The following is a 72,089-nucleotide window of genomic DNA, read 5'->3' as shown; positions in this document are numbered from 1 at the left end:
CATTTTGTCTCTTAAGCATCACCAATTCTGACTTATTCTTGTCCAAATTCTTGAAAACCTCTTTCATGCCTGTCGTGATCAAAACTTTGGCAGTATCTATCGTGGGCTTCCCTAAAAAGACCTTGATTTGGTAATCATTAGGAGTTAGATCTTCAATGTTAGAATGTGGAGGAGGGATGGCAATATGTGCAAGCAAGTCTTAGTCTTGGTTCTTCATTATGAAGGCCACTGGTCATGAATCACCCATAGGTGGCTCAGGCTTCTTGAAAGCTTTGACTAACTCTTCCATTCCCTAATTTGCAGTTACATTTAGCCACCTCTTTTTTCAAACTATAACCTCCCTCTTCAGCCAAGCTAGTGTAGTGCCCATTGCAGACATGTATTTGGCTGAAGAGGGGGTTTGTACTACAAAATGCTTCCCCTTATCACTCTTTTCTAGGGTCTTCTCCTTTTGAGAAAGATCAATACTTTGAGTCTCTGTATATACTGTACCCAAAGTCCTAGCCTGTGTATCATGAGGATTTTTTTGGGGTTCTTCTGGTATTTGACCCTCCTTTGATACTTCATCACCTGACATTTTTTTGGGCTCTTCCTCCTCCTCTAGTGATTTTTCTTATGCTTCAATGGTCGGAGGGAGTGGGGTGACTGAGCCTTTGTCCAAAAATGACAAATCCTAAGGTGGTGGTGAGGGTAGATCGAAAGGTCCTTCAAGCAAAATTCGTATTTGATTCTAGTCCTTGCCTAGCGTTTGACTCCTTGGAGCATCCCTTATTTTCTCCCCCGCCATCTTAGTTCCAATAGGCATAAAATAAAAATTGGATAGGTTAAAAACATCAGTCCCTTGATCCTTCATGTTTGTGATCCACTATTGCTACTCATCCTCAAAAGTTATAAACTGAACAAGTTATGTTGGACCGGATGGCGACATTAGAGTAGAACACCTTCTTTCCTCTTCCAAGGCCCTGGTTGATTGAGTCCTTTCACTCATAACATTATCAAGTTGGTCCTCCTCTTCTTCATCTTCTTCAACCTTAGGAATGGTTTCAAGTACCTATAGGGGAGGAGTATTCTTTTCCTTCAATTTTCTTCTTCTTCATGGCTCCCTCATAGTGAACTAAACCCTAGCCTTCTTGAGAGCTAAGGGGGAGGCTTCTTCCTCTTTTTGCGCTTCTAGTGGCACCCTCTATTCTTTTCCTAGCTCTTGTCCCTCTCCTGGAGGAGGCACTTGCTCAGTCTCCTGGATGTGGGTTGCCTGTTCATCTTGAGACTCTTCTTGTTTAGGACCTTGTTGCAGTTGTTAAGATGACTAGGCCTGATCTATTTGTTTGCTACCCTTTGCCACTGTTTTCCTCTTATTCTTCCCTTTATCTACTCTAAAGTACTCAACCTCACTCTCATGTTGATGCATTGTTTTTGACCTTTCTAGGGATTGAGTAGGGAAGGTTGGTACTATGACTTTTGCACCTTTACCCTTAGTTGTGCGTTTTTTGGCTTGTAGAGGAACAACCTATGGAACTGGATTAGGTTTGAACAGTTTCTTGATCTATTCCCTTGCCAACTAGATGATATGTCAAGCTCTATTGTTGATATCTACATTCTCATCTTTGTCAATTTATGCATTCATTATAGGTCTGTCATATATCTTATCCATGTTGTACAGTGGATCTAAGACATCTTATGTGTCTTTCTTGACATTCTTGAGGGGAATTTTCATCTTAAGTGCCTTTTATGCTAAATATAGACTCATCCTACAATAGTCTCTAATTCAAACATCATAGTCATCTATGACATTCATCTAGTGATCCTCTAGTGCATCCTCGTGTACAAACTGCTTTCCTACCAAATATTGTCAATATGGGCGAGGGGAGTTGTACTCTTCCAAGGGATATTGATCGCATTCTAATTCAAAAGTCATTATATCTTGTTTCTGCTTAACCTCAAATGCACCTATGGTTATTGGCCACTTCCATGTCTTTTTATGTTTTTTTCTCACTTTGTCATATGCAGATGTGAGTTGTTTAGCAATCTCCAAAAAAATGAGTCTATCCAATGGATATCTCAGGAGTTTCTTTGGGTTCACCTGTGTGCCTGCTACCCATAGGTATGTGAATGTTTTGAATTGAATGTAGTAGGCACCAATTTTTGTGATCCTTGTTGTTGCCTCTACTAACATTCTTTTAGCATAATCACCCTCGATAAATTAGATGATTGCAAATATGAAACCATCATTCAATATCACGTATTCCTTCCTCTAATCCAAGAGCTTCTTCTTCACTAGCTAAGGATACATCACACATGGCCAAGTATTTGCATCTTGCATGCTTCCCCTTTTGTAAAGTCATGGGTAGTCAATTGTCCTTGCTGCCAATAAGTACACCAAATATGATGTCATATAGAACTTGCGGTTGGTCTTGACTCCCACCAACTGCTCATGTAAATTCTCATAAAGGATAGTAACCCAATCCATTGGCATTTTTGTCATCTTGATGGTCTCTATGAAGTGCACCATCCAAATGTTAAGGTGTCCCACTACAAGGAGTCCCATGACTCTACTCAAAAGTACAACTGCATAGCCAATATCATCCCTCATGTACCCTCATGTCATATCTACCTTCCCCATTCTACAACCTATTAGTGTTCTATCTATAAAGGAAGATTGAATTGTTTCTTTGGCTTACTTTTCTTTTTGCCCAGTCATAGGTTATCTTCACATATTGATTAGTCCTTGGGAGATGAAACACCTTCTTAATATTCCTTGGTCTGAGGTCGAGAACTATCTCTCCTGTGACAGACTTGACAACTTTTTCTTCAGGCACATACTGTTTTGCCAAGGTCATTATCAACTTAAAGGATTTTATAGAAGTTGGATGTGATGTTGCATTCACTAGCCCAGACCTGATCATAGTTGATACCATTATGGATCTTTCTTTAGGCTTGTTGCATATGGTGAGGAATGCATTCTAGTCAATATGTCCAAGTTTAGTGTCTTTGATTTTTGCATGCCCATCTTGGAAGGGAGATTTCTTTGCGCACCTTGGTATTTGAGCACTACTAGTTTTGGAGCCATCTTTTTTGTGAGGATGATGAGGATGTCATTTCATCTACACAAAATAGAAAGACATTAGTCCATAGAGTTGCAATTCAACCTAAACACAAACCCTAATTACCAAAAAACCTAGCCCAAGGCACAAAAATAGAGATAGTTCAATCCCCCCTCATATCCTTGGAATGCAAAATAGCATACCTTGATAGGTGTGCTAGGTGTGCTTAAAGACCCTAAATGGTCATTTTATGTGTAGTTGTGCACGTGCGCACCTTGATAGGGTGTACACATGTGCATGTGCACTACTGCCCATCTGCATGTGGCAAATGGGGGACTTTAAGAATTCTTCAAATCTTTTGTAAAAGGGTGCACATGTGTGAACCCTTATTTTATCCTTAGCTTATTGTATTCAAAATGGTGCGCAAATGTGCACCTTGATCTTAACAAGGTGTGCATCTGCACACCATTATCTTTTTGATGTTTTGTTGTAGTATTAAAAAGTTGCACATGTGCGCACCTTGGGGAGATGCATACATGCACACCTTTCCTTGGTGTTTTAATTAAGTGCTAAGTTTTGCATTTATATGTGAACAAATGTGTGCACATACACAACTTGGATAGGTGCACATGTGCGCACCTTTGGTGTCGTCTAACACTTTGTTGTTTTGTTTTGCAGGGTCAATGTGCACCTTAGGATGTACAGAGGTGCGATCTTCGAAGATGTGTAGAGAATAAATGAGAAAAGGGGAGGGGGTCTCGGGCTTATATAGGCCTCGGCCTAGTGTGCACCCTTTGGAGGTGCACATTTGTGCATCTCCAAGGGAGAAAAGTGTGCACTTAGCGCATTTAGTGCACTTGAGCACTTTGAATGGGTGTGCATGTGCGCTAGGTGTGCTAGTGTGCCTTTTAGCACAAATGACCCTTAATCATGGAATTTTTTCTAGCTCTGGCACCAAATTATCCTCAATTAGAGACAAAGGATGGATCTAGACTCCGGGAGGAGTCCCAAAATTACCCAAGCCACAGACTAGGGGTCTGAGAAACAAAAAATTTACTACGGGGTCCCCCTTTCTAGGAGAAATGGGGCATGCATTGTGAAACCACAACAGTATGATTAAATTGTAATGTTGAATATTGAATTTCAATTTCAATTTATGTGTGTTTATGCTTCTATGGTTGTTTAGTTGCATCAAATATGTAATGAAAGGTGATGATCTTGCAAACGATAGACCTGTTATTATGATAGTTTTGTTCCAAATATGTTGGAAGTCATTGATAACGAATGCATTATGATTACTCTAGATATTGTTTTGGACAATTACAGATCATAATATATGTTATAATAGTGTTCATAACATGGTGATTAAAATTATTTGACAAGTCACTATTTCAGAGTGTTAAAATTAGATAATGTGTTATGTATAGATATTCTATATTTTGGTATCTTATAAAGAGTTTATTACTTCTCCCTTGCTAAGAGGGAGTGTTGATGTATAGCATTAGTTGAAGTAATATTAAGTACCTAAATTCATGATTTATATGAACTCTGTTTTATTGATGAAAATACACAAACACACACACACACACACACACACATAATTGTTCATAAAATGACTTCTTCAATATCGGTCTCTTGTCCTTGAAGAGACTATTGTTATCAGGGCCTTGTATTTATCTGTTGTGTCATTGATTGCAAAGTAGACAAATTATATTTGTTACACTTGAAACTAATTATTAGTTATGCCCATGTAGGGGCATGACCCTATGTGGCCTTGGCCATGTAGAGTCATGTCTCTATGGGGACATGGCTCTCTATTCTTATATAAATGATGTCGAGCAATCATTGGGGAAATATATCAATAACAAGGCATATACAGTCCCAATAATTGTTCTCCCTATAGGTAAAATAAAGACAAGTTCATCAATCCTCCATTAACATTCAAGGTTGAAGATTATCTTACACGGATTGCTATTCAAAGTTGAAGATCTGCACAATTCAAACAACACCGTCAATTTGAGATACAAGTAAGTTAATCTGATTTGTACAGTCTTCTATAATAGTATATCTCTATCAGAGATCCTTACATTTAACAAATCATGAAAAGTAATCAAGATGTCATGATCTTTGAGAAAACAACTTAATATAGTCCATCATGACAAGTAACATGATCTCCAACACATTCTGGGACAACTTAATGTAATCTATCATGATGCATTTGTTATCACGATCTTCGACACATTCTAAGACAAGAACTTAATGTAGTCCATCATGATAACAGGTCAAGCCATTGTTAAAATTGTCACTTTACAATAGCGACCTCACAAACACATTAACGAAAGATCGTCATCTTTCATGACGTTTTCCAACATAATCATGTAGAAACTCACATGATATCTACCATGAACCATGTTAGGGTGTGGAACAAGGGTTTTCACCTCAAACTCCTTTCTCATAGAGAAGTATGCATTATAAGGAATTTCACCTCAAAGTTCTCCCTCTAAATCTATAAACAAGTTGTTTCTCATGAAATGTAAGTCTCCCTCTGAATTTGATATCAACCTTCTAATGTCCTTGTACAAGGTTGCCTCTGATGAAGTATCAAACTCCCTCTAAATTTGATATCATCTTTATAATTTTTTGGCAACAACTTGTGTAATGCTTCCCTAGTTCAACAAGTATTCTATTCACTAGAGAATCCATCTCATCATGGTCTACTCCCTTTGGATTAATATGATCAAAATCATCAAAAGTTCCACTAAAGCATATCTTCTATCTACACCTCTCTTTGTCCAAGGTTGCCTCTTATGAGCTATCATGCTCCCACTTGATATAAAAGGATACTCATAATCTCAATCATCAAGGATATTTACTTCAAGAGTCTCACTCTATTTAGCATGATCATTAGATGAATAATAAATTCTAGATCAAAACTTCTTTGGAGCTACTATCATAAGATTGAGTTTTGCACAATATTTGACAGTAAAGTACCAACCTTCTTTTCCTACAAGAACAACCTCAGAGACAATGGAAAAGAAAATGACTCTTTATAGTATGTATAGAAATATTATTAAGAGAAAGAATATAACGAATAGATAAATGTAATACTCAAGGATAAGAAATACTTAATCTGCACATAAACATCCTTGATACAAGTTGTTTCAATGAAGGTCCATCAAATCTTGAAAAATGTCTCAATATAACCATTTGTCAAATAATAGGAATGGACATTGGTTATTATTCTCCCCCACAATGTAAAATTCCGACTCTTGAATTGTTTGAAATCTTAGAATGTTACTGTTTGAACTCAGGGAGAATGTAATAGAGACGAATAGGCCAAGCTTTCATCTCTTGAGTTGTTTCTTGTTCTCAACCACTTCGCATCAACAACTAAATTTCACTTTCCTCGGAACATATCATAGGTGTGTTCCAAGTATATGCATCTCTGTAAATCATGTGTTGTCGTATCAACTGCTCAGTGTTTTGAGCATCATTGTTATCCTATGGTTGAAAATACATTTTTATAAATCATCTCTTTGATAACCCAAGTCTGATGATTCATGACTGTCTAGTTTGTGTGTAGATTCTTGTTGTCACGACAATTTATGAATAAACATTTGCTAAATGATTATTGAATATCCTACGAATGAACCCTTGTTCTTGTGGCTTATCGATACATGCCATTGCTTATTCCCTTCCATCTTGTATAGATTATATTTAATATTCTTATACAATTCCATTTGGATTAATTTCTTTATCCCTTGATTGAATGATGGGAAGGCTTGTAGAGATGAGTGTCGTGTCTATTCAAAGTTATATCAGCTACTGGAAATAGAATTGACACTTGACTACATAGTGTGAATATACCATGTTGGAAGAGTTTGCAGATATAGATTTACAGGTATGTCTCCCAAATTGATCATCCATCCACTAATGAGAATAATCTTGCTAATTCCAATATCCTAACCTTGTAGGGTGTGATCACTCTCTAACCTTAGTGTATTATACTCGCCCATATTTAGACCTTGAATGTTGTTTTCTATAGATTGAAACATTAGCTATGGGGTTCCCAACTTGAGGATATGTATAGCTATTATATATTACTTCCCTTACATACGTTACTTGCCAACCAATGTAAGTGTCCAATCAAGTCAATATCGTGTATAGGAATGTTTTATTATTTTTAATAACTTTGGCTCCCAATAAGATACTGCTTTTGGTTCAGAATACCTATGGCTTCTCATCCATGTATTTTTCACTTCCATTATTGTTTGAAAATTCAACTTTTGTATTATGAGTCCAAACAAAACCAAATTTGTTTGCGTACAGGTGTTAATTTAATTTGTCACCACATCTTGTACAATTGAATACAATAGTAGTCTTATGTCCACCAAATAACACAAAAACAACATTCTTTTATTGTTATTCTGATTTTGATTTGGATTCTAGCGATTATATATATATGATTTTATATATATATATATATATATATATATATATATAGTTAGTTAGTTAGTTAGTTAGTTAGTTAGTTAGTTAGTTAGTTAGTTAGTTTAGCTTGAAGATATTGATTTTATTTATTTTATACTCTAATATTATAAGTTGACAATCTGGACACATTTCATGGTTCACCATAAACTGTGCATCAACAACTTCTAATGGTGTAGCAAAAGAAATTTAATAACTCACTGTGTCTATCATTGAGCTTTCACAACTACCAGTAGTGATGATAGTTTTATTTAGGTTGTCATCAGCCAAACGAATTGGCATGGGTTCACGAATATTCTTCACATGTTCTATGCTTGCCATATTGTGTAACAATGTACTAATCATATCTTTGTTCCCTCCTACGGGTAGTTTACTGCTTATTTTTGTTGTCAGGTTTTCACACCATTGCCCCAAAAATTTTGGGAACCCTCTTTTTCAAGCAAGCCTTGGCAATTTTCGGAGTTGTTGGGAACAATTTCCAAGAGGGGATTTGATTTGTTTTCACGTAGTGCTAAACTTGATTTTTCTGGAACACATAATTTTATCCTTAGGTCAAACAAATAAAACAACATTTTTTCGATGGTTAAAACGATATTTGGCAAGATAAAATTTGCGGATTTTGGACTTAGATGGATTTTGAAAATTTGATATAATTGTATAAGCTTGAGCATTTTCAAAATGAATTGTAGATTTAGTAGTTTTGGAAAATCTTGAAATTTTTCAGTGAAAAGAATTTTTGATAGTGAAATTGGATTTAGAGTTTGATTTTCAATTGCGAGGAAAATGATTTATTTTGTTAAAAATTTGAAATTGAATTGCAAAATTGAAATTGGATTAAATTGCAAAATCTCATTAATATGGTTGAAATTTTGACTAAAGGATTTTAGAAATGTTAAAGGAAATTGGTAATTTGGAATCAAAAATTGATTTTGGCTTGCTAGATTCAATCTTAATGATATTTTAATTGTCAAAATGTTGTTAAATGAAAATTTTGACATCTCCTAGGCTTACCTTATTTCTATTTTGCAATTCTGAATCAAATTGGCAATTAGAAGGGCCAACTTCGCTATTGGGCTTAGTTATTTTCATGTTTCATTTAAAACTCAACCATCTTTGGAGGTCTAACTTAAATTTTGTTTCCCTCCAAACAGGTCGGCCCACTCTGGACATCAACTGGAGGATATAAGAAAGGGCTTCTCCCCTCTTATTTCCTCATTCATTCTTTCCACCTCCTCTTGCAAGATTGGGAAAATTTCTACCCTAAGGTGAGTCTTGCAAGATTGGGAAAATTTCTGCCCTAAGGTGATTTTTGGGGTCTAATTTTCCATTTCTTGGCAGTGATTTCTTCCTTCAAGTTGGGTGATTTCTGCCCTAAGGCAATTTTCGAGAGGGAAAGTCTGATTTTTTCCCCTCGGCAGTGATTTCTTCTTCTAGCTATGGTGATTTTATTTGGTGAAGAGGCAAAGCAATTTAAGGTTTGTTTTTTGCATTTAAAGGCGAGTTTGGGAAGTCGACATTTTGATTTAGGGCAGATTTTGCAAGCAATTTGTTTGCTAAGGCATCATATTTTGGAGGAGGACTGAAATTTCTAAGATCAAATCTGAATTTGAAGAGGCTCAATTGTTGGTAGAAGACAAATTTAAGGTAAGTTTTTCGTTTATCTTTAAAGTGAAGATTGGTTTTTAACGCGAATTTTATACCTTGTTCTTGCTTGGTTTGTTTCCCTTATATTCTTCTTACACTTTTCATCCACTACTTCATCATTTCCATTGATAGGCTGAAATTGAGAGATATAAGTGTAGATTTCATAATAGGACACTTGGAGAGGCAGAAATAAGCTAGACCACCCTAAGATTGAAGTTGGGAGATATAAGTGTAGTCCACCCTAAGGTAATGAAGAGGTAGAAATAAGTAGTAGTCCCACCCCTACGATTAAAGTTTGGAGATTGATAAGCGTAGCGATAGGATTTGGAGAGGCAGAAATAAGCTAGATTCCATCGATAGAAAGAAGGTTGGAGATTGATAAGTGTAGTCCATATCATTTTGAATGAAGGGGCAGAAATAAGTGTTTGGGATGGTAGATGTTAGTACAAACAAGAATATGATGCCTAAGACCACTTTTTTTTTTAAAGTGAGGCGAATAGCTAATACCAATATTGGCATAGTGAACATGGTACAGTTGAAGGACAGATTGAAGGAAGGACAATCCCCCATGGCAAAGAAGATCCACAAGACCAGAATTGTACACGCAGCGGCTTTCCCTCTTACCTTGCCTTGTCCGGAATTGGTAATGGAGTGTGCATCCTGGTTTGATATTATGACCAAGTCCATCATTTTTTATGAAGGGAAGAGGGTGTTGGCTAACATCAACAGAGAAGTGGTCGAAGAAGTATTTAATATTTCCTAGCATAAAGGCATGACATTGGTAATGATGGATCAAGCGGCCAAGTTCTTTCAAGATAATCAAGATGCCTACTTCATTCATCTAAAGCAGAATTGGTTACACGAGGGCAAGAAGGGAGTTACCAAGTCGTCAAAGCCCACCTAGTTAGATTGCAAGTCAGAGTATGGCGACCTTATTGTGCTTCTCATTTGGATCATGGGTGTAACTCAAGGTATGCAATTCGAGAACTGGATGTACCATTTTATTGAAGAAATTGAAAATGGAAAGAGAAAATTTAGAGTTGCAACTAAGGACAATGCAAATTCAAAAACAATTCTACATGGGGTCCTATCTTTTCTATCTAGTTGCGAGACCATATGAAAATCTTGGACTTAAGGCCTTAGGAGTGATTGACAATGGGCGGGGACAATGTTTGGTGCATGAGTGTTATCCACAGATTCATTTGCACAACACCAAAGATTATAAAATGTTTTATGATGCCTTTGTCGTGAAGATGGTAAGGATATTGCAAGGGACACCTGTTAAGAGGCTATCATTGGAAGCGAAAGAAAAAGTTAAAAAGTATGGAAGTTGGTTCATCAAACTTCAGCAATTCACATATATTAGAGTAGTAGGAAGTATAATTTGTCCCAAGAGACTTCCAAGATACCCACCCGACAAGAAAGTTTTGATGGAGTTGGCTAGGCAACTTGAACATTATGACAAGATGATGAAGCTTAAAGGTGAGATAGGGATTACCTTCTCATTTGGAATAGGCAATGATACTTGCCCCAATCCTATCGTCTTTGCAACTGCGAAGGAGTTAGAACGGTATCATCTAGGATGTTATAGAGCAAGACAGGGATTTGATCCTAATGGTCTTATCAAGGCATCTCACGAAAACACATTCAAACATATTCCTACTATAGAAGATTTTTGGGCCAATGCACAGGATGACTTTCATGTGAGATTGTCAGTGGGCATGATGAGGGCAATTAGATGGAGCGGCCTTGATATTCCCAATCAATAGGAAAATGATGAAAATGTGCTAAGATAAGATTATGATACAATGGATGGAACAGAGTTGGGTCCAGTGGATTGGGATGATCATCAGGATCCTTCCTTAGAGGCAGTTACAAGGACAGTTGATCTACACGCTAAATCATGGTACAGTAAGAAGTTAATGCAATTAGAAAGTTGGAAGATATGCCTTACTTATGAGAAGATGAAACTGGAGAAAGGAGGTCCAACGGAGTCAATCGAACAGAAAGGTGGGGGCAGTAGCTAGCAACAAAGAGTAGTTAAGAGCAAGAAGAGAAATTTGGAGGTTGAGAAAAGTAAAGAACATCAGGAACCCCCAGCAAAGAGACAAAATGTTGCACCATCAAGGGAGAGCATAATTAAGGCTAGGAGCCAAGAGGTCAATACAAGTGGACAAAGGGTCTTGGTAGAGGTGAGCTCTGATTCAGAATCAAGTGGTTACAACGACAGTACTGAATACTCTCCTCTCTTGGAAAACCAACATGGAGATGGTATGGCAGTGACTAGTGAAGAAGAGGATAGGCCAATTGATATTGAGGAAATAAGCCAAGTACTTGGGGCTGTTGGTGATGCTTTGCTAGTTGAACCAAATTCAAATTCGAGGAGATGCATTGCATTGCTATGATTAAAGCAAATGCTTGTGCCAAGAGGCAAGGTGGTGACTGTCAGAACAGTTGAAGATATTTGAGGGTTAGCGGAAAAAGAAGATAGTGAGAAAAAGAAACAAATTGCAAAAACAGTGGCACAGGTAATCAAGAGTGATGATGAGGGTCACTGAAAAGTTCAAATTGCTATACTAAAGGTTAGCAAGGTAGTGGATGAGATTGTAGCCCAAGAGTATGAGATAGTAGCGCATAACTTGGGAAGAATCCCTGATGACATGGAACGTGAGGAGATCCAAGAAGGCATGGTTTCAATTAGAGAAAGGTTGAGGAAGGCAAACAAAATGATTGTAAAGTTGGAGGCCAAAAACAAGTATTAGAGAGACTGCTAGCCTATCCAACAGTTGCATCGGGCGGCCCTTCCACAAGACAGTAGGAGCAACATAGAAGAGATAGCGGCTCAACTGGACAAAATCAAGGATTGGATCAGTGACATAATTCCAGACGGGAGAAATTTATTGCCTTCCTTTATCTCAACATTCAGGTCATTGGTGGCTATTAGAGACAAATTCAAAACATTTGAAGGGGAGTGGAAGGATTTCCTTCCATTCAAGGACCTAGCCATTCCCAGGCTACAAGTATTTATTGGGCTACCGGAAAGATATTTAGAGAGAACCAAGTTGGTGGATGAAGGATGAATGAGTACATTGGAGTCTTGGTATGTTGCCTTGACCATCAGATTGAGGATACTTGGAGAGATACGGAATGAGATTGCATAGCACAGCCCGGGCGTTAACACTTCCATTTCAACCATGATGGTCGATGTTGGGGTTGCACTTGATTTTGAAGATATCAAAGAGGAGAACGTCAATGAGACAGACTTTGGATCGAGATTGGATGAGTTGGGGATGGTTGCCATCAGGAAGAAACTTTTGGGCACCCTTGCCTCCCTCATTGCTTTTATCGAATATGCAAGAGAATATGAGAAGGATCATGAGAAGACACTGTAAGCACCGAGCAACATGATGAATTCAACTGAGCTCAAGATGAAGCACATGCCTTGCCCTCCCATGAAGTCAACAACAAACTAGCCAAGTTCATTGCCTTGGCTAAAAAGATGAAAGAAAAGGGTAGAATGATATTAGAGGATCATTTGATGTAAGCCCAAGTGGAAAATTCTCCTTCTTCTTGGGTAGGATAGGTGTTTGATTCTGATTTACTACCATTTTGGTGTCTTCTTATTGGTTGTCACTTTTCCTCTTTTTTTCATTAGTCCATTGATGAGGTGGCATCTTCTCATTGGCTAATTGGGTGGCAACCCTAATTAAGATTTTTGGGATTTGATTTGGATAGTTGATTTTGCCTCTTAATTTCTACCGTTGGTTGTAATTTTGGCCCCTATATAAGGCCATTTGCTCTCATTTGTAAAGGGTTGAAAAAAATTGTTGCTTAAGGTAATACCAAAATTGCTTCTCTTATCATTGGTGTGACTTGCATGGTGATTAGGGACACTTGGTGTTATTGCATGGTTTCTACTTCCAATAGTTAGAGTTAAATTCCATTGAAGTTGTTAAAGTAGATTTTATTTCAAGAAAGTTGTTAAGCAAGAGTAGGAATAAATGGATAATTGTATGGTGATATTAGTGAATGTTTGATAGGGATCCATAAGCTAGGCCACTAGCATCCTAGCAGCTTGTTAGGAAGCCTTGCATGGTAATCTAGTCTTTTTTCTCTTGAATCATTGCATCTATGGAGGTAGAGTCGCTTGTAAGCTTTCATTGGATTTGATCTTTGTCCATTTGCTAATCTTTCCATTCATAGGAGTAGAGGTAAAGCAACAAGTAGTTCAATAGTTGGAGTTCATCCAAAAAGAAAGTTAGGGAATCAAAACATTATTGGTGGACATACCTTCCATCATCACCATCAACATCATTTGGCACTAATATACATTGCAAAGTTATATTTCATCACCATCACAATAAAAGTTCAACATCCTTAAAAGAATAGCGTAAGGTCGCCTACGTGATTAACCAGCAAATCACATTAATATAACTGAGTTAATATCCACAGGTGTAAGGAACCTTGGAGTTTTTTCTCGTGTTCTTCTTGAGTATTTACTTTTCAAGATAGGGTTGAGTGTTTCATATTCCATATCAAGTATTCAATTCCTATATGTTATGTAGTGGTACAAAACTGACATCAAAAATTTTCTTATTTTCTTCAATTCCAGTATTAACACCATTATGTTCCTCCACCGAAACGTAATATTTATTTCTGCTAATTGCCTTAACAATTATCTTCTCTTTCATTACCTCTCAAAACACTTGCCTTGTCGTCAATGTAGGAATTGATGGCTGAATTTTCTGTAGACATAGTTGTCATTGGTCTTCATGATTTACGTTAGGTGCCAGGTCTCTTCTTTTCAATAGTATACTTGCCAATACTTCCATAGGCATAATCTATCACTTTTCATTCAAAAGAGGTATGTATATATAAAATTTCATACAAGTACCATTGAGTTACAAATACAATGAACCGACACCATTTGGCAACACAAGCTAACAAGCCCATCAAGCACTTTCAACTGCGTTGTACGATTTAGTCAGTGCTAACTGACTGCGTTGTCTTTGGAAATAGTTTTGACTATGCGAAGACAAATTTCTTCTTTGTCGGTAATGAAGTTTTGAGACAACAACTTTCGTCGTGTGCGATATCCTTCCAAGACTTGTTCATGCTCGAAAACAATTTTGTCGCCATATAATACACAACAATATTACAAAAAATGACAGCCTTAAAATAAGAAATTATTTTCAAACATTTTAGACTACTAAATCATCACTGTGGTGTGGCAAGCTCTCTCTCTATCTCTTTCTTTGGCAGTTGGGCACATGAAAGATAACTATCTATTTTATGGAAAATTTGTGCTCTGATACCATGTTAATTTTGTAGGATCATTTTTTTCCAAATGTAATAACATTGTCATAATTTTTTGTTGGTTCCAAATATAGAATAATATGTATAAATATTAATAGAAGAGACATGTCTCTACGTTTCTATGGTTTATAAGTTAATAATCATTTAAACAATATTAACAATATATATATATATATATATATATATATATATATATATATATATATATAGTCTAATTGATGGTTAACTAATAACCATAGAATGATTATCTCTAGGTTGGTTCAATCCAACCGAAGCTACAACATTAACAAATTTTATCTTTAATTGGTATCTTCCTAGAATGTATCACTAAGAAAGTAACTCTAAGAAACAGGCATCATAATTTTTATAAGGAATAAGGAGACATTTATTTATTTATTTATTTTTCATGTAAAAGGACAAATGCGTTTGTAGCAAGAGGTCCGGGTAACACAATTTAACATGCATTAATTTTATTTTGACTTCATGTTTTCCTAGATGTCTCAGCAGACAACTAACACCAAGAAATGGACATGAACATGCACACATGTTCAGCTATATCTATTTAGTTATCAAGCAAAAACACGATGAGAGGGAGCATGTGTATCAAGAGAAAACAAGAAGCAAAAACGATAAGAGGGAGCATGTATATCAAGAGAAAGCAAGAAGCAAATAGTTCGACAAAAACACAGTTGCAAGCAGATATCAAATCTTAAGTTGTCACAAAGAGAATATTTACACTTTATCAACAAACACTATTTTATACGAATCTATGATCTTGTTCAAGAACATAACAGTTCTCCCACTACAAATACCCTTGCACCTTTAAATATGATTCCAAAATGAATACTGAATGAGTTTTCATCAAAATAGTCTTCAATATGTTAACCAACAGGTACATTCTGAACACAAAAGTGCACAAAGGAAGGTAGATTCTCTAATATTTTGGTTCAATAATGATACAAAACCACTCTCAACGTATGTCTCGAGTGAATTCTCCTGGAAGTGAAGTTCTGGGCCTTAGTCACAAGGAAAAGAAGAATATATACTTCCAAATTTTCAATGCCTTTCACCTGAAACATTGTTCCTTTCACTGCTATGCTATTATTATTTTTGTTGCTGACTATTTCTATAATAATAGCGTCTAAAGAATATTGCTATACATACAGATCCAGTTGACTATGTTGGTAATGAATCACCCATCAAGAAATAACTAAGTTGACTATGTTGGTAATGAATCACCCATCAAGAAATAACTAAGTGTTTGAAAAATGAGAAAAAATCTCTGCATATTCCTGAACAATTACGACATGCTGAAAACAATTGACTTTGGATCAAAAAAGTTGACCACTTTTATTAGTACCGCCTTCGCCTCAAGTGTACATTTCGACGCCTACAACAGTTACTCTGGGAGTAGAGCAGTAGAGAAGCAACGAGAACCAGCTCCAACAGTGGTAACACCTTTAATTCTGTCATTAACAATTTCAGTTTAATGGTTACTTTTGCATGGACACTATTGATAATGATTCCTTTCAGTAAAGTTCCCATTTCTAAACAGTAATCACTATTTTTCATTAAAAAATTCAATCTTCAATATCAAGAGCATTGTAAGGGAATTTATAGCATTATATGAAGAGTAAAGAGTTTATAGCATCACATCAAATAAACTATCACATTACCCTTCAGCTTTTGTATCAGGCCTTGGATTTGCTTCTCATCTTGGTTCAATGATGCAAGATCATCTTCTTCTGACAAAAGTTTCTGTCTCAATCGTTCTCTGTTTTGCTTTTTCATAGTGGAACTATCACTGTATGCTGAATGTTTATCAATTTGTTTTCCATCAAAAGTCATTCCAATCTTCATGCATGTATTTGGACATCCTGTTTTCCCAGAATATTCATCACTTCCATCACAACAATCTGCAAACAAAATGACATGTCAGTAGAAAGCCAATATGAAGGTGCACTCAATATTCCTAATGAAATTTGAAGTAAATGACAGAAAAAGTTCAAAATCCGCCATCTGATACTAAGTTTTTCTTTTGAAAAGAAAAAACTGTGCATATAACTAATCACTCAAGAGGAGTCGCACAGAAACTGAACTAATGGTAACAAAAGCTAGCTGATAGAATTGAGAAGACTCCAGATGTCCCACTCAAGAATCAAAATGTCTGTTCGGTTCGTGGAATTGTAGAAATCTTGATTTAGCCAAATCAAAGTTTTGCAAATCTTCATTCCTATTTTTTGGATTTTACTTGTAGCGTTTGTTTCACTCATAAGATGAGTAGAAAGGTACATTTTTATGCGTAAGCTTGGAGTTGAACGTAGACTCCAAAAAAATAGTCCAATCTAATTTTTTCACTCCTCAAAAAGCATAACCAGGTTTTGATTTTCAATTCTTAGTTGCTAGTGGGAAGTCTGATAACCTGGTTTTGAGATAAAATCAGAAGTCTGGTATTCTAATTCCATTTTGCCAATTTTGAAACAAACACAATTTTTTTCAAATCCGGATTATGAAAAAGCCAATTCCCATTGTCTTCTAGGAACCAAACAGAACAGATTGATTTCCAAGAAGTTTATGGAATCACTCAAACCTTTCCCTTGACAATATGGCAAAGCATATTTATGATAGTTGATCACCTTTATGATTTGAATAGACAGTAGATGTTTTATGGATTTGAGTTAAATCGCCATTATACAACACATTTTGATTTGATAAAGTAACATATGGTATTAATTCCTTTCATTTCACATGGCAATTTTCTCCCAAAAAACAATCAGTTACATCTGTGTCACGTGGGAGAATCACTCATACACAAGGATAGCAACTCCTAGCAAACAATTGAACACCACCTGAGCTGAAGGAAGAAATCATGGAACTAAAGAATTGCATGGTTCATACTTCACTTAAACTCCCTGGAGAGTTAATCAGATAACATTGGGACTGGCAAATCCATTAGAAAACTAAAACGCTATATGCTTCTGTAAATCATTTTAGTTATTATATAGATACTTATTTGGTGAGCTATACTTCTTATAAAGCATACATACGTTACACATATTTTGTGGTATGCCTACAACATATCAAATGAAAGAAACATTATTGGTGTTATATGATGCATGCCAGTCCAGCTGAAAATTATCAGTTCTCTGCCACAGTATACTAATAGTAAATATGCAAAGTGAAAAAGACTAGAAACACAATGACTGCCATAAACAGAGTTCATGCAAAGGATTTGGACTAGTGATATTTTTTTGTTTTGTTTTGGAATCAAGGTTATAAACATAATCGCCACAGGATTTTGTTACAACAAATTTCAATGAGTTCTCAAAGTAACTTTCTTGAGAATTTTCTAAGCTGTTAAAGCCCTACAAAGTGTCCAGATTACTTCAAGGACTACTTGATCAATTTTCAAGCATTTTGATATTTGATTATACTAGTGTCATCATTTCTTGGCAGAAGTCTACTAGTCATTGTTTTTGGTCAACTATTTTATGTATTCTCTGATTCCCGTGAATGCCCTAGTTGATTTAATAGTTTGAGTGATTGTTTGTTTCTTTTCTACCATTTTGGAAATTGCTGTACGATTTGGCTATGAAGTAGCCACCCGCAATCTAGAGGCCTAATGAAAAACACAATAACAAGATAGAATATATATGACAAGAATAAACTGTATCCTCACCAAGAATGTAAGAGATAGAATAGATTAACTGAACTCACTTCATTGACTCAACTAGAATTTATATTACAAAGGAGACCCCTTGGTCAATAAGGCCAAGATGAGAACAAAGGAATGCATAAGAATATGTAAAGTGTCATATTCTTATGACATGATAATCAAAGAGACAAATTATCACCCTCCAAATGTGAAAATGTGATAAAATGATAAGTCCATCAAAGGTGGAAATCCCAATTAAGGTGGAGAAGTGATAAAGTGATAACAGCACCTAAAGTAAGAAGGTTCCTATGTGGTCCCTAGGTAAATGTAATGACCCTGCAAATTTTAAATTATTTAATTCAATTAATTGGTTTAGTGGTCCCAATTTTAAATAATATCATATGGACTACTTCAAAATTAATTTAATTATAAATTAAAAGGTGATAAAATGGTAATAAGTCATGTCAGCCTATGGTAACCATCCAGAAACTTCTTGGAGGCCTTTATAAGGCAATGGTTGGCATCCTAGGAAATCATTGTGGAGTTTTATATTACTTAAGTATCGTGATGCCAATTGGAATTGAGAGTTCTGGTCTGCCAATTCAGAGGTGCAAGATCCTCCCAAGTTTGGCCATCAAAATTTCGGTGGGAGTCACTCCTCACCCTAATATGCCTGTCTATCCAAATTTGTGAGGTCTTCATTTGAAGCCAAACTTGTAATAATCAGAAATATTCTATAATCATTGTCAAGGATTTGCTTGTTGTTGGTGTATGATCTGTGTTATTTCCTTAATCAATGGTAATAAATTTGGCAATGAAGGCATAGCTCACCATTTGGAAATAAATAAAGCAATGTCACCATATGAAAGGATACATCATGGGGGTCAAGCTTTACATTGCAATTTTATAGGAAAATATATTTTACTCGGAGATCTAATAGCACATTGCCAACATACGAGTGTGAAGTAGCGGTGTCATATGGCACATGGGTGTTTCCATTGACCATATGGGTGAAGAGTCAAAGAGTTGCACTTATAATTACATACTTGGTGTTGAAGATCTGATTCAACGTGTAGAAAAGAAATCAGTAAATTTCCACACAACTGAAAGTGGAGGACCGTATGATTAACCTAGTTGTACAGGTGAAGCGCCACCTTGTCGTACAGTACATTGTGCAAGGCCTAAGACCATACGGGCCTTGTCATGCGAGTGCTAGGGAGTCAAATTGGTGATTTAACTGTTCAAAGCCTTGCTGTGCAAAATCAAATCTATGTTCGATACATTATAATGATATTAGAGCCAGTGATCTTGCCAACCTTTTGGGTAACGTTGGATGCCGACAATATCTCAAAACAATAGACAAGATGGGGGAATCAAATACTGAAATGATGGCATTGCTACAAGAGCTAACGAGAGGACAACAACTCAATGAGACTTTGGTGAAAGAACAACTTGGTGAGACTTTGGCAAAAGGACAACATCAAATTGGCAAAACACATTGGCTTTTGATAGAAGGACAAATGGAAATCATAATGGGCATAGTGAGAATTTTGTCAATGGAAAGCCCCATACACAATGTTCTCACACACACCCATTGATGTTAACATTTCATCAAAGAATTGAACAACAATGAGAGCAAGATCCCGCCTTCTTGGAAATTGAAGATTGGTTTGATGTTGAATTTTGAGCTAAGCTATCTTTCAAGGATTATGCGAAATTGTGGATTATCACAATAATGGCATCAAGTGGAAGGTCGCCAAGCTGAGCCTATCTGTTTTTGATGGGTCCAAAAAGAAATTGGCAAGAGCATGGACACAAGAGGTAGATACCTACTTTCAACTCAATCCGATGGTCGAAGATGAAGAAATCAAATTTGCAGCCATACACTTGAGGGAATTGCTCAAGAATGGTTGCACCATGGGATGGTCACCCTTGGTTATGATTGGGTCACTTCATATGGCTTATTTCACAGATAGAATTGTTAATTGCTTGATGCGATGAATCCAGAATTCAACTTCAAGGAGTTGGCACAACCAAAACAAACCAAAAAAATGAATAATTACATCTCAAAATTTCAAAGCTATTAGTACTGGCTACTAACATGTCTAAGAGAAGACTAGTAGCATTGTTCATGGGCAGATGATGGAACCCCTTAAGGGTTGGGTAAAAGGTTTCAATCCCAACACACTCACGACGATGTACACGAAGGTATGTGACATGACTACTTCACCCTCTTCCTCCAAGAGTAACACACATGCCAAACCACTATTCACACACAAGGAAATAGGCCAAGAAAACATTTCCAAAGAAATCCTCAATGGGAAAGGCCATGTGACAAAGAGCTGAGAAGAAGAAAGCTTTGTTACACATGTAAAGAACCTTGGAAACCGGGTCACCAATGCTTTGGCAAAGGAAAGATTCATTACATCAAAAGTAATGTCTGAAAACAAGGAGAGAGGAATTTGAAGTAAAAGGAGACTAAAGAAAAAACTAATCGCGTTGAGAGGATTGTGACACTCGTGAGAATGGGAGGCATTATTGCCGCACTATTCAAGACTCCGTGGTGCAATCTCTTTTAGGTCTGAGGTACCCTCCAAGGGCGACGAGTGCTAGTCATGCTCAATAGCAGAGCCACACTCACTTTCATCACTCGTCACCAAGAGGGGTTTGCATATGACAGAGAGCATGAAGGATTCAACGTCAAGGTGGTAGGAGAAAATTTACTACCATTTTGGTCATGCAGCTAAGCATTACAACAAGTAACTACACTGTAACAAATGATTAAATTGTTTGTTGACTTGAATGATACTAATGTCATATTAGGCATGGATAGAAACTCTTGACTAGTATACACAAAGTTTCAAAAGGATGGGGTTCTCATTTGAGGTGGACAACAAGAAGGTGGTGTTGAGAGGAATGTCCAATTTTCAGATATGATAAAGTCATTTGGGCAGCACAATGTTTGGTTTCAACGAAGCCATTGAGTGAGAAGCAATTTTCAGACATGATGAAGTTGTTTGGGCAGCACAATGTTTGGTTTCAATGAAGCCATTGACTGTGCAACAAGTATACTACCATGATGATGAGCTTCAGGCAGTGTTGAGCAAGCATAGTTTAGTCTTTGCAGACATTTTGCCCAGTACACCCCTACATAGAGAGGGTTTGAGCACACATTGAGTTGGAGGGAGCCAAGCCAATTATCACATCATCCCTGTCACCATTCCAAGAAGTTTAAGGACGAGATAGAGAAGACAATCTAGGGGATCTTTGACAAAGGTTGGATCAAGCCTAGCCCTAGTCCGTCTGCATCTTCGATAGTTTTGGTGAAGAGGGATGAAACTCTCAAGTTGTTCATTGATTACAAACAATTGAACAAGAAGGCAATCAAGAATAGATACCCCATCCTGAAGATTGATGAGTTGTTGGATGAACTACATGGAGTAGCCTGCTCCAAAATTGATTTGTGTTCCAAGTCTCACCAGATCTACATGAGGGAGCAAGATATCTAGAAGACAACATTATGTTGCCACTGCAGACACTATGAGCTTTTGGTCATGCCGTTTGGATTGACCAATTCTACATCCATTTTCCAGCCTTGCATGAACCGCATCTTCATCAAGTAGTTCTGTAAATTTTTGTTGTTCTTTGATGGCATACTTATTTACAACAAGACATGGGAGAAGCACCTAAGGCACTTAGATGAAGTATTAGGGATCATAGAGTCAGTCAATTGGGATGACTAAAATCTTATAATTGGGACACTTCGTCAACACCTGAGAAGTTCAAGTGCATTAGAAGAGGATTCAAGCAATTCTTGATTAGCAAACACCCAAGACACAAACAAAGATGCACAAATTCTTTGGACTGTGTATTTACTACAAAAGGTTTGTGAAAGAGTTTCCGCAGCTAGGGGCACCATTGACACATCTAACAAAGAAGGGAGCATTTTATTGGGATGAGGAAACACAAGGAGCTTTTGACGAGCTAAAGGAAGTCATAAGTACGTGTCCACTTCTGGCACTACCATACTTCACTAGATCCTTTGCCCTTGAGTGTGATGTATCAAGCAAAGGCATTAGTGCAACCTTGATGTAGGACCATCATCCCATTGCTTTTGAGAGTTGAAAGACCTCAGGATCCAAGAGATTGCACTCAATCTATGATAATGCACTTGTTGGCCAAGTCTCAATAGGAGCTCATTAGAGAAAGATTTGTGGTGAGGACCAACCACAACAATTTGAGATATTTATTGGAGCAAAAAGATTTGAATGAGAGGCAACAAAAATGGGTGAGCAAAATGCAAGCATATGACTTTGACATGGAGTATGTAAAGGGGATTAAGAATGTGGGGGCCAACACATTGTCTAGGAGACCTTCCATATCTTTACAGTCACATATTTCAGCTGATTGGATGGCTCATTTGTTAGTTGAGTACTCCAAGAACATTTTTGCTTGTTAATTGTTGGATGACCAAATTTAGGGCAATAGGTACAAGGTGGTGGATGATATCAACTACTACAAGGATAGGATCTACTTGGTGACAAACTAAAATATAAAAGAGAGGATCTCGAGGGAGATTCATGCTCACCCTTGGTAGAACACCCAAATTGCCTAAAGACGTATAGACAAACTTGTGAGAGGTTTTCTTGGAAGGGCCTCAAAGATGATATGCTACAATATGTCAAGGAGTGTGCCACTTGTCAATAGAATAAACTTGAGCATACTTTTCTAGTGGGTCCTTGATACCTGGTCAAAAATGGGAGACACTCTTGATGAATTTCAACACTAGACTTCCAAAGGTGTAGGATAAGGATTGTCTCTATGTTGTGGTGCATTGGTTGACTCGATATGCACATTTCTTTGTCATTCCCAAGAAGCTTCGAAAAGTCTAGGTAGTAGAGTTTTTCTTGTGAGATGTGATTCATTAGCATGGCCTTCCACAAAACATAGTCAGTGACGTAGATAAATGTTTCCTCCGCACTTTTGGGATAGAAAGTTTTTGATTGGCAGGCACAGAGTTATCAACAAATACAAGCTATCATTCTCATACAAATGGTTAGACTAAGATTGTGAATAAGTGGTTCAGCGTTTCATGAGAAACTAAGTAGCAACACAACAAAAAGTGTGAATCCATCAGCTTCATTTGGGAGAGTACTACTACAACACTACCTATCAGATGACTATAGGCATGACACCTTTCAAGGCTCTTTATATATATGAGGATGCATCATTTGTGGATTTGGAATTGTGAGACAATCAAGCATCGAGGACCAAGGAGTGGTTGGAAGAGAGACTCAATATCCTTCAAGGTCTCAAGGACAATCTACTGCGCACCCAAAATCAACAAAAAACATATGTCAGTTGACAAAGGATTGAGTAGAGTTTGAGGTGGGAGATTTGATCTAGCTCTGATTATAGCCATATAGGTAGTCTTCTTTGAAGAGTGGCACCAAGAAGCTCAAGCCTTGCTTCTATGGACCATACATGGTGGTATGGAGAGTAGAAGTTGCCTGCGAAGTTGGAGCTTCCCGAAGGTAGTCAAGTTTACAATTTATTTCATGTCTCATGCCTCAAAAAGGCGGTTGGGCAACTTGTCACAGGCTCTGAAGAGCTCCACCTATAAACAAAGAGGGTAGACTTTCTTTGGAGCCTGTAGAGATCACTAATTTTAGGGGAGGTCACGAACCATCAAGGAGTACTTAGTGCGTTGAAAAGATTCGTCACTCAAAGATGCCATGCGGGATAACAAGCAGATTTTTGGAGCATATGAGCTTGCAATTGCTTAAGGGCAAGGAATCATTGGGTTAGGAGGGCTACAATGTCCTCGACATATTTAAATAACTTCAATAAATTATTTGGATAATTTGTCCCAATTTTAAATAATATCATACAAAATATTTTAATTAACTAATTTAATTATAATTTTTTTTAAAGTGATAATTGTAAATAATAAGTCATGTCAGCCTATGGCAACCTTCTAGAAAATTCTTAGAGGTCTTGATAAGGCAATGGTTGGCATGGAAATCATCATGAAGTTTTATATTTCGTATATCATAATTCAAATTGGAATTGAGTGTTTTAGTGTGTCATTTCAAGGTGCGAGATCCTCCCTAGTTTGGTGATTGTAACTATAGTGGGAATCACTCTTCACACCGATTTTCTTGTTTATCTAACTTTGTGACATCTTCACTTGAAGACAAATTTTTAAAAATCTAAAATATTTTATAATCTTTGTCAACAATTTTTCTATTGTCATTGTATGATCTATGTTATTTTCTTTATCAGTGGTAATATACTTAGCAATCAAGAAATAGCTCGATATTTGGAAATAAATAAAGCAGTATTGTTGTATCGAAGGATACATCGTGGAGCCCAAACTTTCCATTGCAATTTTGAAAGCAAATATATTTTATTCAAAGATCTCATAGCTCGCTGCCAAGGTATGGGTGTGAAGTACGGTGCCAACACATCTTAACATATGGTAAGGGGAGGAACTTTTTCTTATAGGGGGGTTCTATTGGCCATAGTGAAGGGCCAAAGGGTTGCACTTATAATACATACTTGGTGTTAAGGATCTCATTCAACATGTAGGAACAAAATAAGTAATTGCCACATGCGTGGTAGTGGGAGATAATGTGATTAATCTGGCTCTACAAGTAGAGAGAAAGCACCATACAAGTGGAGAGCCACCTTGTCATATAGTATGGTGTGCAATACCAAAGACCATATAGGCATTGTTGTGCAAGTGTTAGGAGTCAAATTAGTGGTTTCACTACTCAAAGCCCTATTGTGTAGGGTCAAATCTATGCTCAGAACATTACAGTAAACTTAAGTAATATGTGTGTCTAGAACTTATAGGAATGACTTACTAGGTGCAACAATTAAACACAACACCCCCATTAAGTGCAAGTTAGGGAGAATGTATGCCCACAGTACAAGATGGATCTAACTCTAGGCTACTAGACCATGTTAGGTACCCATGTACAAATACAATGTAATCTCATGCAAAAGGAGAAAACCTAGTGAGACAAAACCCCTCCCCAAAAGAAGTATGGAAACACAAAAATCTTTGAATTGTGAATGAGATGGATAAAAGCATATGTTGGGAAAAAGAACCCACATGAAAGATAAGGGAGACAATGAAGTCCCCCTCAATGTAGAATCTCTTGCTAATATGGTCCAATGATCTCACTATCCCTCTCCCTAACAAGAAATGGAGCTAATGTTGCACCAAGAATGTCAAAGTGCGACAAAACCATGTATGGGTCGATAAAGAATCAATGATGAATCTTTCATTGCAATATGATAGAAACTGGGTATGGAGACACCTATTTGAGCATTGACTAGATACTCAAACTATGTATATTCTCTACTAGAGACATGTACCAATTCTTACAAGATAGTACCTAGCCTGCTAAATGTTGGAGGATTACATGCAATGAAGACTCAATGACAAAGTACATGGAAGATATGACATTTTATTTTAGTGCATTTGCCACAGGGCTCATACAACATGACATGGCAATGATGAAGATCTAAAATCATGAAGATGAATGCCATCAAAGGATTACCTTGTAGTTAAATAATGTTTGTGTTAAATAACTTAAAATGAGAGTTTACGTAAGAGCAGTAGTTAAACAAACTATCAAAATTCAAGCATTAATTTTATGGGAAGCCAAGGGTTGGGGTTTTGGAAGTTCTTGGGCTGTCCCTATATTCAGGACAGTTCAAATTATGACAGAAATGCATCCCTAGTAATACTGCTATACAAAAGATCAAATTATGATTTGTGCATTACAATTGCAAAAATAAGCCAAATAAGGCCAAAAGCTAAAAGTATTATTTCTGATCACAATCACTACAAGCTGATATCAGTACTACATAATACCTATAATCCTCCAAGTTTCCAAGATGGGGATGATAGGGGACATCGAGGCAGCAAAAAAGTTTGCCAATTTTGGGGACGTCAGGTGGGGGGACAGAAAAAGTGACATTTTTTTTGTGTTATAAAAAATGGGGGACGGATGCAAGTCCCCATCCCCAAAATGCTGGCTTCTTTTTTTTTGGGGGGGGGGGAGGACACATCCCAAGGGAACTGCCGATGTCAGTTTTGTACCACCACATAACATATAGCAATTGAATACTCGATACAAGATATCGAACACTCAATTCCTCTCTCGAAAAGTTAATACTCATGAAGACATGAGAAAAAACTCAAATGTTCCTTACACCTATGGATACTAACTCAGTTATATCGATGTGATTTGTTGGTAATCACGTAGGCAGCCTTACGTTGGTCATTGATTTGGATTTTTTTTGGTGTGATGGTGATGGTTTTGTATGAGTGTCAAATGATGTTGATGGTGGTGATGATAGGGGGTGTGTCTACCAATGATGCTTCTCCTAACTTCTCTCTCGATTGAACTCCAACTAATAAACTATCTACTGCTCTACTCCTACTCCTATGAATGGAAAGATTAGCAAATGGACGGGGATCAAATCTGATGAAAGCTTACTAGCGGCTCTACCTCCATAGATGCAATGATTCAAGAGAAAAAAAGACTAGTTTACCACACAAGGCTTTCTAAAAAGCCACTAGGATGTTAGTGGCCTAGTTATAGATCCCTATCAAACATCCACTAATATCCCCATGCAACTATCCATCTACTCTTACTCTTACCTAACAACTTTCTCAAAATAAAATCTACTTCAATAGCTTCAATGAAATCTAACTTCAACTATTGGAAGTAGAAACCATGCAATAACACCAAATGTTCTTAATCACCATGCAAGTCACAACAATGATAAAGACGGGCAATTTTGGTATTATCTTAAGCAACAATTTTCTTCAACCCTTTACAAATGAGAGCAAATGGCCTTATATAGAGGCCAAAATTACAACCAACGATAGAGATTAAGAGAAAATCAACGATCCAGATTGGATCCTAGAAACCCTAATTAGGGTTGCCACCCCATCGGCCAATGAGAAGATGCCACCTCATCAATGGACCAATGAAAAAAAAAAAGTGGCAACCAATGAGAAGGCACCAAAATGGTAGCCAATCAGAATCAGACACCTATCCTACCCAAAAGAAGGAGAAATTGCCACTTGGGCTTACATCAAATGATCTTCTAATATAGTTCTACCCTTTTCTTTCATCTTTTTTGCCAAAGTGATGAACTTGGCTAACATGTCGTTGACTTCCTTCATGGGAGGGCAAAGTGTATGCTTCATCTTGAACTCAACTGAATTCATCATGTTATTCGTTGCTTGCAGTGTTTTCTCATGATCCTTCTCATATTCTTTCGCATATCTGATAAAGCCATTAAGGGAGGCAAAGATGCGATTGGATCCTAGAAACCCTAATTAGGGTTGCCACCCCATTGGCCAATGAGAAAATGCCACCTCATCAATGGACCAATGAAAAAAAAGAAAAAGTGGCAAGCAATGAGAAGGCACCAAAATGGTAGCCAATCAAAATCAGACACCTATCCTACCCAAACGGAGGAGAAATTGCCACTTAGGCTTACATCAAATGATCTTCTAATATAGTTCTACCCTTTTCTTTCATCTTTTTAACCAAAGTGATGAACTTGGCTAACATGTCGTTGACTTCCTTCATGGGAGGGCAAAGTGTATGCTTCATCTTGAGCTCAACTGAATTCATCATGTTGCTCGCCGCTTGCAGTGTTTTCTCATGATCCTTCTCATATTCTTTTGCATATCCGATAAAGGCATTAAGAGAGGCAAGGATGCCCAAATGTTTCTTCTTGACAGCAACCTTCCCCAACTCATCCAATCTTGATCCAAATTCTGTCTTGTTAATGTTCTCCTCTTTGATATCTTCAAAATCAAGTGCTACCCCAACATCGCTCAACATGGTTGAAATGAAAGTGTCAATGCCTAGGCTGTGCTATGCAATCTCATTCTGTATCTCTTCAAGTATTCTCAATCTGATAGTCAAGGCAACAAACCAAGACTCCACTGTACTCAGTCCTCCTTCATCTATCAACTTGGCTCCTTCCAAATATTTCTCCAGTAGCTCAATGAATGCCTGTAGCCTGGGAATGGCTAAGTCCTTGACTGGAAGGAAATCCTTCCACTCCCCTTCAAATGCTCTGAATTTGTCTCTAATAGCCACCAATGACCTAAATGTAGAGACAAAGGAAGGCAGGAAATTTCACCCATCTTGGATTGTATCGTGGATCCAATCCTTCACTTCGTGCAACTGAGCCGATATCTCTTCTGCGATGCTCCCACTGTCCTCAGGAAGGGCTGCCTGATGCAACTGTTGGATAGGCTGGCAATCTCTCCAATACCTGTTTTCAACCTCCAACTTTACAATCCTTTCATTTGCCTTCCTCAACCTTTCTCTAATTGAAACCATGCCTTCCTGGATCTCCTCACATTCCATGTCATCTGTGACTCATCCCAAGTTATGCTCTACTATCTCATATTCCTGAGCTACAATCTCATCCAATGCCTTGCTAACCAATGTTATAGCAATCTGAACTCTTCGGTGACCATCATTGTCGCTCCTAATTACCTTCGCCGCCGTTTTTGCAATTTGTCTCTAGTTCTCATTATCACCCTTTTCCACTAACCCTTGGATATCTTCAATTGTTTAGATAGTCACCACCTCACCTCTTGGCATAAGCATTTGCCTTAATCATAGTGGTGCAATGCATCTCCCCAAATCTGGATTCAGTTCGGCTAACAAAGCATCACCAATGGCCTCGAGCGCTTGGCTTATTTCCTCAATATCAATTGGCCTATCTTCTTCTTCACTAGTGACAATCACATCGCCTCCATGTTGGTTCTCCGAGAGGGGAGAGTACTCAGTGCTGTCACTGTAACCACTTGATTCTGAATTAGAGCTCACCTTTATCGTAGCCCCTTGTCCACTTCTATTATCCTCTTGGCTTCTAGCCTCAATTATGCTCTCCCCTGACGGTGCCGTATTCAATTTCTTCGCTGGAAGTTCCTAATGTTTTTACTTTTCTCCACCGCCAAACTTCTCTTCTTGCTCTTAACTGTTCTTTGTTGCTGGCTACTACCCTCACCTTTCTGCCCAACTGACTCCGCTGGACTTTCCTCCGGTTTCATCTTCTCATAAGTAAGGTGTACCCACTGACTTTGTAATTTCCTTAATTTCTCATTATACCACGACTCTGTGTGTAGATTGACTGTCCTTGTAACTGCCTCTAGGGAAGGATCCTGATGATCATCCCAATCCACTAGACCCAATTCTATTCCATCTACTGTATCATAATCTTCTCTTAGCATATTTTCATCATCTTCCAGTTGATCGAGGATATCAATGCTTCTCCATCTAATTGTCCTCATCATGCTCACTGACAATCTTGAGAAAGCTAGCTTTCTCACATAAAAGTCATCTTGTGCGTTGGCCCAAAAATCTTCTATAGTAGGAACATGTCTAAATGTATTTCTGTGAGATGTCTTGATAAGACCATTAGGATTGAATCCTTGTCTTGCTCTGTACCATTCTAACTCTTTCTTCGCAACTGCAAAGGCGACAGGATTGGGGCAAGTATCATTGCCTATTCCAAATGAGAAGGTAATCTTTATCTCACCTTTAAGTTTCATCATTTTGTCATAATGCTCAAGTTGCCTAGCCAACTCCATCAAAACTACCTTATCGGTGGGTGCCTCGGAAGTCTCTTGGGACAAACTATACTTCCTGCTACTCTAATATATGTGAATTGTGAAAATTGGATGAACCAACTCCCATACTTCTTAACTTTTATTTATGCTTCTGTTGAGAGCCTCTTAGCAGGTGTCCCTTGCAATATCCTTACCGTCTTCATGGCAAAGGCATCATAAAACATCTTATAGTCTTTGGTGTTGTGCAAATGAAGCTGTGGATAGCACTCATGCACCAAATATTGCCCTGGCCCATTGCCAATCACTCCTAAGGCCTTAAGTCCAAGATTTTCATATAGTCTTGCAATCAAATAGAAAAGATAGGAGCCCATATAAAATTGCTTTTGATTTTCCACTGTCCTAAGTTGCAACTCCAGATTTCCACTTACGATTCTAGTCCAATCAAATTTTCTCTTTCCACTTTCAATTTCATCAACAAAGAAGTACATCTAAATTGCATACCTTCTTTAGCTAAGCCCATGATTTGGCTGAGAAGCACAATAAGATCGCCGTACTCCAGTTTGAATCTGACTTGGTGAGCTTTGATAACCTGGTGACTCCCTTCTTGCCTTCGCGTAGCCAATTCTTCTTTAGATGAATGAAGTAAGCCTCCTGATTATCCTGAAATAACTTAGCCGCCTAATCCATCATTACCACTATCATGCCTTTGTACTGGGGAATATTAAATGCTTCTTCGACCACTTGTCCACTGATGTTGGCCAACACTCTCTTCCTTTCAACAAAAATGGACTTACTAACAATATCAAACAGGGATGCACACTCCATTACAATTCCGGACAAGGCCAGGTAGGAGGGAAGGCCGCCGCATATACAATTCCGCTCTTGTAGATCTTCTTTGCCATGGGGGATTGTCCTTCCTTCAATCTGTCCTTTAACTGTATCATGTTCACTATACCGATATTGGTATCACTTATTCACCTCACTTTTGAGAAGAAGGTGGTCTTAGGCATCATGTCTTCCTTGTCTTTTTCGGTATTCGTTCCTTTTGGGTTCTTGCTTGCACTGACATCTACGATCCAAACACTTATTTCTGCCCCTTCGTTCTAAATGATATGGATTACACTTATCGATCCCAAACCTTCTTTCTATCAATGGAATCTAGCTTATTTCTGCCTCCCCAAGTCCTATCTCTACATTTATCAATCTCCAACCTTCAACCTAGGGGTGGGACTACCACTTATTTCTACCTCTTCGTTACTTTAGGATGGACTACACATATCTCCCAACTTCAACCTAGGGTGGTCTAGCTTATTTCTGCCTCCCCAAGTGTCCTATCATGAAATCTACACTTATCTCTCCAAACTTCAGCCTATCAATGGAATGATGAAGTGGTGGATGATGAATGCAAGAAAAATATAAAGGAAACGAACCAAGCAAGAACAAGGAATAGAATCTGCCTTTAACAATCTTCACCTCTAAAAATGAATAGAATTTTACCTTAAATTTGTCTTTGCCAGTTCGGATCAGATTTCGAAAATTTCAAGCCTCCTCGCAAATAATGATGTCCTAGAAAAAATCAGACATTCGGTCATGTATCTCCTTTACCAAATAAAATCACCCAAATCTAGGGCAGAAATTTGCAGCCTTCGGAAAGAAAATCAGACTTCAAAAAATCACCCCTAGCAAGAGGAAATTCAGATCTGCTCCAAAATTGCCCTAGGGTAGAAATTCACCCAAGATGGAAGAAGAAAAAATGACGCCAAGCAAGGAAAAATCTGCCCAAATTAATCGCCCAAATCTGCAAGCTGCCCTTCTAGAGAAAAATCGCTCAACACATGAGGAGAAGGAAGATAGAATGAGGAAATGAGTACCAAAATTTCCTTGTCCCTCCAAGCTGGCCAACTTGCCTTGTAGGAAAGCAAAAATTAAATTAGCTCTTTAGTAATGGTCCAGATTTAAATGTCATGCTAAAATTACTTAGTCCATAGTGAAATTAGCCCATTTAATTGCCAGTTTTGATCAAAAATTGCAAAATAAAACAAGGAAAGCCTAGGAGATGTTCAAATTTTCATTTAATAACGTTTTGGTAATTAAAATATCATTAAAATTGAATTTTGCAAGCCAAAATCAATTTTCAATTCCAATTTACCAATTCCTTTTAACATTTAAAAGTCTTCTAAGAAATATTTCAACAAAAATAAATGGGATTTTGCAATTTAATCCAATTTTAATTTTGCAAACAATTTCAATTTTCTAACCAAATTAATCCTTTTCCTGGCGCTCAAAATCGATTTTTCCAATTTCAATTTCACTATCACTTCCTTTTTCACCAATAAAATTTAAGATTTTCCAAAACAATCAAATCTTAAAAAATTCATTTTGAAAATGCTCAAGTCTATACAATTATATCCAATTTCCAAAATCTGTCTAAGTCAAAAAAAATTGCAATTTTACCCTGCCGAATATTATTTTAACCATCGAGAAAAATGTTGTTTTTTGAAATTTGTTTGACCTAAGGATAAAATCACAGGCTCCAAAAAATCAAGTTAACGTCGTGTGAAGAAAAAACAAATCAAATCCCTCCTAGCCAAAAGGCGTCCAAAGTGTAAAATGTTCAAATTGAAAACCTTTGGCCAACTTCGAAAAAATTTGCCAAGGCAACCAAAGAAAAAGGGGGTCCCCAAAATTTTGGGGCGATGATGTGAAAACCTCACAACAGGAACATAGCAAAACACTTAAACATTAAAACTTCATGTAGTTAAAAAATATATTGCACCTTAATATATGTGTGTATGAGTATGAATGAGGCCCCTAAGGTTGCAAAAAGAGGATTTATGTGATTTCCTAATAATTGTGTTGGAAATTATGAAAATTCCCCACCACTACATATAACACTAAATTCTATTCTTAAAGAAAATTTGAAAAAATACTTTAAAAATGAACTAATATGACTAAGATATTGTTGTCTAAAAACCACTTGCATAATTATGACACTTATTGTTGGGTATTTACATATTGTTAGTACTAATTAGTTTTTGAAGGGTTGGAAGTTGGGAATGGTTGTGACGGTTGGCACTCGCGTCCCTTCAACCATTATATATGTCATGTACTTCATTGGATGGATATCATTATGGTTATTGGCATTGTCGTATTGTTGTTGTTGTCATACATTGTAAAGCAATTGATGGAAATAATGAAAAAGCAAGTGTGAGTTCTCTGATTACTATATTCTATTACATTCTCTACTATTCTTGTATGCATTAATGTTACATCCCAATTTTTGACCTAGTTTGAAATATAGCCGTTGAGGTTCGCATGAAGTCAGATGGCAGCTTAATTTGATATAATCTGGTGAAATGGTAAGAAGGTTGGTCGTTATGTTTTCAAGTGAAGATGACATGTTAGTTGATCATTAATCATGAATTCATAGAATTAAGATGAAAGGTTAACTATTATGATTATTTATGATAAAATAATTTATAATTTAATTACGGAGAAATTCCTTGCAAGAAGCAGTCGAAGGGGTGGAAGCATAGTCAGAAAAGAATTAGGCAGGTCATCATCATCATTGGACAAATTGGTAGAGGACCTAGGGATTTGAAACAGGGTACATCTGTGGAACCGCATGAGTTATTTAAATAAATAATTTAATTAAAATAAATGGGTTAATATATATATAAAGTATCCCAAAAGATTTTAATTTATCTTTCATCATATTGTTTTAATTAATATTTAATTATGTGCATTTAAATATAAAAATGATTTAGCGCCATTATAATTTAATAATTAATAACTTGATGTTGCTTGTACATATGAGAATTTAACAATTATTATAACATTTCATTATTATAATTTCTGAGTCATAATCTTTCAACTCTTTTTTCTCTTTTCCATTCTTTTATGTTTTCCTTGTTAATCGATTAAATGCTTGGAAATTTGAATCGATTATAATCTTCCAACTTATGTTCTTGTTTTTAATTGATTTACATTGAATTAAATGTTTGGAAATCGTATAGTTTTCTTGATAACGTGTGGAAGCCAAGAAGTCTCGGTTTCAGCTTTTTAGAGCCATGGTCGGGTTTGTATATTACGTGCTTCTCGAATTCCATGAGGGGGATACTGGGAGTACACCTTCCATACCGCTGAGCATCATCCTGTTTTCGGCATCCTGTATTTGTAACCATCATCGTTCTTCTTTTTCTTGGCAACCCGTGATTCTATGTTAGTCGTTTGCAGAGGTTAAGTTCGGCCCTACTTGTAATCCACTAGGAAAGTTAAATCGATCATATTCACAACTACTAAGCCATGGTAGACAGTTAATACCAAGTACGGACTCTTCCCAGGTTTGGATTGAGAGAGAGAGTCCAGTAAGATTACCCATTTCTTATAATCATTTTCTTTTAATTATACTTTCCTTGTTATCACATCTACTATTTTGGGTAGGCAGTCTATTATGAGAAAGGAAAGCCCATACAGAATATAAGATACTGCATTTTTATAACAGTAAATCATGTTCCATATATCTTCGACTTGAAGTATGAATATTCCAGTCTTTAACAATGGAGCTTATGTTTCCAGTCTTCTGTCTGTTTACTTTATTATCATTGCCATTAACATATGATAATTCAGATGTCTTTCTATATTGTTCGAATGTGTAATTATTTGTTTCCCTTTTTAAGAATGTTTTCTTCTCTAGTACAATCAAATATATCTTGTTATAAATTGAAAAACTGAGATTGAGATAATGAACCCATAACATGATATATGTGTTTTCATCCATGGGATAGTAAATAGATTCATTCTATAGCTTGATGTAATTCATGACATATGTAAAAATTAACCATCTCAGTTTAGAACCAAGTACATCTAGTTATATATTTGCAATGGAGATCTTGAAAATCAGAACACCAATTCATCAGCAATGATGCATGTTAAGGTGAAGAAATGTAAAGCAAATCCAACGTACTGGAACTAATATAATCACAGACTGAATCATGATGGGCGGTAATAGATTTCTAGTTCTTGGAAACTATTCTTAAATCATAGATGATTCTTTATTCATAAGAGTGTATTAATCATGCATATAAGAGATAGAAACGCAAGGAAAGCTGAGAGCAATTAAATTTGGCTTAGAATGTTATACATTTATTCAAACCATACAAAGATGAAAATGTTATTGTAAATCCGAACACCATGGAACTCACCAGGCAATATGGTGGAGTTAATTAATTAGTCATTCAATTTAGAGAGCTTAGAGAAAATAATTATGTAATCACAGTTAGCGAAATGTTGGATGCACGTTTAATTGACCAAAAAAATCGATTGTTCTGAGAATTCCTAACACCTGGGATCCACCCAGTTGTGTAGCCAAGAAAAAGAGTGACGAGGTGAAAGAGAGGAATCTATAATAATATGAATCAGTTTCAGTTATGACATTTCAATATCTATCATCTAATATGAATTAATTAATAGCTCATGCATATTCCTATTATTGTGATCTTCTGCTGACAAATTGTATGGTGAGTCAATTACCAGGAAGCCCACTGGATGGCAAGATGTTCCCCGTCTGTTCTGGGTAGGGAGGGCCTTTCTCGTTAGAGATAGTCAGGGGATATGCTGTGGTCCGAGGTTGGGTGGTTAAAGCCCCTGACAATGTTTCACCTTTCCTCAAGATGGCGGACATGCGTTAGACAGAGATAATCATATATTCAATTATTGGAAACAGGTATTATCACTTTTAGTTATGAGGAGGTAAGATTAAATTGAGTTATTTCATTGTCACCGTTATTTTACACCTAGATGTAAAGGATAGATTCATAAATTACTTTTTATTTATACGACTATCGAATATAAGTATATTTCTAATCTTGAGTTACTGTCACAGATAAGTAATCGGAAGGAAGAGAAATCTGAAGCCCTAATTGATTATGAGACAACTAGAACCCTAAATGATACAGTGGTATCGGAAATCCTAAATGAATCCGTGCTATTGGATGCCCTATTTGAATCAGAGGTATCGGAAGCCCTAATTGAATCCGTGGTTGCAGAAACCCTAAGTGATATATCGGTATCAGAACCCCTAAATGAACCGATGGTAAATGATGCCCTAATTGATACAGTGGTATGTGATGCCCTAATTTAAATATAGTGGTATTTAATTGAAATTATCATTTGATTTAAGATAGTGGTTTTTTTAGATGATAGTGGTCATGTGAAATTGTTATAGCGTATATGTAGACTAACTCGGATGGTTGTAGAAGCATCCTTAGTTTGATTTCGATCTCGGTTTTTCCGAGGTATGTAGTTTTTCAATTTCTCTAGTAATTTCATTTGAAAGAATTTCAAATTTATAGTTATGAAATTTTGTCTAACTGATTTTAACGATAAATCTTATTCACATGAACATGAATGTTATAACTGTCTTCCTATGAAACTAAGTAGTAACTATATTCTTTGAGTATGGTATTTGCTAATTTAGACCCGAGAAAACAGGATGTTACAATTAAACTAGTTAACCTACTGGCCAAATATTTGGCCTTGTTGCTGATACAAATCAAGGAGTGACAAAGTTACATGGTAAAGGTAGCATAAAGGGCCAACAAATGGATGAGGGTACAAGCAACAATGAAAACAACAAATTGTTTGAAGGTGAAAGGGCATTGATTGTGCACTTTATATCCATTCTGCAAGCACCAATTGAAACCCACTTTTAAAAGGGAGCGACACGAGAGAAAGTTCTAGAGACAACTGTGTGGACTTTAGTTGGTGTGAGCACCATCCTAGATCAGTTGATGTGTCGTAAATAAGAAACTAAACTAAGAAAGCAGGAAACTAAAGCCTACCTAGACTAACCCTTAACTGCAGGGATTACTTGCTTTCAATTGTGAGATTGATACAGCTTCAGGTCCTGGCCATTATAGGAATGGCAGAACCTCTCCAGTGGGATAGGCCAAAATAAAGAATTGATCTTATTTAATTGCATAATTTTGAAAGGGCCTTTCCATAGAGAGTCAAACTTATGGTGCATACCTTTGGGTTCACATCTCTTATCCCACAACAAGACTAGATCGTCTTTCATGAACCTTCGTTGCCTTGCTTTCTTGTCAAAGAAGCTCTTCACACACTTATGATGTTCGGTGATATGGTCAACCTATTAAGATAATATCTTATACTTTCTATAATAGTCAACTACTTGTCTGTAGTCCGTCTTTCAGTCTAGATAGGAATGTTTCCTATCCTGTCTCTTTTTTCTTCAGTCCAGATAGGAATGTTTCCTATCCTGTCTCTAGTTTTGTTTCTAATTCCGTCTTCAGTCTACGTTGTTTCTTTTAGAAACAACGTCCTTGTAATTCTTTATAAGGAACACATTTGTTCCTCTGTTAATCAATGAATCATCCAGAAATCCGTTAATCTGCCAACTCTTCTTGAATCTTGTAACATGGTATCAGAGCTATTACTTAAATTTTTTCGAAAAAATTTATAATTTCTTCGTGAAATTATTTGTTTAAATTTTTTCAAAATTATTTCTGTTGAATTTCTCTAAAACCCGCTTAGGGTTTTCGGCCTAGAGAAATTCCCGAACTCGGGTCTGCCTATGTTTGTTCAGCACACTCTAGCCCCATTCGTCCATGCACATCGATCCTTGAAGAAAAATCTGCCATTTTTTATCAAGAAATCTGAAGTTTTTTCAAGCTTTTTTCAGCTAGGGCCGTTTTTTTCTGAAACCCTAATTTTTTGGGTCGAAAAAAATATTTTGTTTGCAGATTCTTGGTGGGTTTTTCGAGAGCTCAACTGGGTTGTCGTCCTTTTTTCCTGGGTGCCTCGATTTTCAAGCCAGCGAATCCAAAAAACGATAGCAGATTCCTTCTGGGTTTTCCGAGCTCTCTTCTGGGTCATTCTTTGATTCTTCTGGGTCTTTCGTATTTTTGCCTCGAAAAACGTGCCTTCACAGATTTTCACAGATTTTCATTGAAAAACGTGCCATGGCATCTCTGACAAATATTCTGCTCGAGAATAATTCCAAATTCAATGGTCGCAATTATGGAACATGGAAGCAGCGCATCATCACAATCTTCGAATATCGAAACACCGATCAACTTGTTTTGGGTGTTACGCAGCGTCCAACTTCTCCAGGTCCTGATCAAGGCGAAGCTGCATTTTTTGCCTTCTGAACCTGTTTCTGTTTTTTATGGATTTGTTGATTTTCTCCTCAAAAATCATTTCAAGTTGTCTGTAATACGCAAGGTTGCGTGAGATTCTGGGTTTGTTGATTTTCTCCTCAAAAATCATTTCAAGTTGTCTGTAATACGCAAGATTGCGTGAGATTCTGGGTTTGTTGATTTTCTCCTCAAAAATCATTTCAAGTTGTCTGTAATACGCAAGGTTGTGTGAGATTCTGGGTTTTACCGTTTTTTCCACAAAAACGAAGTTTTGTAAATGCAACCTATTTTGAGTCATAGCACTCTTGTGGCAAAGCTTCTTGGTTTCAACATTCTGTAGATCCAGGGAGGGTCTCAATTATCACAGAATGTTTCGACATCCGTACGTTGACCATTAAGGGAGGGTATTAAGATAATATCTTATACTTTCTATAATAGTCAACTACTTGTCTGTAGTCTGTCTTTCAGTCTAGATAGGAATGTTTCCTATCCTGTCTCTTTTTTCTTCAGTCCAGATAGGAATGTTTCCTATCCTGTCTCTAGTTTTGTTTCTAATTCCATCTTCAGTCTACGTTGTTTCTTTTAGAAACGACGTCCTTGTAATTCTTTATAAGGAACACATTTGTTCCTCTGTTAATCAATGAATCATCCGAAAATCCGTTAATCTGCCAACTCTTCTTGAATCTTGTAACACAACCAATTTGTAACGCTTCTCCAACTTGGTCAGGTAAATGATTCACTTTGCCAAAACATTCTGAAATACTGGATCCTCAATTACTTGTTGCAACTTGCAAATAGATAGCTCCATGGAAGGGGCAAGCTAGCCTCAACTCCATATACTAGCTCAAATGGGGAAATAACAATGGCCTTTTTAGGTGTTACCTTATCTGCCCAAAGAACTTCATGTAGCTTCTTGTGTCAATCCTTTTGATTATCAAAGACAAGCTTTTTCATAATGTTGACCAAATTTTTGTTGCTTGATTCTGCCTAGCCATTTCCTTGGGGAAAATAGTCGGAAGAATAACTCAAATGGATATTGTTGTTGTAGCAGAATTCCACAATCTCCATTGAAGAAAAGTATGTAGCATTGTCCATGACCAGCTTGAATGGGACACCAAATCTCACAAGGATGTTCTCCTTAATAAATTCACAGACGACTTTGGAGGTGGTTCTCTTGGTAGGCTTTGCTTCCACCCACTTAGTAAAGTAGGCTGTAGCAGTTAGAATGTATAAATGACCAGCAAAGGAAGAGGGATTGATTGGACCGATAAAATCAATCCCCCACTGCTGAAAGGGACCTTCTATTACTATTGGCTTCAAAGGTAAGGCAGCCAACTAAGGTTTACTAGAAAACATCTTACACTTGTTACATTGGGCTACCCACTTATAGGCATCTCTTAACATACCAGGCCAATAATAGCACTGCCTCAGAATTTTATAAGTTGTTACTGTAGAAGAGAAGTGCCCACCACAAGCTTCATCATGAAATGCTTGGAGCAACCTCACTTGTTGAGGCTTATCTACATACCTTATGAAGGTGCCATCAATTGCCCTTTTATACAACTGATTATCATAAATGACATACTTGCTTGACTTAGTCCTAACATCTCTCCTCTACTTGTATGTCAATCCATTAGAACACTCTCCATAAGTAAGGAAATAAGCAATATTTGAAAACTAAGGATCTTGGAGGCTTGCCATTAAAACTCGAGGTTTCATCTTCTTTACTTACCTCCTGGTTTTTTGCAATTGCTCTGCACAATCCATTACCTCGGACCAGCTTTGTTAGTTTTAACTCAATGTCATACTCCTGGACTTTGGCTATCCAAGCTCCTCTGGTATTGCATCCTATTTCTTGCTAAATCAAGATGCTCTTGACTGCTGAATTAGGAACATGCACAATAGAATGTGAATGCAGAACATAGAATCTGAAATTTTTAAGTGCTCTTACTATAGCATAAGCATGCTTCTCCATCTGAGAGTACTTCAATTCATGCTCCTTGAGAGGGGTGCTCATGAAAGCAATAGGTGCTTGAATACCTTCCTTATTTTCTTGCATGAGCATGGCAGATAATGTATGGGTTGATGCATAGTAGTACAAAATAAACTCTTTGGTATAATATGGATGAACCAAGACAGGAGCTTTGGCTATGGCAGCTTTGATTTTGTCAAAAGCCTTCCTTCCAAAGTCATTCCATTTGAATGTCTGACTGCCCTACATCATGTCAATTATACACTTGGTAATCTCAAAGAAATCAAGAACAAAACACCTCAAGAAATTTACCTGACCAAAGGACTTAATTCCAGATTTGCTTGCTGGTAAGTTCAGCTACTGAATAGCTTTGACACGTTCAGGATCAATCTTAATGTCTTCTTGAGACACCATGTGATCCAGCAACTTGCCCTCTGTAACACAAAAGACAGATTTCTTGAGGTTAAGGGAGATTCCATGTTCCCTACATCTCATCAGCACTTTCTCCAAGTCCTTCAAATGACTTTCTCTTTTCTTGGAGAAAACTGTTAAATCATCCAAATAGATGACAATAATCTTGTCTTTTAAATCTGCAAAGGATGAATTCATTGCTCTTTGTAAAGTAGCTCCAGCATTAATTAATCCAAAGGGCATTCTGTTATAAGAAAAGGTTCTCCAAGGAGTGGTGAACGCTGTCTTAAACTGATATCTGGATCCACTTCAATCTGGTTGAAGCCTGAGAAACCATCCAACATAGACATCATTTTAGATCCTGCCACTGTTTGTATTAAATGGTCCATTTTAGGGAGAGCATAGTTATCTTTGAGAGAAGCTTGATTCAAGTTCCTAAAGTCAACACAGATTCTAATTTCCCAACTCTTTTTCCGGACAGGAACAACATTAGCTATCCAAGTTGAATGGTGTATAGGATAGATGATCCTTGCTTCTAACATCTTATGGATTTCTCTAAAGATAGCATCTGAGATCATTGGGTTGCAGTTGTGTTGCTTTTGTCTAAAAGGGATCTTAAGGGGAATCTTATGTTTAAACTCACCATTTTTAAAAGTTTTTAAATCCTCATATCCCGAGGCAAAAACATCTTGATATTCAGAAAGCAACCCTTTAGCCCTTGTTCTGTCTTCATTAGAACAACTACTACCAATATTAATGATTTTAGGCTTAAACTCACTGCCTATATTTATTCCTTCAAAATCTCTAGAGGTTCCACCTTTCCTACTTCTTCCTCTTCTGATATATGCATCATGTCTATTAAACAACTTTTCTAAAGAGATTAGATGCCTAGGAATTTTGTTACCTTTTAGTTGCTCAGCACCAAGCTCCAAATCTTTCTTGCCATCAGGAGAGAACTCTTGACAGCGGTTTTCACTTCCTTGGAAGAACTGGTCAGTCAAAGGCTCAGCTCCTTCTAGGAAACATTGGCTCTTCTTATCATTGGTGAAGACTTGCCGTGGTTCAGCATTGTCAGGCACATTAGGTCTGAAGAGGACTTTGACCTTATATTCTTTGTCTTTGAATTCTGGATGAGGAGGCAGCAGGGATGAGGAGGCAGCTAACATATCTGCCCTTAAATTTTGCTCCCTTGGAACAACTTATATAGAGAAGGCATCTAGGTCTTCTATTTCATCCCAGACTCTATTCTTATAGTTCCAAAGTCTTGGGTTCTTCACAATATATTGACTTCGGACTTGTCTTAGTATTAGTTTTGCATCGCCTTTGTTTTGCAGCAGTGACACCCAATAGTAATGCTTCATACTCTACAGCATTATTTGTGTTTTTTGAACTGCAGCTTGTAAACAAGTTGTGTCAAATCTCCCTCAGGGGAAATGAGCACCTGATGGGAACACAACCCAAGCACAGAATGGACACAACAAGAAAAGGGAAATTGTATTAATTGTGAAAATAGGCTAGTACATTCAATACAGAGAAAATAGACTTCATATAATGCCCTAAGGGCTTACAATAGCATAAATCTGGAGATAATTTCTCCTTTTAGTACCTCCTCTCAAACTCCACTCCGAACTGCCTTTTACAATGCCAGAAATGTCCTTAAATAGACCCCGGAGGGTTAAGGACTAGGAATACATTCTAGAAAGTGATAGTTGGCATCCACCGACCAAATAGAAGGCTCCAAAAGCTACGTTAGAAGGCGATGCAAAACTAGAAGAATCCAGAAATGGCAACCGAACTTCCAAGAGGCATAACTTTTGAACCGTAGCTCCGATTGATGAACCGTTTACATTTCCGGAAAGCTCTCGAAGCGCTCTATAGCCCTATGGACAGCTTCGCTCGTCCCCCATTTTTCGGCCCTTTTCAAGGTCATTTAATGCCCCTAACCTGACTTTGAAGCACTCTTAGGAGGTCTCCAAAACTCGAAAAACTGCAATAACTTTCAAATCGTGGGGCCTTTTGACCTGATTCTTTTTTTTGAATGCTCTACATTACAATTACATTCATCTAGCCAATTTACACATTCTAGTTCACCAAAATGATGGCCCAATTACATACTCCTATTTTTTCGGCATTTACACGTATCCCAAGGTGTTCAAATACTCTATCCTAGAACACTGATAGTGGAACTGTGAGAGTTGGAACCTTTATTTGACCCAAATGGGTATCCAGAAATGAAAACACATGAAACAAAAACTAAGTCTAAGTACATTTTTTTTGGGTGACACAGGATTGCCCTTATACCTCTGGATGCTCCTGCATCAGCACCACACCTACTCCTGATTCGGCAGTTGCACAACTACCATCAAACTCTAAGGTCCATATCCTTTGATCATCAGGAGGGTCTAACTCTTCTTCTAGAGCATTGGAGTTAGCAAACATCATGTAGTTCCCATACTCCATTTCTTGATACAAGATTTGGGCTTTAGGATCATTAGATTTTATTACAGTAAACTTAGCTTTCTCCTCAAGTTCAAGCTTGATCTTTTTATTGCCAATAGGAATAATAGCATGAGACCAATCTAGTTTAATTTCACCTCCCATAGCCCTGCAAAAACTCCTACTTAACAGCTTGCCATAACTGACAAGGATGTCAGCCACAAGGATGGTCAATTTCATTCTTTTTGTTGGGTGTGCAGCTAAGGCTACTTGGGCATCCTTTACTTGATCTAATAGGGGGCATTGTTTTGCATCCATAGAGTAACAACGCCCAAAGGTCTTAGTTAAGGGCAAGCCTAAGGCACGTGCAACAGTAGAAGGCATGACATTATCTGAGGCACTCGAGTCAATTATGCAATTGCTCAAATTGTGACCATTTATAAATAAGGACACAAAATGGATCGGGTTTTTGGCCAGGAGAGGTAGCTAGGACTAAAGATTCTTCTTCATGAATAGCACAAGTAGGATTGGTTCTTCATCAGTAGGGGGACAAGTACTAGTACTAGGCTGATCATTACTAATATTAGTATTGAAACTGAAATGAGCTTTATTACTAGTCTCTTCTTTGCAATAATCAACTAATTTTTGCAGTTCATTGGATTAGACTTCAAGTAATCTAGGGGAGAAACTTGAATATGAGCATTCTTGCAATATTGGACGATATCAAATGAGGAGTCAGACTTACCACTTGGCTGTGCTTTCGATTGTTCTCTCCTTGAAGTAGAGGGAGTGGACGTACTGGCCGTGGCTGGTGAAGCAACAAAAGCATTGTTTCGAACAGGAACTGAGCTCGCCGGACTTTTTTTCTTCTAGCTTCTTGTTGTTACAATCATTTTTCGTCCATCCAAGGTGGCGAAACAGTCACCTCCTTTCTCTGAATCTGATTCATACTCCAAGTAAAATGTTCCAGAGTTGCCAGGGGGAGCATAATCATCTTGGCTTTCAAGGTATTCCACTGTTAGCTCGTTACTTGGGTTGAGTGGCTTGTATCTATTCATTTCAAGGCAAAAGTCACCCTCGTGGTCTACTCTTAAGTGGAATATGCACATGCTTTGCTTCTTAGGAGCTGCCTCAATGGCAAGCTTTTGTTGAGCAGGTGGTAATTGTAAGGCTTTTCCTTCATGTTGCCTTATAGGTACGTCCTGGTAAGGTTGCTGGAATGAAGGAACTGTCTTACTCATTTGCCTTTTCATGGCAATCATCTCATTTGACAACTTTTGAAGCATTGCTTCTGTGTTGTTGGTTGTACCAGTTGTAATGCTTGTGGAAGTTCCACTTTGCACCTCTCTCTTCCATTTTCCGGCTGCTATCAAATCGTCCTCTAGTTCTATTGCCAAAGTCTAAGCACCTTGGAGATTTGCCACATGTGCTCTTCTAATTTCAAAGCTAATATATAGAGGCATAGAATTGATGAAGAACATCTTCTAGTTATCCACAATTGGCCTACTCGCAGCAGGAATTCAATTGACCAACTTGTTGAATCTCACAATGAAGTCTCTCATGGGAATACTTAGTTCCTTCTTGATTTGAGTGAGCTAGGACAATAAGGTATGTTCATCTTTTGTGCTTTTATAGCGGGCCTCAAATCAATTTCGCATGTCATCCCAGGGTGTGATGCACCCAACAAGAAGATGTTGGAACCAATCAGGTGCATTTTCAACTAGTGTCTCAACGAACATTCTTACGGCCACATCTTCATGTTGAGGGGCATACAATACTACAAGCTGCAAAGAAAGCAACGATATGTTCATCTATAGAGACCTTCCCATCACCATTGAATTTAGGGAAATTCTTTCGGGAGGCTCTTGGTAAGTCATTGTTAGCAGCAAGTCGTAGAGGGCCAATAGCATTACCCCAAGGCATAGCCATTGATGTAGGAAGAATAACTAGTATTGGCTGGAAGGTGACAGCAGTTGGGGCTAAAACTCCGGGTAAGGTGAGAGCGTTACACAATGACGGAATTTGTGTGTGAAAGATAGGAGGGGAAGAGGAATAACTACATCTCTAGGAAGCAAGATGGGGTGGTGGAAATAGAGCCCCATGGATACCTTGAAACATCGGGTCCCTTGAGCAAGCTCTCCCTCTTCTCAAGGGATCTTCTAATATTGGAAAATCAGCTTTCCTGAGTTCTTCAAACATTGGATCAATTTGTCCTCGATCACGAACACTCTCGATATACTTGGGATCCAAGGTGAACTAATTCTATTCACAATAGGTGTGCTTGTCTCAATCTTCTTTGCTGCAACACACCTTCCCAATAATCAATGCTGGCTTCTTCTCTTTCCAATGCAAATTTGACTCTTCTATACTCGTCTAAGGATTTTTTGTTTCTCTAGGCGAGTGTATACAGCTGATTGATTATATCTTCTTGTTCGTCTTGAAAGCCAAGTTTGGGCTGAATTATTGGGATTTGACCTTCATGAGGCAACACCATTTTTCCTCATGGGTCAACAAGCACGACTCGACAAATGTGTGAGTGTCGATAAGGATGGAATTTGAAGTTATCCCAGTGATGCCATAGACAAACTAACTGAGGATAACTTAGATAATGAAGAACAGGCACAAGATTTTATCTCTTAATACCGAGAAAGATGTGATTTAGAGATTTTGGAAGCTTTCCCTAGTAGAGTCACCAAAAACTATTGATTAATAGTTTGTCTTCCTTGAATTTTGGTTTATACCTCGACTCTTAATATGCCCAGTGTGGTGGAAAACAAAACAGTTAATGACAGAATGGGTCATTGTAGTAATCTATCATAGACCCCTAAATTGAAAGGTACAACTCCCTTGTGGTGCAAAGATTTGCAAATAATTTGTTTTTAGTAGACCAGTTTATTTTGAGGGGTATGCACTTAACCAGAGAGCAAGAGAGGTATATCCAGATTGCCTCACACTTCAAGCAATCTATGCCAATTTTTAGATGATGACTCACAACCACCATAGATATGAATGTATACAAGTCACTTTTAAGCTCATCTAACATCTATAATGCAATCTATTATATCTTCTAAATGCAAGACTATCTACCAATGCACACTGCATAAGAAAAAAAAAAGTATTGTCAGCTTGGCAATACCCAGATTGCTTCCTACTCAGTCCCTTGCCGGACTTCTCACACAGCAATGAAATGCATGTGAACTAACTTGTACAGTACACAGGAATTAAGATAATACTGTAACGAAGGAAGTAAAGCTTACAACCACGGAAAAGAAAGAAACAAAACCCAGTTTTGTTTGGTTAGCTTGGCAATACCTAGATTGCCCAAGTGACGGATTTGACAATACCCAGATTGCTTCCTACTTAGTCCCTTTCATTAACCAAATCCCGGACTTCCCACACAGGAATGAAATGCATGTGAACTAACTTGTACAATACACGAGAATTAAGATAATACTGTAATGAAGGAAGTAAAGCTTACAACCACAGAAAAGAAAGAAACAAAACTTAGTTTATTTGCAATCTCATAGCTTTCATTAACCACACATTTCATTCCCAAACACCATACTATAACTAAATGAACAGCAAAATCAAAGTGCAGACACAAATTCTCACACAAAAGTCCTAGCTACAGGGATTTGCCCACACAATAATTTGTCGATCTTATTTACTCTTCAAAAAGTTACATTTATAGGCCTTCTTAGAAATGGCCAATTACATTTTATGATTACGTTACAGAACATCTCTGATCAGATGAATGCTAAAAATAGGATTGACTAAGTTGCCATCCGTTAAAAAGTCTAAGCCTATGAGGAGAAAGCCAAATATGGCTACAATATTAGAAAAAAGGGGGAACACTTGTCACATTTGCAGAGAAGATGTATGTAACGCTTCCGTTAGAGCATTAGTTCTTCTTTGGAGTTATGGATTTAGCTCTGTGGGCCTTGATTGCTTTGGTTACATTCTTCGGCTCCATGATACTTGGGATAAGGATGTTGTTAGCTCTAACCATCCAATAGTCATGCACTTCTGTTAGTTCTTCCATTCTAGAAATCTTTGATTGGAGTTTCTTTGTTGCACACTTCAGGATGCAATCTATTGCTGTGAGTTCCGGAAGCCTTGCCACTTGGAAGTTTTTTGGATTAGAAGTTTCTTCAATGAATGCCAGAATCATAGTCTTCATTTGCTCAACGTCCACCAGCTGATGGTTACTGGAGACATAAGATTCGATATGCAAAACCTTTAAATATTCAAATATCTTATCCATTTCATTTTTCACTAAATCACAGACACATTTCAATTCATTCTCGGACTTTACTGAACTCTCCTATTTGAATTCCAAAACTTGCTTCCAATGAAGCAATGGCACTTGGTCGGATTTAAGTATCCCATGATTTACAACCACGTTGGTCTTCATGTCAATCACCTCTTGTAATAAAGCTAATTGCTTTGTTAAGCTTTATGATTCCTTCTTCATTGAGTCCTGGTGATTTGACACTGTTTCTCTCAATCTATCTGCCTCTAACAATAGATTTCCAAGGTTCTCAATGAGGGGAGGACCTTGGGCCTTGAGTTCATCTATCTAGGCATGGCCAATTTGACCAAATTGCCTCCCTTGTTGTAGCTTGAGCAACAAGTTCTTGTTCTTCTTTGCACTTGGATCAAATGTACTTGAAGGTGTGCTTCCAAGTGCAGCTCTAATGTAGTTCATCACTCCTTTGTTTGAGGCCTTCAATACCTCTTACTCAGACCTTAACTCCTCCAACTTATTTTCTATATTGATTTCCACAAGTTGACCATAGAGGCATGCACTAGAATTCCCATATCAACAGTTTTGATCTGAAAATCATTAGGAGTTAATTCGTGAAACTTTCCCTCCTTCTGGGGTTCTGCATTCTCCACAAGCAAGTGTCCAAAAATTGAGTTTGTTGCCAACGCTGCAATGATCTTTTGCTTCTTTGCTTCCTTTGACATGGGCTGACGCTGAGTTGCTTGCACGATGAGGTCTTTCAATGGAGCACTTTCCTCACATCTCTTCTTTCTATCAATGGTCTCTTCCAACCAAGAATTAGTTGAAAGGACATTGAGTGTTGACTGTAGGGCTACAGGATCAAAAAGCTTCCTCGCCACTGGGGGTGTCACCTTGCTTCTGCTAGCAAATGGAAAGGCAATTGCTTTAGTAACTAAAAGGGCTAGAGTTTTACCTTGTTGAGATGTATCTTGCTCGTGTCCATCTAGAGGATTGTTGTTGTCGTCTAGGTTGATGACTGGTACAAAGGAGGAGTCCTTGACTACTAATTTCTCCTTCTCTTTATCTTAATCTTTATCTGCCACCTTATCTCCCACTTTTCCAGTATCTAGCAAAGATCCTCCTCCACAAGTTGGAGGGACTTGGATATCCTTTTCAAGAGGTTGATCTCCTCCTCCACTGATTTCTCCTTCTCTTTATCTTTATCTTTATCTGCCACCTTATCTCCCACTTTTCCAGTATCTAGCAAAGATCCTCCTCCACAAGTTGGAGGGACTTGTATATCCTTTTCAAGAGGTTGATCTCCTCCTCCACCAACAGATTGTGTTAGCCCAGCTGATGTTGATGTGGCAGCAGTGGTGGAAGTAGTGGCTAGTGATGACTGAGCAGTTCCAAATGCTACTCCACTAGTAGAACTAGTGGCTCCAATTCTCTTCTTCCTTGCTCGGGTCCATTCTATATTCTTTGTCCTTTTGTTGATGCCAACCATAAGAATTTTTATTGTATCAATGATAGGACCATCAGGCAGAATTGACATTATAGGAGTGTCCTTGATTTGTTCATAAATAGAGGGCCTCATATAAGAATCATCATCTGCAATATCACTAACGTCAATCTTATCATTATATAACTTGATTTCATCAAGAGTACCAGTACCTCTCTCTGGTTTGGTACTCATTATAACATCTGGCCCAAAAGTCTTCAATATCTGGAACATGCCTATAAGCATGTCCTAGCTTTAGATGATCTTTGACAAAGCTAACAAGATCATATTAGGGCCTTATAACTTCATAGTCGATCAATTTAACCTTGTTCTCAAAGGCTTTCACCAAATTTCGAGCATTAGACCTAGAGGCACAAGAATAAGGTCCTACCACAATTGGGAAGGGGATGTCGGCTATCTTCTTTAATTGGAACATAGGTATTCACATCTAGAATATGCCTACATAACTCAACAAGCACTACTTTATCTTCAAGATACCTGGGAGTCTTTTCAAAAAACCATTCAATGCACCGATCCTTATGGAAATTGAATAAAACAGCATCCGAACTGGCTCACTGGTGATATAGCTTCAGGTGAGAATCTCCGCTTAGGGCACCCTTGCAACTCCCAGCATAGCCTCATTGTGAAGGCGTCATTCATCTTTACGTATTCTCCAAAGCTCTTTTCCCGCTGTAGATGAGGATAGAGTTCATATACCTTAGTGTTCTCATCATAGTCTTTAATGCTCGAAGGACTAGGCCATAGATGATGCATGGCTAAAGCATATGTTAGGTATGATGACATGTAAAACTGCTTGAATGCTTTCGTCAAGTTTAGCCAGGAGGCTATCTCTTCACATATGATTTGGGCCCAATCAACTTGCAATTCCTCAGCACAGACGGCCTGAACTAAATAGAAGTGATGCTCAATAAAATCCAAGATCTCCTTCCTACCTTTCAATCTTAGCAACAATGCCAAGATGTCCACAATTTTCGTTTTTAAATTGGTTCGAAAAAGGGTTCTTGGCATTTTACTCTTTTTGGAATGAGGAGTTTGGAACCAAGTTCTCTCCATGTCCTCTCTTCTCAAAGTCTTCTTTTTATTGAACATTGATGCTAAAGAAGAGAAGTCAATGTCACAGTACTGCTTCTTCACTTGAATTCCGAATAGACTACATCAATTCTCTGTTCACCGGAAGCAGAATAGATTGGTCGGGGAATAAGATTTGCTTGGATTCCAAGTTGTATCTTTCAATACATTCTTTTAACAACTCTAGAGCTTGCACTGCCATGGGAAATCCGACAGCCTCAACTAACCCGCTTTCATTCAATTTCTGGGTTATTGGGTGAATGGGCTGGGAATTGAGCCTTCTGTGCAGGTCGCCCAGATCATAAGATTTCAAAGAAGTGTCTAAAAAGTTCTTTAGCTCACTTTCTAATCCAATCAAACGATCAAACCCAACAGCTCTAATTGCCATTAGCTTATAACTTCACACAGAGAAAGCAATTGTTTCAATGAAATACGCATTATAGAATGAGGGGCTTCGTTTGGCAAAAATCCGATCATATAGATTCAGAAATTGGATCGTTGGCACCACACAAATGAAGTAACTCATAATTAACAACCATAATGGTCAGATTTGTAATAAATTAGGCAAATCAACAGTTATTTAAAACATATTCTATCTAGATGACAGCTCATAAATCCGACCACAATAAAATCCATTTTAATCTCCTGTAATAGCAAGATTATTTCTTTTTTGGATCCTTTTACCCTCTTTACTTGAGAATCCAGAGTAAAGGCTTGCGCTTTAAGTGCGGGGAAAGAGGCATTACCTTGCTTTTCCGTAGACTTATCTTTGCCTTCTATTTCCTTTGGTTTGGGGTTGCAATGTGCGAGCTACTCTTTTCGTGCCATGAGTACTTTACCTTTTCCTTTTCCGCACAAGGCTTTTTTCTCTTGATTTCTCAACTTAGCTCAAAGAAGCTGCGAAAAGAATTTTTTGTCTTGAGCATGTGAACACTTTATTTCCTTTGTATTGGGCTCTTCTTTGCAACTAACTCCATTAACAGCATCTTTCTGGCATCTCCGCAAAATATCCTTATATTTAGCTTTTAGAATTGTTTTACCTTCCTTGTCCTCCGGAAAAGAAGCTTTGAACGTTTCCATTAGACGGAAAAGTACCATTGAGACCTTCGCTTTCCAAAAAGAGAAACACTTAGAAACATTTTCCTTTGCTTTGGCCACTTTTCCTTATATATCCTCAAGATGAATCGTTGACCATGGATTCATCATTTAGTAAAGCATATCAAGGGCCCAGATTAACTTCTTTATAACACCGCGCCCGGGTCCACTGGACATATGCAATCTTATGAATGAAGCATGAATTCTCTTGCTTTATCCTTGTAGCTATCTATTTTTAAATCATAGCTTTTGATCTGAAATAGCATCAACGATCAAGATATGATCTTAATCTTTGGAAAGACACTAGAAGATGTTCGCTTCCAGAGGGTGAGTAACTGAAAAAAAGAAGTTTCGTTGCTCTGCACAGAAATGAACTTTGACTTCGGATCTTCAATCTGAGAATTTCTTAGTTTTATATCTTTGCTTCTCTTGGTCTTTTCATCATGAATCAACTGGATATACACCCAAGGATGCCATGGTTGCTCATTCTTTGGGGCCTCACTTGATGAAGTCGCTAAAGACGGAAAACAAGTAGAAAGGGTCAGAATCTAGAGAAAACACTTGCTTGAGATAGGGACTGAACTGCAGAACCGAAGTAGGACTATCTTCTCATCGGGAAACCGCTCAACCAATCAACCCTCCCAATCCTAGATCACCTAAGACCTTAATGCAGTGAAACGACAAGAATCCCGCAAGGAGGCAAACATGGGGAAGTGGTGCAAGGAAAACCCGGAAGGAACACAAAAGGGAAACCATACGATGTTGATGAGAAGAGAGCCACCTAGGGGCTATCTAGACAAGAAATTGAACATAATTGCATTGAAAACTCTTCAAGCTAGAAGCCTAAAAGGTATAGATTGAAAGTCTGGCAACAGATAGTATGGTTTGCTTTTGCACAATTCAGTTTCCTCCTAATAGCCTGATCATGCATACATTCAATCCCTCTACACTCTATCATGAAGTTTCTCTTTCTTCGTCCACTCTGCCATGTCATCAATGGTTATCTTTAAGGCATACTGCCCTCTCTATTTTGGAGATGGTTGTCATATCTTATTATTCTGTCAAAAGATACTATACAGTACCTACCCAATATCCATCTATGACACAGTGTATTCACTCCAAGAGATCTCATTACACATTACCAAGATGATCCCAATCATTACACCCCTAGACTTATCAAGGGACTGTCATTATATTTGCAAGGAATTTCATCTGCCTTTTGACTGGAAAATCGACTCCTTTTTCATACTTTGCTTGGGCTAGTGATATGTCACTTGGCTAGTCACAACTATTCCTTCCGTCTTGTTTCCACCATTGTCACTCAACATTATTGCCACGTCTATGACAAATTCTTTACACTTTTCTATAGTGATCATAACTCTTCCAATGTCTGTCTTGTTTTTCATGCTTATGAACTGTAACCTTAGTGCGCTTCATTTTTTGTTATCTTCCACAGTGGGTTGTCAATTTGACTCTACAATAAGCGATGCACATTGCACTCTCTACCCACATGTTAGGGATGCAACTTTTGGACCATCATATTGTATGGTTCTTTACCACCGTGTAATTGAAAACTGTCACTACAAGTCTATCTTCAAACAGAACATCCATGTGCAATCCTCTTCATCTCTTGCACGATATCAGATGACTGAGTGTCAACTGTTATCTCTGAGTAATAATTTGCACTATGACTTGTCATTTCTTGCCACTCGTTCTTGATCAATATCTTCAGGCACATTGCATAGTGCTGTTCTCACAGGTTGGTGTAACCACTTTTGCTCTGATACCAAGTGTAATTGTCCCCTATTAGGATATTCCTATACTTTGCTCTAGAACATCAAATGAGGTAAGAATTATATTGAGATAGTGCATCTTGCCACTTTGGAGTTTTTATTAAGACCCTGCAACCACAATAGTTATCATTATGGAAAATGAAGAAACATGCAACCGGCAATATTATAAAGAGAATGTAATCATCATTGTAAATTACTGTTACACATAATGTGCACGGGGATTCAATAATTCTTTCCCTAACAACCTATCCTCAGTATGAAGTCCCTTGAAAAATCTGAAAATATAAGGCGCCTCAAGCTGATTCCTTCCCATCAAGCCCAAGAGTACAGAATGACACCCGACATTTGACCTCCTAGCCCAACCCAGGATTGGCATACTTGAATGGAGCTTATGTGTTAGTTGCATCCCTTATTATGTATTCCATTATACCCTCCATAATAAGATTGTTTGTTAGTTAAAGTATTGAGGAATCTTCACTCCTAACTTAGTATGCATTCAGGTCAGAGTTCTTTCCTTCACGATTTCATTCCTTATTTCAGATCAGATGCTATTCCATTTCCATTTCATTGATTCTCCTTGGATTCAATTCAGATCTCCTCCAATATACACACTCATGTCTAGTCTGCTGTAGTAATATTTCTTGGCCTGCCTGTAATCTCCCCTTTAATTTGTATTCCTTTTTTATATCTTCCACGGTGGGAAAAGTCATGTCCCATAATTTTGAAGAGACATTGTCCTGGTTGGCCCTTTAACAGCCACACACAATTTTATTTATTATTTCTTATTTAGATTCGGCCTCCATAATGACTTTGTGTCTAATCTGGGTCAGCTCCTCGAGGGACTCAATTCCAGGTCAACCCCTTCATTGATTATCTTTTCTTTTATTTTTTGTTATCTCTTTCTTGGTCACCCCTCCTCTCCTTTTATGGCTGCAATCCTATTTGAATGGCTGCAATTTTCCTTATTGTCGGGGACTTGACAAACATCTAATGTTGCATCTTCAATGCCTCTTGTCTTTGATTTGCGCACAGTCCTTGTCTCTATCACTCAGTCTTCTTACCCCTGTGACGGTGCCCCTTCACATACTAGTTATAGTGCAACGGTTTGATCAATATCAACAGCATATGATGAGATTGCTTCTAATCCCTTTCGGGTTTCTGTATTAGAAAGCATTTAGGACAAGGGTTTCAGCTCAATTTAATTAACGAGACGCTAAATTAAGAAAACCATTATACCAAGATGGACTCGATCTATAGATTAATCAATCTTGGCTTAGCTTGGTAAATCTACATGATTGGAATTCCAAGTCTTGGAAAACTTTTTTATTGGAGGATGTAAATTTTCTCCATGCATTGGGATTTTTTTTCTGTTTGTGAATCCAAGCATGATGAGACATTCAATTTGGAGAAGAGACTTTGGTTTTGGGGAAAAGCCACTCTATCATTGCAGTCGTGGCATCTTGCCTTCAACCCTCTTACCAAATACTTTTTGATGGTTCTTGTTTGGGTCAAACTACCAAAACTACCCAGATAGTTATAGAGTGATTCTTGTTTGGGGGCTATTGGTATAGGTTTTTGACTATCTCCTAAGAGACAAACGCATTTCTTTATCCTACTTTTTCTCATATCCAATTTGAGACAAATAAGTTTTAAAGAGTTTCCAACAAAGATTTGCATTACAATGGAAAAATATATCTACAAAAGGAAGTTAGATTATGAATAAATGAATTTTAGATGCAACTAACTGAGTAACCTTGGTCTTGTGGCAGAGGCTTGCACTAGATATAAGCTTAATGAAACTAGTGTAACATCTTGGTTGAAGGATGCAATGCCTCACCATGTTCTAATCTGTATCTCTTCTAGTGGCTTTCAAGTGCCTTCCATGGCACCTTTATTGCAGCCTATTGTGGATGCCAAACATCGTAATGTCTCTCCTTTGATTGTGGCATTCGATGCTTCTCTGACTTCCCCTCCAAGGAAAAATTCTAACTTAATCATCCTCCTAATTGTCTGCCTTCCTCAATTTCAATTTCCTAATGTGGGGTCGCTACTTGCCTCCCCTCTTTCTATTAACTCTGCTTCAGTTTATACCTTTGTCTCTTCTTGTTTATTTGGCTGTTTCTATTTCTTCTCGGCTTGAATTTCAAAAATGTTGTGTTCTTCTGTCCTAGGTTCCTCCACATGTTCTTCTATGAAGGATATAGTGATATAGCATGCTGGTGTGGTTGCAAGGATGTTTGGACTACAATCTCTAAGAAGAGGGTCTCCACTTCTAGTAAGCAAGACTCATTTCAAATGATTTTGAGATATTATAAGTAGAATAAGTTAGCTTAATAGGCGAGCCAACTTGCCTAATCTATTGTCTGCAGATTTGGCTTTTTCTTGGCTTATAGATCTGGCTGTAATCACTTCTGTCTTTGAGAGAAGACCCCTGTAGAACCCATAATTAGTCTATCAAAAACATGGTTGAAATACTATAGTTAAATCTGCTTTCTTAGGATGTCCTAGGAAAGCCAATAGTTTTGTACTTTGTATGTTATTACACAGTTTCTCATGATTCTTGCTTGTCTAATATGATTTCAGCGAAATAAATCAAACATGGTAACAAGCTGATAACTTCAGATTGTTCATAAAGTAATAGTTTAGCCAACAGAGTTCATGCAGTAAATGTTCCTGTGCACATAGAATCAATATTAATGCTTAAAAAAGGAATTTTTTTCTTGGGGACAAATAATGCTGAGACATACCACAGATACCATCATTAACATGAGAAGAGAACAGTCGTATAGATCTCTGCCCAGTATCGGTGCAATAAAATTTCCCTTCTGGACATGCTGATGTACCTGCAACAAATAATCATAAAGGATGTATCTTAGGGCTAATAATTCCTTAAGCTATTATTACTACAGAAAAAAGCAGTATAATATTTGTTTTGCTTTCTGCTTAGACCATGCCACATATTTACTTTAAGATACTAGCCAACTAGAAAGAAGAAAGTCTGCTATAAAATACAGAACTAACATATACAGACGAATAAAAAAATCATTAAAAAAACATTTTAAGATAATTCTTTAAACTTTTGAAGCACTCAAATTCACAAACAAGCTCCAATCTCATTATGTTTAGAAATGATAAATGCTGAATGATGATTATCTAGGTCATGTGGGTGCTAACACCCCTCAAATAAGCTTATTAGAATTCTATTTCTAAAATGAGAAAAATAAATTTTCACAAAGATAACAACTTATGAATGTAAGCTCAATTCTACACCAAAACTTTGAATATTTATGATGTGACAATTAAGAAAGAACCCCATTAAGGGGGTAATTGTTAATAAGAAGAAAGATAAAGGGAATAGAAGGATCTTTCCCTGTAAGATCGGTGGAAGTTGAATTTCAACAGAGCTTTTCTTGGGTTAACCAGTACAAGGTAGTGTTTTTCATTCTCCATTCTTCAAAACTGACGTGACCAAAGGAGGATCCTTGCTTTTGGGAAGAAGAACAAATAATGAAACACAGAAAAGTTGTCATTGGAGGCATATCAATGGCCCACTTGGAAGGTTAGAAGATTTTGGTTATCAAGGTTAACTCCCAAATCATTATCAATGGGCTCCAGAAAGGACGATTCCCAAAATGAAAATTTTAGAACCTTTCCCAAGAAGTTACCCAGTTATAAGTTTGAATCAGTTCTTTTTACTCATTGTTTCCAGGAGCAGAATTCGACGGCAGACTCTCGTGCTAACCATCTTCTCTTCTCTGATTAGCCAAATGGTTGACAACTAGAATGAGCTTGATGAAGTCCTTTTAAAGGACATGCCACCTTAAATGATTGGCCCTTTAATAAACTTAATGAACAGTTGCTAGTTGTCATGTCATTTGAATATTTTAGCTGGTTTTGATTGTATTATGTTTGGGAATGACATGGGTAGTTGCATGTGTGGGAAGTTTATTTAAAAGTGGTTTTATCCTGCATTTTAGATGATTTGCATCTGGGCTTTATTGGCTCATCTTGTTTGGATTCTTGTTAATTGCTTGTGGTCTTTTAGCGAAACATGGAGACTAGGGATTTGTTTTCTATTAGGCATTGGCTTTATGACATGCAGGAATGTAGGATGTGGCCACAACCCCTTGGGGTGTGGCTCTGTCTCAAATCATATCCTTCACAAGATATTTCACTGCCTTGAAAGAACCCTTCTTAATCTGGGGAAAAGCATGATTGGAAAAGAAGGTATATGGTTAGCATAAATGCCTTTCTTGAGAGGGATTTCAATTAACAACACATCAGGTAGCTTCTAGATGAAAATACAAGATGCAATCGTGCATAACATTTGGCACCATTTTTCAACAACCAAACAATCTATAGATGACACGTGTACATCTCCAAATGACTACCCAATCAAACCTCCTATGTTGGGCACCCAAAATTTACTATTTTGAGCTACAAAATATGATTTTGCACATCTAACAGCTGTAATAAGAATCTGTCATAAATATTGTCATAAGTTACAACTGTAAGAGAAACTCTCATAGCCGCATCCCGACTATGAACATTATATTCCCTTACAACCCAACATAACCCAAACTGAGCACCCACCTACTCCAAGAAAAAGGTATCTCATGCCACTTGTTCAATTCTTCATAAAATCTGTCATAGGTTGACACTTGTCAAGATCCTAAAAGTGGATGCCTACCTCTACATACGTGACATGTGTCAAATAGTCATCACCGAGTACAATGTCACCAAGCCTATGGGTCCCACTAGATGACTACACATTAGTAGGCAATAATAAATAAAAACAACAAATAAATGCAAAACCAATGTTGCGATACACAAAAGGTTGAGACACCTTTATCCCAACTGTATATCTAGAAATAACATCACTGAAGGAGACAAATATATAGATCTTTCAACTGAATCAATATGCACTGGTCCAAAAAACATCTTGGTGTATAGTCTCATGTATGGTCTCCAACTTACTCTTAGATTTATCATTGCCTGAAGAAGGTGATTTTCTGTTTTGTTTACCAAACACACAATGTTCACAAAACTCAACTCTCATTTGGATAAGAAAATCTGTCTAACATTTAATTATTAAAAATGGTGTTTAAACCATTCTCACTGATGTGATCCAATCTATGGTGCCACAACATACAAGCATTTGTTTACCATACAGGTAAAATAAATCAATGCACAGACAATAGATATGAATAGCATAACTTCTTATTATTATTCACATAGGCCAAACAGTACATTATGCTTGATAAGATCTGATGGAAGATAGATGATTACAATGCTTCCCGAAGGGGGTATAAATACTTTCCGAAGAACCTTCCCAAAGGGGTCCGTCGGCTACATGACAATAACCTTCCCGAAGGGACCCATCGGCTGATACACAATTTCCTTTCCGAAGGGACCCGTTGGCTGATATACAATAACCTTTCCGAAGGGACCCGTCGGTTGATACACAATAACCTTTCCGAAGGGACCTGTCGGCTGATCCACAATAACCTTTCCAAAGGGACCCGTCGGCTGATACACAATTTCTACCGACGACATCATCCCCCCCAAAAAGAAAAGTCGTCTCCTCACAACTAACAAAACAAAATTCAAACAACTAACTACAACAAGATAGATTTGCCACATCACTTTCACATTCGTTCTGTGCCTGCACGAAACTAGTTTCCAAAACACACTTTCTCCTTAGTCAAGCTGACCTTGATAGCCACCTGTGCCACTTTCTCTGCTTCCAACTCTGTGTCCACTGAGCCAAGTGTTGCTGAAGTGCCTTCAACCGGATGATCAACTCCTCCCGAGCTCTCCCTGCATCCACCAAGGCAGCTTCACAGCCAACACCTACTGCAAGTGTAACACCCCTCTCGAAATGCTTGTTCTGTAGATCTTTCCACCTCTGGTACACTATGCCTACAGCAGCTCCAGGTTCCATCAATTGGTCACACTTCTTACAACTGATATCCGCAACGACTGGGGGTCCAAGGGGCAACGCCCCCAGCGGGGTCGAGGGGCAGCGCCCCCGCGAGGTCCTGAGACCAAATTAGCACTTCGAAACCCACGCAAAACTGCATGAAACACGCTATTTCTGCAATTTCTCCTAATCCCACACTGTTTCTGGCAACCGCTAGTGCTTCCTCTTCCCTATGGCATCATCTGATACTCATTCTAAGCATTCTTGATTTGTCAACATTTTTTTTTTTTTTTTAGAAAACCTCCTGTCGCTCTTCTGTGCTACCAATGTACAGCTACACCATACATCCTGCCACCATATCGACTCCTTATGCAATATCCTGTAATGTCCTCTAAAGTCTGAATGCAATAACAGGTAGAAGTCGTACACCATATTTATCATTTATGAAAAACCTGTACACCATATTATACTGAAAATCCATACAGTGGCTAGAACCCGAAATCCGTACATTGCCTGTACGGTAGCATCTCCACTTGCTTCAAGATCTGAACACGGCCAGAGTTCTTGCTTTTAATACTCTGTTCATCATTCGCAGAGACCTTCAAGTACATGTGTGCGCGCTTCTGGGGCCTAAATCCATTCACCAATGTGCCAAATTGATAGACGCAGTGCCTGCTATCATGTGCAAAACCCATACAGTTGTTCTCAGTCTTACATGAATCGTTGCACTCCTGTAATCTTGTGACCAGCAGTTCAGGCACTGAAAACTGTAAAATCCGTATGGCAACCTTCTAAGAAACCGTACACTACATTATTGTTATAAAATTCGTACATCGCAGCCTTCTAAGAAATCGTACACTTTATTATTGTTATAAAATCCGTACATCGCATATTAAAATCCATACTATTCCAAGCTCCAAAAAAATCCGTACATTGCCTTCACTTCAGCTTCTTCCAAAATCCGTACGTCGTATGGAAAGAGGATGCAAAAACCTGTTGAAATCCATACTGCACAAAAATCCGTACACTTGTCAAGGAAATCCGTACAGGAAAAACCATACGCTCTTGGCAACTTTATAGTATGAGGAATCCGTACAGTGAGCAGGGTGAAAAATCCGTACGGCCCACTTCTCTTTTTATTTTTTATTTTTTATTTTTTATTTAGAATAGCAAAGTCAGTTTTCCCTTTGACCGTCGTCATCGTCGGTCTACAACAACGAGGGGGTTGCCCGAAGGTCATGTTCTGACGCAAAAGTCTTTCAGCCGTGGTATACCTTCAGCTTCGAGCCATTCACCGTCTAAGGCACTTCCTATCCATCCAAAGTCCACAATTTTATTGCTCCATTGTCCCCTACTTCCTGGATCTGATACAGCCCGACCCACTTAACTTTGAACTTGCCCGGCTTGATCTCATTCCGGCCGTCATACTTCAATACCCACTGTCCGGGCTGAAACCTATTTAGCTTCAGGTGCTTATCGTGCCATGCCTTTCACCTGTTCTGTGTCATCTCCATATCGCCCAATTTGTTCCTGAAGCTCGCTACCATGGGCTCCGTCAGCTGCCCCTTCTGTCCGTCAACAATACGTCCACTCCGTACTACTGCAACTTTTATTAAACCCTTCCGCTTTGTTTCCTGTGCAGACCGTATCGTGTGTCTTCCTTGCTACTTGTACCTTTCTGCTATCTCTGTGGTTCGACGTAATACTTTCTTCCTGCGCGGTTGTACAGTGGAATCTTTCCTTCTTTTCGGTTCGTACTGTATGTTCTTTCCTTCAACTTCAGTCATACCCGCGTTTCCTTCTTCGGCTTCTCTGTGTTGCTTCGAACATTCATTTCCTTCTTCGGCTTCTCCATGTTCCTTTGGACATTCATTTCCTCCGTCGGCTTCTCTTTGTTCCTTCTGACATTCATTTCCTCCTTTTTTACCTTTGTCGATCCTTAGCATATTACAACTCGGAAAGAGTTCGTAGTCCTCTATCTGCTAGTGGTAAAGACCATTTACTGAATCCAAATCGTCATCTCCTTCCAATCGTAGGACTCCCTCCTGATCGAGTTCCATACTCTGCCTCCTCTCATCGTCTTCTCCTTGGAATCTGACGATAGAGCTTCTTCTCCAACCATCTGAGTGTGTAGATCGATGACATAATTTCGGCCTTTGCTTTCAAGTGATAAAGTATTTTTCTTCCAATCATGTTTTGCCTTGGCTTGTATCAACCACCCCCAACCCAGAATAGCATCGTATCCTCTCCGCTTCAGTGGGATCACGACAAAGTCCAATAGGAAAGGTTGTGTTCTAATCGTCACTGGTTGCACTGTGAGTATTCCCAATGGCTTGATTCCATGTTGATCGGCTGTTAACAACTGGAAGGTAGGTGGCCACAATGTCGACTGCCCCAAACTTTTTCCAAGTATCCTCTGGCAGGACATTGACCCCAGATCCTCCATCTACGATCGTGTCTGTCAGCACAGTTCCGAGAATGCCCATTTCAACAACCACCGGATAGCGTCCGGATGAAAGAGCTAACAGCATCGGATCTTCTGCACTTGCGCCACAGTCCTTTTTGTCTGTTGTACTTGCTCCACTTTCCTGCTCCCTTCCATGTTCACCTAGGAGTTTAGCAGTGGGAACGATGTTTGTGAGTGTCGATCGGAGTTGAGGCATAGTGAGCAACAGATCATTTATCCTAACGGGTATCTCAGCTTGCAATATTTGTCGTACAATGTTCAGTTCTGCGCAGTTTCGTACAAAGGTACTCGGCGTGTCCTTCAATTGTGTCGTTTCTATCTGCGTTGCTCTCTGGATCTCTGTCCGTGCTTCCTCCAGTCTCTTCTTTTCCTCCGTCGGATCGGGGTATAGCTTTGCCTGCTTCTGAGTGATTGCCAGAACTTCTTCCTCATCCGTCCTGACGGTAATCAAGTTTACTCCAGACTTCAAGCATATAGCATCATCATGATCGCCAAGTCCACACCATCGGCATAGCAACTTCGGTATGTTTACCGTTGTGCACTCTCAGGCGAAGTGACCCCATAGATTGCATGCGCGACATTGAACTATCAGCCGGCCATTAGCATCATACTGGATTCGACTCCTCCTGCCATTATTGTTGTTGCCGCCATTGTTGTTGTTGTTGCGCTGATTATTTCTATATCCACCTGATGTGGCACCATCCGTCTAGTGTTCCCGTTCCCTCCTGATGGGGATGCCTCCTGTGTCAGGAACACTTGCTACGGTGTTCTTGTTTTCAAATTGAAAGGGCATTCCTTTACTGAGTGTCCCATAATCTGGCAAATCTCACAAAATTGATCTTTCGGGCATGATCCCTTCGAATGGCCTTCTTTCTTGCACTCTGTGCACCATAGGTCACTGCTCTTGGTTTCCTTGTTCATGTTTTTGAAGTCTTTCATCATCCGTAGCATGTCCTTCTGAAGAGCACGGACTTTCTTGTTGCTACCTTCATCATTGCTGCTATCTTCTCCTGAAGGCTCATCATCATCTGAATCGGATGAGCTGGTCTTCTTCTTTGTCTTCTGTTCACTTTCGAGGTTCAATGCCCGATTGTATGCTTCAATATATGTTGATGGTGGCACGATCTTCATCTTTTTCTGCAACTTGGGGTGAAGGCCTTTAATGAACCATCTTTTCTAGAGCCCATCTGCTGGCTTATTCTCCATTTTACTGATTAAGTCCTTCAACCTCTTGGCGAAGACCCGTACTATTTCATTTTTCTTCTGTTTGCTATTGAATATCTCATTGACGATCTCATTATCATCACGTAATATTTGAAATTCTGCACAAAACTCCTTAATGCTATCCCAAGTGTCTAATTTCTGGGGATCTATGTCATGAAACCAATCAATCGCAACACCCCATAGGGTGGCCGGGAACTGTCGGACCCATTCGTCCGCATCTGTTATGCCATTCGCTCTCCAGATCATTTCACATGTTTTACAATGTCGAATGGGATCAGCTGCTTCATCACCATCAAATTTAGGCAACTTTTCCTTTGGACCTGCCATTATTACTGTACGTTGAGGGTTTTGTTGTGTACCTGCGCTGTTTTGCACTCCCGCGTTGTTCTGAATACCTGTGTTGTTCTGTATACCCGCACTGTTTTTTACACCTATGTTGTTTTCGACTTTCGCGTTGTTTTCGACTTCTGCGCTGTTTGGTGAAGAAGAGGTTTCGTCAATCGAAGCTGTTCGTTCCGGAAGTATATCTCGGACGAAGAGGTCACTCCACGCTCATGCTCCTTCGGCACTTCGAGCCGTGCGAGTCGATCTCCTTCCGTCAAAATTCTCTTCCCGTGGCATATGCAGGTTCAGAAACTCCTCCCTCGCTTCTTCCACCAAATCAAGCCGTTGTCGAGTCTCTTCTAACAATTGTTCAGTGCTTCTGTGTCCGTCGGTAACTTGCTGAAATCTTCGTCTCCGTTCAACCTGTTGTGCCAAAATTAAATTTTCCTGCATAATGCGTATGTCATCCTTTTCCTTCAGCTTATTCTTATCTTTGTTCAACTGATTCGACATTTAATTCATATTCGCCTGCCTGCGTACCAGGTCCATCGGGCAACAGCGCCAAATGTTTACCATACAGATAAAATAAATCAACGCACAGACAATAGCTATGAATAGCGGAACTTCTTATTATTATTCGCATAGGCCAAACAGTACATTATGCTTGATAAGATCTGATGGAAGATAGATGATTACAATGCTTCCCGAAGGGGGTATAAATACTTTACAAAGAACCTTCCCGAAGGGGTCCGTCGGCTACATGACAATAACCTTCCCGAAGGGACCCGTCGGCTGATACACAATTTCCTTTCCGAAGGGACCCGTCGGCTAATACACAATAACCTTTCCGAAGGGACCCGTCGGCTGATACACAATAACCTTTCTGAAGGGACCTGTCGGCTAATACACAATAACCTTTCCGAAGGGACCCATCGGCTGATACACAATTTCTACCGATGACAGCATTTTCAGATTCAGTTACATTTATAGATTTAGCAATAGTCCTGGCTTCATGCTCAAATAGAGTCCCCTTCCTTGTCCCCCTTGATACCAACAAGTTTCCTCCTAATCATCTACAACCATGCTTGTCAAATGTTTTGTGCAATCCCATATCATTCAACATAGAAAGTGAAATCAAGTTTTCTTTCAAAACCTGGGACATGCAAAACAACTGCAAGAAATTTTGATCTCCCACCACTGAAACACAACTAAATCTTACACCTCCCAACAATAGGATACAAAAAGTTAACACCAAGGTGGATTTCCCCTCCATCATATTTCTTATGTGTGGAAAACCACTCCTTATAAGGAGTCACATTGTATGAGCATTCTGAATCAATTACCCAATGTCCTTTAGCCATAACATAAAGAGAAGAAGGAAAAGCATCATCATCTCAGTTAGAAAATTTCTTTGTAGAGAAATCAAATTCTTTCTTTGGAATCTTGCATTCCTCATTAACAAGTCCCCTCTTTCTCAGTTCCAACACTTCACTCTGTTCTTTTTACTAGGAGTTCTATATCTGCCTTTAAACATGTCCTTAGGACGATTCTCGTCTCCTTTAGACCCTCTTTTTTCAGGCCTTCCCTTCACATTGAGAGCCTCACCTGAAGGATCCACAACTTTTCTCCTCATTTCCTATGCCAACAAAGTTCCAAAAAGGGCATCAATCCATGCATCTTCGAGATTAGCAGTGATAGCAAGAATGAAAGTTTCCCTGTGAATCAAATAAAAAACAAAGACGCATGATGTGTCTATCCTCTTCTTCAACTACTACATCTATACAGGCTATAAATGAATTTATATGCTCGACTACTATATTGCCCTCCTCCATCTTAAGAGGAAGCAATTTTTGTTTCAAGAAAAGCTTGTTTGCTAGACTTTTGGCTTTGTAGATCTCACCAATTTGGTTCCGAAAAGCATATGCAATCTTTTCTTTTAACACATTCAAAAGAACAGAATCTGAAAGATGCAGTCTGATAGTACCTCGTGTATTTTATCCACCTCTCAATCTTCATTAGGAAGTTTCTCAACTTTCTCCTTATTTGTCATAGACATCCATTGATCTCATTCTTCGAGAAAATCCCCCATTTTCAACTTCCACATCTCATAAAAAGACTTCTCTATGTCCAAACAAGATAAAGTTAAAGCCATGGTATCAACACAAATCTGCAAAAAAGAGACCAATCAAAACTCCCACAAATACTCAAAAAACCTCCCTTCTACCACCCAAGAAATAGAACTGACCAAGATCTATACTAAATGTTAGAAAATAAGAGGTAGACACAATATGAGAAGCTTCAAATCTGCTGTAGATCGATATAACAATATTTACCAAATGGAAATAAAATCAGCTATAACGACAAAATGATAACACAATAAAAAAAACTGAATACATAACACCATGATTATTTTCCTAAGAGATTACAATACATATAGATTTCCTCAATCTTGCAAAGAATCCCGTGGCATCTATGTACTTAGATACGATGAGTGTTAAAATTCCACCCTGTGATCTCGTTCTTTAAGGGGTTCTCCATTTCAATTTCCACAACTCATAACCCATACCATTCAACTTCTCTATGTCCAAACGAGATAGAGTTGCAGTCATGGTATCAACACAAATTTGCTAAAAAAGGACTAATCATAACTCCCACAAATGTTTTAAAAACCTCCCTTGTACCACCCAAGACATAGAATCGGCCAGGGTCTATACCAAATGTTGGAAACTAAGAGGCGGACAACAATATAAGAAGCTTCAAATCTGTTGTAAATCAGATCTAACAGTGTTTACCAAATGGAAATAAAATCAGCTATAACAACAAAAAGATAACACTATAGAAAACTGAACACATAACAACATCATGATTATGTGGAGAAGCTCTTTCATGAAAAAACATCACCAAAAGAATAGGGAAAATCTATATTATTTTTCTAAGAGATTGCATTACATAGAAATCTCATCAATCTTGCATTTAATCCTGCAGTCCAGCAGCATCTCTCAACTTCCACAACTCAATCCATTTCATTGAACTTCTCTATGTCCAAATGAGATGAAGTTGTAAACATGGTATCAACACAAATCTGCGAAGGGACCAATTGCAACTCCAAAATATACTCAAAAAAACCCACCTTCTACCATCCAAGACATGGAACTGAAATGTTAAAAAATAAGCGGGGGACAACAATATAAGAAACTTAAATATGCTGTAAATAAAATATATCAATGTTTACCAAATGGAAATAAAATCAGCTATACCAAAAAAAAGATAACACCATAGAAAACTGAGCACATAACACCATGATTATGTGGAAAAACCCTTTCATGAAAAACTCCAAAAAAGGAGGGCAAATCCTTATTAGTATTCTAAGAGATTACAGTACATAGAGATTCAGCCAATCCTGCATCGAATCCAACAGCGTATGTGTAGATGTAATGAGTGCTAAGTGTTACATTCATTCTCATGAGAAATGTGTTCTTGCAAGCTACTACTCACTACTTGTGAGACATGGGTCAATGAGATTGATTCAAAAACTACACAATTGAATCCTAATAGCAATATCACAATTTGACTTGCCGTAGGAAATACCTCCAACTTCTTTGCAGACGTCATAGTTGGAAAACTCGGCAAGGCTTGGAAAAAAATTCGAGAAAAACTTGGCCAGTTTTCAGCAAAGACTTGGTGAGAAATTCAGGAACTTAACAAATTGCTTAAATTTAATTAGAAATGCATACTTTTCTTTTTTTTGCAAAATTCAATCAAAAGATGCATCCAATGAGTCAATAAATAAGAACACGAAAGAATCGAGCTTAGTCTCAATATATTTAAACACAAAGTAGGTACAAAAATTGCATTCTCGTGAGGAATGATAATGGCTAGAAGCAAAAGGTGTATCCAAGCTGGCAAAATGAAGGGGAGCTATAAGGGTATGTCTACTGTGGAGGATAGGAGCTGCATCAAACCTGGTGTAGAAGAAGGAACATGCAATGCTTTGTGAGATAAGGGGTGTAAATCACGCAGAGATATAAGGAAACTTGCAGCTAGAGGGACATATATGGAAGCCCACAGCACAAAACATATATTTGAGAGGTGCTAATGCCTCAAACATTGAGATGTACTCGAATTCTCCCACCCCATCTATTCTAGTTACTTCTTCAACAACTTTCTTTGACAATGGTGTTCACAAACTGACACTTGTCACTAATGGCAATTCGTGAGTGCCCAACGATTGTACCTTGACACTACTCAAGGAGACTCGGTTTGGCTGATTTCAATGTCAACAAAGGTTTCTGCCCGATGACTAGACGACAGCTATTGTTCCTGGTATGTCCACGATGGAGGATAGGAGCCGCATCAAACCTAGTGTAAAAGAAGGACCACATGATGCTTGGAGAGACAAGGGATGTGCATCATGTGGAGAGATAAGGTGTACGTTGGGAGATATGTGGGGTATTGCTTGGCTACAGAGAGATAAGGAGACTTGCAGCTAGAGGGACATATATGGAGGCCCACAACACGTAACAAATATTTGAGGCACTAATGCCTCAGATATTGAGATCTATTTGAGATTTTGAATCCTCCCACCCCGCCTATTCTAGTTACTTCTCTGACAACATGTATTGGCAATGTGTTTATACATTCACACTTGTCACCGATGGCAATTTGCGAGTGCCCAACGATTGTACTTGCACACTGCTCAAGGAAACTTGGTTTGGTTGATTTCGATGTCAACAAAGGTTTGTGCTTGATGACTAGACGACAATTGTTGTTCCTAGGAGACATAAGGTGTATCCATGCTGGCAGAATGAATGGGAGCTACAACAGTATGTCCACAGTGGAGGATAGAAGCAGCATCAAACCTAGTGTAAAAGAAGGAACACATGATGCTTGGAGAGATAAGGGGTACGCATCATACAGAGAGATAAGGTGTTTGTTGACTAGTGATGGCAAGCAAGAGAGATATAAGGGGTATTGCTCGGCCACAGAGAGATAAGGAGACTTGCAGCTAGAGGGACATATGCAGAGGCCCACAACAACATATATTTGAGAGGCGCTAATGCCTCAGACGTTGAGTAGTGTTTGAATCCTCCCACCTTGTTCCAGTTACTTCTCCAACAATCTACATTGACAATGGTGCTCACACACTCACACTTGTCATGGATGGCGGTTTGTGAGTGCCCAGCAATTGTACCTGCACACTACTGAAAGAGGCTTTGGTCTACCTGATTTGAATGCCAACAAAGGTTTGTGCCTGATGACTAGACGACAGATGTTGTTCCTAGTATGTCTACGATGGAGGATAGGAGCTGCATCAAACCTAGTGTAAAAGAAGGACCACACGATGCTTGGAGACAAAAGGGGTGTGCATTGTGCAGAAAGATAAGGTGTTTGTTGACTAGCAATACCAAGCAAGGGAGATATAAGGGATATTTCTTGGACATGGAGAGATAAGGAACTTGCAGCTAGAGGGGCATTTATGGAGGCCCACAACATGTAACAAATATTTGAGAGGCACTAATGCCTCAACCATTGAGATGTGTTTAAATCCTCACACCCCACCTGTTCCAGTTACTTCTTTAACAGCCTACATTGACAATGGTGTTCACACACTCACACTTGTCATTGATGGCAGTTTGTAAGTGAGCAGCAATTGTACCTGCACACTCTCGAGGAGACTTGGTCTGCCTGGTTTCGACATCAGCAAAGGTTCAAACTTGATGACTATACAGCAATTGTTGTCCTTGGGAGATGTAAGGTCTATCCATGATAGGAGCTATAAGGGAATGTCCATCGTGGAGGATAGGAGCCGCATCAAAGCTAGTGTAAAAGAAGGACCATGCGAGAGATAAGGGGTGTGCATCCTGTGGAGAGATAAGGTGTTTGTTGACTAGCAATGCCAAGCAAGGGAGATAAAGAGACTTGCATTTAGAGGGACATATATGGAGGTCCACATCACTCAACAAATATTTGGCAAGAACTAATGCCTCAAACATTGAGATGTAATCACGTCAAGGATGGGTTGACCCCACTGATTCATAGCTTCAGTCAAAAGCGTTTACTCACCGTAGATATAGATATAGATATGGATATGGATATGGATATGGATATGGATATGGCTGAGTTTTTCCACTGAGGCTGAGTTTATGTCATAAAATAGCCTGCCTTTTTGCATTGCTTCAATAATTATTTATAGGAAGTTTGCCTTGTTCTTACACACCTATATACAGCTACCTTGCATATTTTCACGTATCTTCTAGGATTTTTGGTGGGACTATATTTGGTGGGGCTATATTGATAGCTGGTTTTCATGCACGCCTCTCTTGAAGAAGATATAAGGACATTACATTAAAGAAGAGAGTAATTTGTGATGTACATTGTTATCTCTAGATTTTGATAGGTTGGGCCCATGCATTAATTTTCACGTTTTAGATCTGCTATAGAGATTACATTACTGCATTGCATTCGTGTATTATTGTTCATACAGAAAATGGGAAAGTCGTGAATAAGGCATTCTCCAATCATGTTCTTGATTTGCTTTTTTAGGTACTAAAAAGCAGTCGTATCTTAATGTTTTTATGCTCAACTATTGTTTAACATTGCAAGTAACATATGATATATAGTTGATTCGACCTAAACCCTAAACCCAAAATCTTTCACATTTTATCTCTCCATTGGATCCCTAACCTCTTAGTGAAGACTGGTGCACCATGTCACAACAAACCTTAAACATTATGTAGTCTTGGTTGCTTGCTTGCTTGCTCGTATGACTACCTTCGGCAGCTTATGAATATTTCAAATTTTCCAACTCCAGAACTAATTCACGCGAACTCCATACTAATACTTACGCTCTACTAAAAGCCACCAAAGTGAAATAATATTATGGCTGATCTAAGGGGTCTGAGGCTCAATTTTGATTAGAACAAGATGCAACATGAAAGCAAGCCTTCGGTGTCATTGCTAGTATTTCTACCCTACCCTCTCCTTCGTTAGTTGAGGATACTGTTACGGCTTAACCAAAATTTGACTACTTAATATTGCTACATCGATCCAAGGAAAGAATTGATAAGGGTTTCCAGCGCAATATTTACCTGGTTCATCTGTACCATCGGCGCAATCACAAAAGTCGTCGTTGAGACGGTCGCGAGTAAAAGATTTTGAACCATCTTTGCACATAATTCTCGATGATGCAAAATATCCTCTTTCTGCAATTCATTTGCTACCGTGTGAATATCACCATTGCACGTGGAACTAGAGTTACTAATCAAAGTGAGTGATGAGAGTACAAACAATTTCAGTTTTTCAAGAAATGATAAAGGTGGGGAATGAAGTAGAAGTACCTTTAGGATCAATTCCTAGCGATCTGGGTGCATGAAGGGAATATCCAGTGAATGCAAACAGTCCAAGAAGCAGCACCGCCTGCGCATTCATTGAATAAAATTATAAGGAAATCGCCACACAATTCACCGAAGAAAGTTTCAGGTTCTACGGCACTCAATAATTCTAGTTCTAGTTCTAGCTAGAACTTGACTATCCCCATGGTTTTGGGTGTTCCAAGAGTAAACTTTAGATAATAAATTCAACTGGTAAACGTTTAATTGTCTTGAAACGGCTCGAACTTAAAGCAAAGGAGAAGTAGTTGAAAATTCAAAGAATAAAAAGTCTTCGTCTAACCAGGAAAAACAAGTTATAGAGTTCTTTTGTGCTGGAGTCCCGGTTTTTGCCTTACGATAGGATAGGTGGAAATAACAAGAATAACAATATATCTATAGGAAACATTTTCTATACTTTATGATGTGAAATAAAAAAAATTGTTCATGATTTGATTTATGTGTTTCATGGCAGCAGTAATTCATAAAGTAAAGTTATAGAATTCTTTTGAGCTGGAGTCCCTGTATTTGTTTTAAGATAGGATAGATTGAAATAGCAAGAATAACAATATATCTATAAGAGACATTTTCTATATTCTATAATGTGAAATAAAATTCTTGTTCATGATTTGATTTATGTGCTTCATGGCAGCGGTAACTCATAAGGTACCTTGCACCATGATCTCAATTTCTGTTTCTAAATATTTGGTATAATTTCAATTGTATTAACACATACTAGAACTAAGAAAAGCACTATGGAAAAATACAAATGTCATATAACCAAAGGTTTTTTATAAAACAAGATGAACACATGAATTGTTTATAACAACAAACAGTATAAAACAAACGAAAAATATCTTATAAAATTAGAAAAAATTGTTGAGGCCATTGCCTCTAGAGATGTGGAATAATGAGAACTCAAACAGGAAATCTATTAGAAAAGACAGGTAGAGTTGATTGGCTTCGGGAAGGATATAAGAACACGACCTTTTCCACAAAATTGTCCAAGCTTGTAGGAATAGGAGCCATATTTCCTTCTTGGTTAAATCAAAAGCTCTCCACTTAACTTATTTGAATTTAAAAACTTGGAATGTTGAAAATGATAAATACACTAGAATATTAGACAATCTTATCCAAAACCTATTGTCTATAGTAGAAAATTGAGTTTATTATGTAGTTGGAAATCTATAAAAGTGTTTTATTGATGTATTATTTGTGTCTTAACTATTCATTTAACTTTGGAACATGATTTCATTTGAAAATCATTTAGATAAATGTTGAGTAATTGTAGTTATTTATATATGAATTTATTGCAAATTTTTTATCCTTATACAATGTCATGTTAAAAAGATTGATTCAAATCACCTTATCAATCAAGTGAGAAGTATATCAAAGAACCAAATGTTAGCTAAAATTGCAGTTTCCTAATTACCATGTTGTGGTTGAAAAAAGGAAAAAGTTGTTATAATTACTTCATCTCCACATGTGAAACTATAATTTATTTTGATTTAGACAGTTTGGATTGTTTACTTCTCACTACACTGTGGTTAAAATAAAAACAAAAGAAACCTATTGTGATAAGAAGAAAAAGATAAATTATAAGATTGACTCATCTTAATGCGACTTTTAAGCAATTAAAATGATTTTTTTTAATGTTAAGAGACATTTACATTTTAACTCTAATTAGATATGCCTTTATTGTACTTGCCATAGGCAATGTACTATTGCATTCACTATAATATAATATCAAGCATTTTTACCTCGTTTCAATTTTTATAAAGTTTTCATATTTTTAATCAATATAATATATTATGAAAAAATATTTATCTCCATTCTAATTGTTTGAATTCATTTTGTCTTTTTTAACGGCATGAATTTCACAAATAAATATAGATACATTCACAAACTACTATTAAGAAACTAAAATATATCTTCTATTATTTTCCCTATAAACATCAAGACTATGAAGTAAGTTATTGTTCTAATGTATATAAATATTTTTGAAAACACAATGTAAAAATTTTTAAATGTTTATTTCATAGTTTGTTTTTTAAATTTTATATTTTATATTCATATTTGAAAAAATATAATAGTAAAATTGAAATACAAGCACCCCTAATTTAAAAATTTAATTATCATTTAAAATTTAAAATATTACCATTAAATTTTTATTTTTTATTAATTGTTGATGAAAAATAATAATTAGCAAGTTATATATTACATTTTCTTTAATATTTTACTATACATAATGCATAATATATGGTAAAAATGATGTTCAACATACAACAAAGTTAATTTCTATATATTATTTTATAATACATATTACAATA

General features: G+C 37.8%; 1 protein-coding gene across 2 annotated transcripts; it reads right to left on the bottom strand.

Moving 5' to 3' along the window:
* Window positions 1–15,344: 15,344 nt before the first annotated feature.
* Window positions 15,345–70,134, bottom strand: LOC149539871 (kinase C substrate, heavy chain-like protein). 2 transcript variants are annotated; one of them, XM_089801070.1, is made up of 6 exons: window positions 70,064–70,134; window positions 69,730–69,808; window positions 69,481–69,594; window positions 55,202–55,297; window positions 16,166–16,405; window positions 15,402–15,955 (listed from the first exon to the last, which is right to left on the bottom strand). In XM_089801070.1, the coding sequence occupies exons 3-6, from the start codon at window positions 69,563–69,565 to the stop codon at window positions 15,843–15,845; spliced, it is 534 nt and encodes a 177-aa protein (XP_089657196.1). In that variant the 5' UTR covers window positions 69,566–69,594; window positions 69,730–69,808; window positions 70,064–70,134; the 3' UTR covers window positions 15,402–15,842. The 2 variants fall into 2 exon arrangements, with proteins under 2 accessions (XP_089657195.1, XP_089657196.1); XM_089801069.1 differs by having other exon boundaries at window positions 15,345–15,955; window positions 69,730–70,064.
* Window positions 70,135–72,089: the final 1,955 nt, after the last annotated feature.

This window comes from Cupressus sempervirens, chromosome 9 (assembly GCF_028749045.1).
Source record: "Cupressus sempervirens isolate cs-2001-9-10 chromosome 9, ASM2874904v1, whole genome shotgun sequence".
Taxonomy (NCBI): Eukaryota; Viridiplantae; Streptophyta; class Pinopsida; order Cupressales; family Cupressaceae; genus Cupressus; species Cupressus sempervirens.
This window is presented reverse-complemented; position numbering and strand designations above follow the sequence as displayed.

Bases quoted from the DNA above. Each gene is read 5' to 3' on its own strand.
- LOC149539871 (XM_089801069.1), bottom strand. From the start codon at position 69,820: ATGAATGCGCAGGCGGTGCTGCTTCTTGGACTGTTTGCATTCACTGGA. The intron at 69,595-69,729 runs GTACTTCTACTT...AATGAATTGCAG, and splicing joins GCTAGGAATTGATCCTAAAG to AAAGAGGATATTTTGCATCA. The intron at 16,406-55,201 runs GTATGTCTCAGC...TTTTGTTTGCAG, and splicing joins TGTTAATGATGGTATCTGTG to ATTGTTGTGATGGAAGTGAT.